Raw genomic sequence first — 72,089 nt, forward strand, 5'->3', positions numbered from 1 at the left:
GATAAGAAGCTTTGTTTGCGCACTATCGCGGTCAAGAGTCTATGGTCTCAGCTATCATTTGTACCTGTCTGCGCTGCTTGCTTGCACATTTAACACTGGTGACGCAACCCTCTTCGCAACATCGGCTTCAAACGCGTAGCAGATCCGCGCACACGAGGCAGTGGAAAACTTTGAATGCGGAAACCACGTCCCGCAAACTTCTGTTGTCGACAGTATACGCAGTCTGAATTAAATCGTACACACATATGTAACTCGTTAAAGAAGGACACCTAAGAGGTATTTATTACTAGAAGCTTTTGGTGCACCTGGCTACACGTGTATGGCTGCGTAACACTGGGTAAGACTGAACGTGGCTGTGGAAACGGGCCGAGCTATGTAAACAGGCGAATTTGTTAAATTTCCTCTTACGAACGACCATGTGCGTTGTGCTTCCCTGCAGTACACCCAGCACGAGATTTGTGAAAACGATTGCTACATTACCAAATACATTAACATAACATTAACAAACTAAATTTACCAATTACAGTAACTACATTAACATCAGTCGGTATTAACTTGTTTTCCAGTTATTCAGTAGCGCTGACAAACTCCAAAGGAACGAGTGTACACAGACTCTTAAAGTTCTGCGTTGGTTTGTTTGAAATAATTACCGCGTTCAAGCAACCCGGCATGTCTTGGAAAGGGAAACTCTGGCAGCATGCATTGATAATGTAATGCCCAAAATTGCGAGCTTTCAGTGGTAACAAAGAAAGAGACGAAAGTGGCTGATGGTTTTGTTGATGCTTTTGTAGCATATATCTATAATTCATAAACTTTCCTGCTAGGGCACATGTTGAAATAATTCTACACTCTTAGGCAAAAGTGAGCAAAATAGGGACCAAATACGGCCGTTAGTCTTCACGGGCAACCGTTCATCTTCAAGTGGAGTAGCAGTGGCAGAGTGTGTGCCGTGTGCACAAATGCGGACTCGTTGTTTTTTCCAGCCGATCTATGCAGAGTAACGGGAAGCCCAAATGCAACATTTACTCTCGTCGCTGCGTTGTTAATCCCCTATAATGACATCGCCGTTGCCATCTCGCGCATATGTCTGTGTACAGTTAGTTTTAGATTTCCCAAACACAAGCCACTGCAGTCAGTGGGTCTTTTCAATAATAGATGTTAGCGGTTAGAAAAGCGCCTACGGTTAATTGAGCGGCGGGTAATGACAATAAGGAGCGGCGAACCGCGATGGATAAACACTTCTCGGAGAGATTTGTATAGGATTCGCACGAAGTGATAACGGCAAATGAAAGATTTCAAGCGCGTCAACAATAAAACAAATATTAATGAAAATAGCAAAGGTTGATTCCTAAGCGTAATGAATATATGTATGTGTTTAACAGACGAGAAAAAAGCATTAGTTGCTGATGACAACTACCCATTAAAAATGCTGGCGACAGCTAAGCGTATTGAATTCAGCTTTTACACTCGGTACATAATTGCCTTGCAATGCGCAACAAAGCTGTGACAATATACTGCAACTGTTGTAAGACCGGGCTGCATTTCCCAGTTCCGATGGTCTAACAACGCTAACTTCAAGAGTTAAGGATATAGGCAACACCGAACCGGTTTCGCCAATGGAGGAAAACATTGTCGGTTTCCCTATTTTGACACTCACGCAGGCGACCGCTTTCACATATACGTTACCTAGAGCACTTAACATATATAGCGAACACTAAGAATATACTTAGTTCGCGCTAATTTGTGCGGAAACAAATGAGTCGGCCCATCACTCAGCCACCTGTCTCAACTAGGCGACGAGTTAATTGTTCTTTACTAGAAAAAATATGGTTGTGAAGCTCTAATTGGAATCGAACTGAGCAAGATTCCCTAACGTAAGCAAAGCGCAAATCGCGGTCATGATCGCTTGCACAGATAGAAATGCGGAAACCAGCTGCAATGAGTTGTCGCGTTGTGCACAGTACTGCATGCTTTACACTTCAATGCACATTTTTTACCAAAACTCCCGTCTGGCCGCGTGGCCATAGTGGGAACGTATTGTATACGGGTATGGTTGCAGGAGTCGGTGGATCGATCCACGCTGGTTTTCTTTTTCTTTTTTTTTTCTGCAACCCCTTACCAGCAGTTCATCCTTCGGAAGTATCTGAACGGACCAACCGGGTGGCGGACTACTGTTCGTCCGCTCACATTTAGTCCCCGAAGGGCGTAATGGTTGTGGTGAAGTCCGTTAGTCCCCCAAAAGACGAACTTTTGGTCCTTTTTGACTAAGAGAAGGCACGGTTATTCGGATATGAGTGCATGTCTCGTTCTTTCCGGGAATGGGGGAGTTATGAAAATTGTGATGTGCGAGGCCACCTCAACCCTAAATATGCGATGGTCTTTTTGGCGCATCTTTGATCACTACAAACAGGACTAAATGCGGGCTGCTGCCTGCAAATACGACAAAACGTCTTGCCTTCGCAACAAGACGTGCGAAATAGTTATGACAGTGAAGTGTTTATATTTAGAACCGTCACTCGGAGTTCTGCTATTTTTTTGCGTGTTACTGCTGTAAATCAATGCAACCGATCTTTTTTTTTACCTGTGTGCGCGTGCAATGTTCCTATGCATGTGTTTATGTGTGTGTGTGGGAGAGAGAGAGAGAGTGTATGCGCAAGTAATGAGAAGTCGCTCCGTTTGCCTGTAGATGACCTAGACAGATACAACTCTCACGACGTGTACTGGCTTTTTCCGCTCCTTTATCACACAACCACAAATGCATGCAAAATGAAAATGGCCTAGTTTGCAACCACAGTGAATGTAATTGAGCACATATTGTCCGTTTTTCTTCCAGGAGTCAAGTGCCTTACAACTAACGCTTTAATTATGTTGTTTCTTCTTGAACCCGATGACAGAATTCGTTGCATCGTTGATTAAGTCTGCATGGTCGAGGCCATGCATAATTTGTTTCGGCAGTGACCGATACTCTTGCAGTGTCTCGTACACCATCTCACTATGCAAATGTACCAATCTAATAAATATAAAAGCACTCGCGCATAAAGAAATTTTACTCACAAGTATATGCGCCTATAATCGCCATATTGGTCTTTGCTTTGTTGTATTCATAGATTTCATATATTCAGGGAACATGCGTTATGAAACAAGTGTTTTAAAACTGCCTGCGTCATCCTGAGAACGATTCTGTGCCTTATTATCCCCGACTCCGCGACCACGTAGGGAATATAACTGCTATAATTGCCGCAATTGATAAAAGATTTCCATACATTTAGGAGCTACGAGCCTGTGGCCTTAATTTGCCCGTACACTTGTCCCTGCCTGATTCAACTCGTGTTCTAACAACTCTACAACGGGAATAATTAGCCGCATGAGCGCGGTAAAGATTGATGACAGGAAATTCCTGGTTTTGCTGCGCTTGTATTTCCTTATCAGCCAAGCGGCGAACACTGTCCAGCGAACACTATGAAATACCAACGCACGAAAAGCAATCAATCGTAATCGTGCTCCCCGCTCCACCTGCTTTACGGGGAAAACATGATGAAGTAGATAATTGTTGTTACGTGGCTGCGGAATGTAGGTGACAAAGTCCCCCGTTGAAGGTGGACGATATGCGAAGGAAAGTTTGGCATCCACCTCAATGCAGCCACACTGCTACAAAGGAAAGCTATACAGCTTTCCCAGAAACTTCGAGTTGAAGAAAAATTCGTCCTGGTCCAGGATTCGAACCCGGGACCACCGCTTAACCGGAGCAGTCGCTCTACCAACTGAGCTAACCAGGAGGCTAGTCGTTTGTAGTGCGAGAGCGAATTGATCAACAACTCGATGTGATAGACAGGTGTTGATCGACCAAAGTTAGGGGAAATCCCCAAGGGAATGTAAGTTTCTGCGAAGAAAAGTTTGGCATCCACCTCAATGCAGCCACACGGCTACAAAGCAAAGCTATACAGCTTCCTCAGAAACTTCGCAGTCGAAGAAAAAGTTGGTAGAACGACTGCCCCGGTTAAGCGTTGGTCCCGGGTTCGAATACTGGACCAGGACGAATTTTTATTCAACTGCGAAGTTTTTGAGAAAGCTGTATAGTTTTCCTTTGTAGCCGTTTGGCTGCGTTGAGGTGGATGCCAAACTTTCCTTCGCAGAAACTTACTTCACCTTGGGGATTTCCCCCAAGTTTGGTCAATCAACGCCTGTGCACGATATATTTGCAGTATTTACAAGCGGTCATGACACAGCCCGCGGAGGCTGAACAACACAGCTTCTTCGTCGTGGATGGTTCATCTTTCACCACAGCGGTACGCTCCAACGACCACGTCGTAATTTCGTCGTGGCAATATGAATCGCTATACGCCATTCTCTGCTTGATTTCAGTTCTCTTACTTGGTGAATGTACAGCCGTATAGGCAGGGCTCCCAATTAGTATGTAGGCTGCAGATCCTCAATCACCCCTTAAAATCATGACTGCACCTGGGCGCTCCTGCGCACGCCTCTGTATACACAAACTTGATTGTTCAAGGCGTCGCCGCCCAAACTAAGAGCCGTTTAAATTGTCATCGATTTAGAGCGTGCGTGAATGCGTGCCGCTGAGGGTACAAAAATGGGAGCTCAAGTTTCCCGCGTTTGAGGCACCGGCAACAAAGCGCCGACAGTAACAGGCACTCGAGACGCCGACAGGAAATACGCGGGTAGGAGGGGGAGCGAGGAAAGCCAGAAATAAGCAAAACTCTCCCATCGACAACCACGGCTCCCAAGCGAAGGGGGCCTATCTCCCTGCCGTTAAACGGTTACATGGTTGGTTGTTCTGTATGCTATACAATGCTCCCAACTGGTGTCATCGCGTTACCCCCTGTATAGACGTCGATCGAGTGCTCCGACGCAGAGCATCGTCCAAGCGCAGTCTTCTCTCTCTCTCTCTCTCTCTCTCTTTTTTTTTATCGGCAACAAAGGACGCGGCAGTTCGGCGCCACCCGAGCCCCTCGCTCTCGCAGGGGGTCCCCCGGTAGGCTCGAGTAGGGGGAAGATTGCGTGGCGAATTTCCCCGTCAATGGGATGCGCTCCCTCGGCAGTCCCCGCTAGCACGCGGTTGCGTTTGCACGACGCACGCGGCGTGCTTATCGAAGCTGGGCCGCTGAACAGATAATACGCGCCTGCTCGCACGTTGCATACCGCCAGACTGACGTCCGCGCGATCACGGCGCCCGACGCGTGCAGCTGGGATCATTTGGTATGCGACTCGGCGTCATAAGTGACGAGGTGGGACGAATGCGTGGGTATACCCTTTTGGAGAAAGGTGTCACTCCTTTTTCCGGGTTCAACGCGGGCTCGGGTCGCTCTGCGGTTTTGTGGCGGCAATGTGCGGCGACAGATAAAGGGCGTCTTGCATGGTTCCCCCAGCAACGCCATCTGTATACAGGGTGGCTTGGGAGAACAGCCGGGCATTGGAAAGCGGAAACCAATATTTTATTTCTCATACTTAGCTTGTGATTAATCAAGCGGAGGCGTAAATCGCTGGTGTAATAAACATTCCTCCTTTTTAAAAATCTCTTCAAGACATAGCACCAACCCACATGGTGGCATTCAGATGAGGAGCAGCAGATAACGCGAGCGAATGAAAACGCCCACTAGAAATAAAGCCGATCATGAATAAAGAAACAAGGCACACCTAAGCTATATATACATACATGCAATGTGATTCCGGGCCCCTGCTTTTCAGATAAAGACGAAAAGTGAAGACGCCCGTGTGCCGAGATTTCGGGCAAGTTAAAGATCCTATCGTGCATGGTCAAAATTTATCCCGAACCCTCCACTAAGGCACCCCTCGTAGCCCAGGTGTATAGTTTTGGGGCGTTAAACCCCGCGATAAAGGTTCCGTTCCGGAGTTTTCGATTGGAGATTCGCTATGTTGATGGAAGTAGACAACAACAAAAAGCCCCTCTTCTCTTTTCGAAGAATCTGTTCCCTGCCATAAACTGGAGTGACGCTCGTCTTGTTTAATAGCTGCGTACTGCAACTCCCACTGTCATCGTCGCAAAACGAACAGTATGACGGTAATTCTGTACCTCTAAAACAATTTTTCGATGCATTACCTGCCATATTCTATATACGCCTGTGAGTACGAACCCGTGAGAAATTTCTGAAGGTCGGATTGGACACTGCTGTGTATCTGTGAAGTATCGGATAATTATGGGGTGGTTGAGTCCATTATATGATTTGACAAGAAATGTCATGCGTTGGGGCATTGCGCAGATCCCTTTCAATTCGCTCTGTTGTTGGTAGGAATCGTCATCTCAATGGGTTGAGGCTAAGCTGACCCTTGTGAGTGTCCCAGACCGTGAAATTCCGACCATGCGTCCACGCTTCCTTCCTGCACCCATTCCATTTTGCCCGTAACGCTTCATTTTCATTCACAATCACGCAGACATGCCCTATAGCTGTCCATGTGCTCACCCCAAATGCACGGAGTTTATTTCATGCTCAACACCTTTCAATGGCCACATCTCAGTGGTTTCTACCCACATAATTTTGAGGCACGCTGAAGTGAGATGAAAATGCTCTAATTATTGCACATTTTAAAGGAATAAGTAGGTCATATTCGAACCTTTACCTGCCAACCTAGACGATTGTTTTTTGAAAAAGGAAGTTGAGCTGTGCCCCTTTAAACATCCCCTAGTTGTTCTAGTGACGTGGGCTATGGCGACACACTATTCCTCCGCCTTCAACGTTGAATGGTCTGTTGAATCTCACAGGGTGGCATTCAACGAGCTACATGTGCATCGTTGTATAGAAACCTTGCCCGAACAAGTAAAAAGTCAATAGTAACTCTGAAGGAGGGTAACGGCGGTATTCCGAAGCACAAATAAGAAATAAAGTTACATAGGAAGCCGATGTCCCCTCACTGCGGTATAGTGAGGTGGCAGCCAAGGTCTCCCGGTATTTTTCCGTTTACCGAGCTTTAAGAATGAACTAATACTTTGTCAAAACAGTAAAACGAGAGCGTGTTGAACTGACCAATGCAGCCACAAATGAATAGGAAATATTTGCTTCAGATTCCCTTTAAAACCGTTCGTCAGCTTCTCCGCAGTGCTCCCGGTTGACTATGCACGGTGATAAGGAATTCCGTATAAAGAAGTGTTAACATCTGCCCCAGGATTTGACTCTAAGAGGTGGCCGGCGTTGCCACGTCGCGCAAAGCCAACCGTTATGATCGAATTGTGTCACAGCTCAAGTCATATTTGCGACTGACTGGTCCCCGTCGTGGTTTCAGATATGGGGCAAATGCGCTTCGATTTACTTCTTGAAGTCACAGCAGAATGAATTCACATCTTCAAATAAATATGACAACTACACGTTCATTCCTTACAGAAAATATATTTACTTAGCAGTAAAAATTCACGTTAAATTGCCGCCATACTTTCTCAGAAAAATACTTTAAATGGTTCTTCGGGCACTGCGAGGGAAAAAAATGGCGTTACCTCGAAATGTGAGCGCCTCGTGACGCAAAACCACAGAGCTTACGTAGATGGCGGTTGGCTTTCGCTTTTTTGCTAACTGCATGTTTGAACAAGCTTCAATCGTCAGAAGGATTTCATCGATGTATCATTATTTGTATCCAATATCTCTGCTGTAGGGTGAAGGTGTTTGTTAGGCTGCTCTTTGTATTGTTTTCCCAAATGTTTTATGTTTCGTAGCAGCCTCCCTCAAAGTATGGAACAGCGTGTTCTGTTAGGAATCGGAGCGCTTATAAGAAAAGGAATACTTCCCAATGACACCGTAATTAAATAAATGAATTGCGAGTTAGCTAAACGAATCTCTATTCAAGCAAACGAATACTTCCAATTGCATCAAGAGCTCGGCTGGAGCTGTCTTCGGTGTAGAACGGTAGTTGAGCCACAGCGAGATCCTTGCTTCCATCGGCTGCTTTTGTTTTCATTGACTGGATATGTATGGTCCTCTGTGCTTGACCACTGATACACGGATACAACGAAGAAGACTGCGCTTGTGCGATGTACCAGTGAAGAACCTTCCCGAAGTTCCTCGCTGTCGAGAGTGCCCTTGATATGAGACTAGAATCGTTGGTGTTTCCAACATTGTGAATGTCTCCATGAGCACATGTAAATACGTTTGAAGTCCTGGTGGCCGTTTACCTTGCTGACTTTGAGAAGTAGTCGAGGATCAGAGGTTTGTTTTTCCTTCGAGATGAAATATTTCATGGCGAGCTGCTCCACTGGCGACGGGGCAAATTTCTGTACAAGGGAGGCCTAGAAGTCTGGTGCACCAAGCATATGTGGCAGCTTTCCGCCATGCATGCACACACACTGACTTTCCGAACAGTCGCCATGCTTATTCAGCAATGTGCCAAAGTGCTGGCAATACAAAGGCGAAGTGTTTTGTTGCGTAAAGTTCCCTCTGACGTCAAAGAGAGGCTACGCCGTGTTGTCAACGCCAATACGCTTTCGCGGCCATCCTTTGTGAATGTAGTCGACGTAGGGTTGCATAGATAACCTGACGTTGCCTCTGCGATTTCACGCATTTTGGCTGGAGTTCCTTACACTGATCTGTGCAAATTCGTACTATGTGTGTACTAATTCGCACTCATTGTCACCGGAACTCCTCGTAGCAACCTAAGGTAGGGAAGAAGACCAAACTGGGACGAAAACAGCAGATTGCAAGTCCTGTTTTTGTCTTCAGTATTCGTTCAAATTCGAACTGCTTCCCTGCCCTATAAGTTGGTATAAGGAGTCACCTCCTCTGACGCGTTTGGGTCTTTCGACAATGTATCCGCGTGAGCCAATTGCTTCGCAGGCATGGCATCGAACTTCCGCAGGTGAAGAAGGAGTCGCTGATGCCTCGGAGGAATGTTGTTGGGGTATTTAGTCTGCAGCATTTCAGTTGGTGGCTTGTGTTCTGATTTGACAATGACGTGTCGGGCTATTATGGTAGTGAACCTTTCACAATCATACACGACGTCTAGCTCCCTTTAGAGTCCAGCATACTTATGCCATGCTAGTGTGGGAGTGGCAGAAGTGTAATCGACTAATCGGCCTTGTTACAATAGTAATTATCCAATTCCTACGATCTAGCATCTGTTTGATGTGATAGGCTTGGCTGGATCAAAATAGCGAAGCACGGGTGCTGTCACCAGCCTTGACTATAAATGAGCTCGACAGGGCCGGGGTTCTGTTGAGTCCAGTGCCAGTTAACATCGGACTCAAGTAGTTTACAAAACAAACTTCTGATTTGGGAAGATTTTGGTATAAACTTGGTCATGTAAGTAACCATACCATACATGTCCATGTCCTTGCTTGCTCGATGCATCGAGCAAGCAAGTACCACAGACATGTATGAGAACGGTTGTAAACTTTTATCATTGCTTCTATTTCTTTGTCTGGGTGGACATTATTTTTTGGGGAAGACTGGTTTCCAGGATGTTATTGAAATCAAGTCAAGTTGCATTTCTTTTGTTAAACGCCAGGTTATTGTCACGCACAATAGTGATAATTTCTGTGAAATTGGCGGCATTATTTTCGGTACTGCGAATATGCCATGACAATACCGTCAAACTAGGCTTCGACGAATAGCTGACCATCCAAAAACCCGAACTTATGTTTGTATTTATATAAATATAAGCTCGAGTGCAGCTAGTAGTGATGCCGAAGGGAGCATTAACAAAACAGTAGCACCCAAAGTGTGTCTTGGAGCTGCATAATCTTGAACTTGCTCGTCCAAGACAAGTTGATAAAATGAAAATGACAAGTTGAAAAAAATAACCTTCGCCATTTAAAAGAGCACTGAGGGAAATTTGTCAAACTTTTGTTTTTGTTTGCATTGCGCAGACTAGCTGAAATAAACACACTTTTTCATAAAAGATATAAATCAACCGATATAACTATAAATAAACCCTAGGCATGTTTAATTTATAAAGCCTGAAAGAAGAAAAAAAATACCATGCGACATTTGCAGCGGCCACAGTAACTAGCAGTAGGGACGCGTTTTCGAAATACGATGTGATTGGACGATGCCCAAGATTGGAATTTAAACCAGTTTCGGTTTCGGTTCTGTACAACAACACCCTTGGCATCTGACGTAATCATTGATTGGGCATTCTCGATATCTCAGGAATAGGCATACCGCTCTTCTGTCATGTTGTCGGCTGTAGAATGCGTCAGATAAGCCTGCCAGCACCGCTCAGAATCGTAACGTTCACAACCAAGGCGTATGCAGTGGCTGAACGCCCTCCGCGCCATCGAAGACGCTCAACTGCGAGACACTTCGCCCCCACCTTTGGAGCTTTCGTGGCAAGTCCCTGTGTCGTAAGAGGCGGGTTCGTAGCAGGCCGAGAGTCGGCTAATTCGGCACTTAGCCCGCAAGCAGTCGGTACTTATGTCAACACCACACCAACGAGAACTCGCCCAGCACGTCAGTTTCAGTATGCACGCAGTATGCCAACTCGCTCATGGAGCAACGAGGGTTGCAGCAAGAAATGGTGAATTCAGTATTGAAAACATTACATGAGTACAAAAACAACTACAAAACAAGTCATAGAGGGGATTCCAACTCGTCGATTTCGACAGACTGCACCCAGTGCTTCAGACCACATGGACATAGCAACTTTTTTATTTCCTTTTTTTCACATACCCACAGGTCACGTTAAGGGCACATTAAAAACCGCCATCCGAACCTCGGCGGACGGAAAAAAATAAAATAAATATCAAACCTACATATATCTTCTAGAAATGTTAACCATTCCAAATCAGCTTCTTGCAATTTTTAGGACTTCAGAGAGCAAACTGATACTCTGTGCGGAATATTTGCTCACAGTGAGGGCATGAGGGTCAGCTCAGCGTACCATGCATCCTCGACCTCCAAATGGCATGCAGCCATGATTAACTCATATGGTACACCGTTTTCTCTAGCTGCATAAAGAAATGGTATACCTGGAGGTGTAACAGGCAGATCTTTCTTTAGGAATCTCTGCAACGCATCCCAGAAAAAGATGGCATCCCAGTACTCGTGAAGACATGCTCAACAGTTTCCGGTTTGTTGCAGAAAGTGAACGTTGTAGGACAGGCAACTTACAAGCCTTTTTCCTGCCTCCACAGCTTAACGGACAGTGTACCGGTGTGCAGTTGAAAAAAAAAAGAGGTTTTCACGGATGCTGGGACTGCCATATTCTTGACTTGTCACAAAACAGCCTGGTCAGAAATGGAGCTATACAGGGGCCTGTGAAGTGGCACAGGAAACAGCATCGCCTTGAAATCATCAGTAAGCTTCTTTCTTGATACTTGTTAAATACTTCCTTAAAAGCGCACTGCTAAAAACCTGAGCGCTTCGACTAGCCTTTACGGCTACGACAGCTGTCATCTGTAGACGCGACAATAAACGTCGACAACGACTTCGACAGTACACTTTGTAATAAGGTTCACAAAAGAGGGTCATTCGCATCCCGTAAGAACAAAAACCGGTTTACAAGGTCTCGGTCATAGTCACAGCGCTGTCGGGTATGAAAATATGAAGAATATGTCGTATGGCCTGGTTATTCTTTTTTTTTTCAGTTATAGCACTCCCAGCAGCTTCAATGACTATTTATTGAATAGCGCTTCTTCAGCGAGGTAAGCGTCGCCCAAATTCCCACGAATATCTTATCTCTAACGACTGCATTCCTTAGGCACGAAAATCAATCGCAAACGTGTGGTCGTGCTGCTGACCGCTGTGCTAGTTCACCTAGAGCAAAAAGTGCTTCACGTACCTAGGTTTTATGCTTTAAAATAAAAGTTTCAGTTGATTTTATTTCCTTAGTAGCCATTATAACCACGACCGGCTTCATAAAGCCGGTCGTCATAATATAGATACTAAGCATTCTCGACCTCCAAATAGCATGCAGGCCTGTAGCTGTAGCCATGATTTTTCTCTAGGTGCATAAACATCGCTGACTCTTCTTTCGCCTCACCTTAGACTTTCTACTGCGTATCAGCGAAGCGTCGCATGTGCACTTGTGTGGAACTACTTGATAAACTTTGCAAAGCTTGATGCAGCCTACAAAATAAAGGCACATCCTTCCAGGCACAATTCCTGTCGTGGCTTAGTTTCAACTGAGCGAACTTCGACAACTCGCCGGCGGCCGGCCGACCGAGTCTGTCAGAGGGTCGGTGAGCCGCGCAGAAGCGAAGTCAAGCCAAGCCTTCTCAAGTAAGCGTCATACGAAACGCCATAGAAAGCCGACAAGGAGGATGCAGAGAGGAGGACAGCACTCTCGAATTGATATTTCTGCTGAATAAAGCAGAGTGTCGAACCGGTACCGAACCGAACTGAAAACCGGAACTGAACCGGTATTTTTGGCGGAACTGAACCCGAACCTGAACCGTTAGTTTTTGAGCACGCTGAACCCGAACCCGAGCTGAACTGAAAAAAGAAATAACGATTACCGGTTCATGCAGAAACGGTCCGACCCTCCGTTGTTGGTATTTCGCAGTCAATGCAATTAATGCTTTTTTTTTCTTTCACGTACCAACAACTTCGTACCCGCTCGCGCACTTTCCCCTCCAGACAATTGAACACTATCACGCTCTATGAGACAACAGGGGAAATGAACGAGCACCAATGTAGCAATGGTCTGTTGCTGCTGGAAGCGCGAGCGTAGTGCAAGCTGACCAAACGAAATGTCATTCTCGGCCGATTGCAGGGGATATAAAATGACTTTGTCATAGCTGCGACTTTATTGGAGCAATCAGGCTGCAGGAATGCTCCACTCCGCAAAAGCGAAAGCCCACACCCGATGTGTGCAAACTTTTTGCATTTCATAATTTGTTTAAAAGGACCGACACCTGCAAATTGTTAATACTTGGCAAGTGCGACGGCAGGAGCTGCTCAGTGGCTAAGCCGTTGCTGCTGACCACAAGTGGTCTCGTTCTCTCTTCCCCACGACCGTTTTTCTGAAGTAGATGGAAATCGAGAATGTCCGTGTATCGAGATTTTGATCCACGTTTAATATCACCAGCTGGTTAAAATAAGTCTGCTGGCCTGCAAATTAACCTGCGCCTCGGAGAAGAGATATAGCACAGGGCATCAAATGCGCCAGTTTTTTTTTAATGTGTTTACATGGCACACAACAAACAAGAAAAGGAGAATCACATTGTTTTAAAGTATTACTCAAAAAGTAAGCAAAACCGAATAAGTAAAAAAATGCACCAAAACGTAGATATTGCTCTATACTTTTCATTGCCCTGCCTTTCACAACCAAACGTGTCATCAATGCGAAGGAAGTGAGTTCCGTGGTGAGTTTTTGAGGGCAGTACAGTGGACGAGTTCCGTTATTTACAGATAAAAATAACAACAGATATTTCAGGGAAAAAGGTGCGCACTTAATCCGTTGGCAAGAAACTGACGCCCTCGACCTTGTCTTGGAAGCAGAAACAGTAATAAAGCAGATGACACGTGCAGAAAGGCAGGCCGGTACCTCGCAATGTTCCATTCGCCCATGCAGCGATCATCTTTTCTCCTTGTTCTGCAGTTTTGACGCTTTCAGATCTGCTTTTTTTCGAAGGTGCACTTGTACTGACTGCCCAACTCGCTACATTACTTCTACTACTACTCGTTCCGGAGGGGAGTACAGCTGTGGACGAATTAAAGAGCGTCTACCTAAAAAAGCCCCCTGTCATGCTCCACGCGTAAAATTTCCCTTTCATTCTGAGTAATCTCTTATAAGATTCCGCAATGTAGCACACGGAACGATGGCCGGGGGTCAGGCGGTACGATGACATACTGATTGTAATGCACACATCTGTTATAGCTATCGCAAAAGGAATTGCAGTGGTCAGAGCACTAATGCAGTGACTGAGCGTTAACTAAAGCTACGTTTAACAAAAGTGTGGATAATAGATTCCATAAGGTGACAGATAACAAATTATTCAGGGTGACAAAATAATCTAATTTATTGGTAGTATTTATGTGCCTGTTGTAGGATTTTTCTGTTTTGTTACAAACAAAAAATGTGCGCCATTGGTATTAAGTGCTGGTATTGGAACGCGCCAGTACGCAGGCCTAAATTTAAGGCTTCAAGATTAGCGTGATGGGAGATTCAATAGCGACGATTGCGATTTCAACAAGAAAGGAAAGGGCAGAAAATATATCCCACCATCATATCTCTTGGTGGTGGCTTTATGAATAGTCGCTAGGACAACATAAAGTCTGGGCGAGAAAGTAGATGGTAAATCGTCCCCAATTCATCTGTTTTTCTAATATCTCGTAATTGTTTAAAGTTTGCCTTGCAATTGCGCCAATGCCCTTGGGGAACAGCAGCATTTTGAATTTTTGTTTGTATTTTGATTTGACTGTCGTTTTGGACTACTAAATGTTTTTTTTCTAATTGCAGTGATAAGTCAACTCAACGAACCGGTTCGGTACGTGATTTTGTCGAACCGGAACTGAGCCGGAACGAAATTATTTCGCCTGAACCAGAACCGTAACCGAACCGGTGTTTTTTTCGGTTCGACACGCTGGAATAAAGTCGCCTAAACGCACTGAGAGTGGTCGAAACATGACATGTAGGGACTCCAGACTTCAATTTGCGCAAGTAATCTCACAATGTTTAGCCATACCTTCAGTGTGCCTTCAAGGCTGTAAACAGTTCTTTAGCAACTGGCACTTGGTAGTATTGCCTTTTGACAGCTGCGTTCGGATAATAAGAATCTATGCAAATTCGAACCCTTCAGATTTTTCGGCAATTGACACGATCGGAGGATTTACCCGCAGACTTCGGGGATAACGCAGTTTTCTTTCATGCGTCTCAGTTCAGCCTCCACTTTGTAGTGGCTTAAGTTGCATAGAACACACTCCAGCCAGTTCTCCAACACATTCGAACTCACCTGGTAAATAGTGCAGCACTTGATTGAGTTTGTTTATTGCTGAGTAAACGAAGCGACAGTCATTCGCTGGGCTGAGTTCGCGGGATCAGGCTTAACAATTCGCAAGCGATGGCGCCCGAAATTGCATTCGGAAGACTTGACTACAATGAACTTCAAAATGTTTCCTTTGAGGGGTTTAATTCACACTCAACTTTGATAGAAACTCCTTGTGTGTTCTATGTATAGTCACTTCGGTACTTGCTCTTTAGTTTTTGGTCGTGCCTCCCATTTGTATATTAAATGAATTGGATGATCTGGTGTCGAGTTTTACTTGTTATTGCTGATGACGGGAATCGTCCCCTCACTCCACTCTGATGTGAAGTCCGTTTGTGCTCGAGACTCTCTCAAACAAATTTTGTTGCTAATAGCTCTTCGAATAGCGCACGTTGGCGTGACGTATTGTTGTCTAGCTGGCTTTGTAGGCTGGGAAAGTGCACACATTTGTTACGATGTTATCGTGTTCAGGCGGGACATTCACGCGGTTTGGATTGTTGCTGGTTTCACTTTCTCTGTATGGCTTACACGTGCAGTTTACCTTGCTCTAACTCTTTTACGTGGTTCTCACAGATTTCTGCTGCCTTGCATGCTACTATAGTTTTGTCGAGCGCCCCTCGCGAGAATTATCCGGTCCCTGAGAGCTTGTACCGTATACGTTACGTATACGGTAGAAGCTTTTGCACTTAGGGTGCGGTTTCCGACGAAGTCCCTAATGAGTCATTCAGTTTTCTCTCCTAAGTCGCATTTTTCAGCGGGCCTCCCCAGCTGTGTTAGCCGTCGAAACTCTGATTTTTTTCTGCGTTACGCTGTTTAAGACGGTGGATGTTCGTATTACGTTCCTATATGATTTGTAGAGCGTGCTGCCAGGATGGCCGCAAGGCCCGAAGATAGAAGGAGATTGAATAAAATTAGAGACAATGGAAGCAGGCTTGATATTACTTCTGACACCGTGTAACGTGCCCTGTTGTTGTGGGAGGTCAGAGGGGTGAGGCAAGCCATGTAAGTCGAGAACGAGAGCAGGAGTATTCATTTTGCGACGTACTTTGGTTGGGGAGGGCAGATAGCTCGCGGTGGTTACAGTTGTCTGGACGGATTGGGAGACTAACTGTATACATAACGAACCAAAAAGGGGTGAGTGATGCTGGTACACACACTTACCAGGCTTGAGAACAGTACGCCAATAAGCAAGGCATAAAGTGTACAGTCAGCTGCGAGTGGCTGCGAGCAAGAGACAGCAGAAGATTGACGTCTGCCGGTGCACAAACATGAAAGTGAGTCAAATTAAGTGGTAACTCTTGTTTTGTACTGCACAAAGTGAAAACACTGTTATTCGCATTAGCCATTCTCTCTCTATATAGAACTGTTCCGTGTAACTGGCATCGCTTCTATTTAATCTGTGCAGGATAAACTTCATCCTTCAGGATTTTCTTTTCTGGATGTGTACCTCAAAACTGAAAGGGATTTATCACATGTACATTTTCTCAGTTTATATGTCAAAGTTGTACCACGACGCATTTTTCTTCAACTGCGAAGTTTCTGAGAAAGCTGTACAGCTTTCCTTCGTAGCCGTAAGGCTGCATTCTGGTGGATGTCAAACTTTCCTTCGCTAAAACTTGCTCCACCTTAGGGACTTCCCCTAAATCTGGTCGATGAAGTCAATGCCCCATCCGGGCTATGTTTACATAGAACATGCGTATGCTTCATTCAGCTGCATACTGCGTCTACTTTTACAAGGGCTAATTTGATTTTTCTTAACGTTGCCCCAACTTTACAGAGGTTGAAATCTAGTTAGTTTCTGTGGCCGCCTCACAGCGAATTCCCCTGCAGCAACCTTACTGTATAATTAAGGTCGTTCGTTTTCGTGTAAAAGCGATTTTACCCAATTTTTACCCCCCCCCCCCCCCCCTTCTTCCTAACATGTTTCAAGAGAATCGGGTAAAAACCGATTTCTCTCCGAAGGGAGCTTTTCAAGGTAGCGATCTGCAAAATCGTGCGCTGACATTCCGCCTTTCTCAACCAGTACTCGCTGGAAGCAAGCCTCACAAACACAGGCCCCGAACTCATTGAGTAGCGGCATGACTCTGCCGTTAGCTACGGCTGGCAAATGCTGCACTGACATTGTTGTGCCAAGGAAATGGAAGCTGTGATGTCGAGAGAACTTTCTCCCGGCTGAGATACGTTCAACGGTCAGACAGGCCTCGAATAGACACTGACATGCTGCGCATGTGGACGATAATGCATGTAAACAAGGATGAGTGAAAAATCGATGACCAGCTTTCCGTGAACAAAATATTTAATTTCGTAGAAGTTTTCAACGCTCTTTAATGTCATCCTTAGTGATTCGTTTCCAAGCGAACGCCGAATTCCGGAAAGCATTTGCTAGAAAACCCTTATATACCCCCGATTGCCAGCTTGAAACAAACACCAAATTTAATGCGTTAGAGTTAAGAAGATCGTGATACCTGTGAAATAAACTTAGTATATTAGGCAATACAACTGTAGATTTAACCCAAGAAACCCCGAATTTCGCAATGACTTTACAAAAAAACCGATTTCACCTCAATTTTCAGTTTGAAAAACAGTTTTTTACTTATTCAAATCGCACTTACTCATCCCCATGCGTTTATTACTGGACACAATCAGAAAAGTAAATGGTTGTTATCGACCTTATACATTAGTATTCCGACACGAGAGTGATATCACATCAGAACCTTGAATCCGCTGAAATGTTATCCTGCTTCAGGTTTGAGGCTTATTCATTCTCAGCATACTGCTGATTGAAGGTATTTAACATGTCTGCTGCCGAGACCGATTTCCTTTACGTGAAGTTAAATAAATGTAATCACTGCCATAGTTTTATTAAACACGTACGACTGCGTCGACATTAAAGGGCCTTGCCATAAACAGCATCTGAGCTGTTCCCATGATTTCTTGGAATTGTGAACACAGTTTCACGCACGACTAAGAACCACATAAAATTGAGTCAATTTGCTACAACTGAACTATTCCGGGCCCCAAAATGTTTTCGGGGCCCCAACGATTGTTGAGCAACTGTGGGAAAAACATACGAAAAATCGCGAGATTTGGGTCACTCAGATGTCATATCACGGGGGCCGACTGCTAGTCAAAACACATAGTAATAACAACAAACGTCAATTGGGGCAACCTGGCCGAACGTGCCCTGCTATAAAGTTAGCCTAATTGCCCGTCCGCATGGGTTAAGCGTGCTAGACACGTTTGTCACGTTGTCGGGATCATCACGACGTACCTACGTGCGCGTGACGGTTGTCAAAAGAAACGAGAAAAGATAGAATAAAAAAAAAAAACAAGTCACAGATGAGGGAGAGATGTCCATAGTCAAAGCACAAACACGTGACACAGAAATAAAAGTAGGAGCTGGACACTCATGCACTCGACGCTGTGTGTCTCAAGCACATACCATTAATGCGAAATAAGAGCGCGATCATGTCTCTTCATGTGCCTCGCGTGACGTGCAACGCACAGCCAGCGGAAACAGCACGCGGCAATAAAGGACAAACGCGAAACACGCATTCGGTACATGCTGCTCCGCGCAAGGCAGGGCAACAAATCACGTATCGCCAGCTCCATCGCAATCCAAAACTCTGCGTCCCCGAGACAACAAACGCCGGTCACGTTGGGGTATTCCTTCATGCGAGGCCCCGCAGCGAGATAGCATCGCACGGATTTGGGAAGACAGAGGAAGGGCGCGCAAAAGCAAAGGGATAGAAACGAGAGGCCGGACGGGGGAGAGAGAGGGGCGTAGGCGGGAACCGAGAGACTGCTCAAGATGGAGGGCGGCAGTGCGACAGCGGCGGCAAACAGAGCTTTCAAATCATGCCCGAAATCGTACACCGGCACATGCCGCAGTCTAACACAGACGTGCACGCGTTTGTCTGTGTGTACACGCCACCCGAGCGTGCGTATACGCGAGCTGCACCGGCAGCACTGCACGCAGCCCCGGAGCTATACGGAGCGATCGATATTTAGCGAGCGGAGGGGAGCGGAATCGCTACAGCAACAGCCGAACCCATGAGCGCTCCTTATACGTATATATGTACTGGCGCACAAGGTTAACTGCGGCCTAGCAGAGCGGGCAGCCGCCAGAGAAGTCATGCCCGGCTCTGATGGATGAAGCAGGGACCGTGGCGTGATCACTCTTTGGAGTAATTGCGTGACAAAGACTCGGACCGCTCGCGCACGCACCCGCCTGTGCGTGCCAGTGTGTGTGTGTGTGCAGCGACAAACATCCACGTACAGATGCTTTGCGCGCAAGTGCGTTCACACACGACCGCTTGGAACAATACGAATGCCTGCATGCAGATTAGATGAGCGCAGAAACGCTTCCAGCTTGCTCTTTCGCGGACCAATTTGGTGGGGATTAGAACGGCCGCGCGTGTGCATATATATATCGACGGCACAAACGTCCGGTAAAAACACGGGGCAGTGCATCTGCCCCGCGAGAAGCAACGCGAGAAGCAACACTTCGTGAGGCGAGGTGGGCGCTGCAGCACAAACCGTCAAATATTAATGCGCCGGCTCTTCGGGCGTGACGAATAGCGTTGACCCAGAATCGGTTCACGTGTGTGCTACCGCTGCTGCTGCCGCACGGCACCGCTCTCGGTGCGTTTGATTTTTGCTACTCGCGGCGGCAGGTAATTAAAAATGACCGCACCAATGTGTGTTCGCCAGTGACGCATACGCAACCACTAGCACTTTCCGCGTTTCCTTGTCACGCACGCGGTGTTTGATTATGGTTATTTCTGCTAGTTTGGCTATTTGTTCTTCGTATACCCGCTGATTGTCAGCCCGCCATCGAACCGGTGCCACGTAGGATTATGAAAATGAAGGCTCAAATTTTGGAATTTCGATGTCCTATGCATAATAACAATACGTCATTACGTAATGCGTTTTGTGGAACATCTGAAACGTCCCAATTTCGCTTCCTTTAATTGAGCTGTTAGAATTCGTGCAGCAAGTTTATTTTTACGCACCCAAACGGCATTTTGTTCCGGTTGCGGGGCCTACATCTCCAAAAAGGAACGGGGATAAAATGAAGGGTGGACAAACAAGTAAAATAAAGACAAAGCATGGAATGAAGAAAGGGCATATAGAAAAAATTATCAACAACAGCAAAAAAAAAAAAAAAAAACCTCAGAGTGCCATGGGTGCGCTCTACGCGTTGTTCAGATTGTTTTGCTCATTTTTGTCCTTTAGAGCGATTGCATGTGGCTGATCGTCGCGGTGGGAGTAGACATCGCAGTCCCTCGTCGTTCGGTACGAATCGGTAATAGATAGAGTTAGTGGCCGCGTTAATTATCTCCCCCCCCCCCGGCCTGAAGAACATATTCCTTCTTTTTTTTTTTTTTTTTTTGGGGGGGGGGGGGGGTGCACGGTCTCATCGCTCCCTCCCGCTTGCGTGCGGAATTGCATGCATAACGCTTATCTAGCCGAACTCTACACATATTTTGGCATTGCATCCGATCGCAAAAAGATTTAGTTAGCTAATGCACCAGATGAGCTAAGTGTGAACAAGCTGCGGCGATCTTTTACACGGTGTTTTTCGAAGCCCAATACAGCGCATACGTTGCGCCAGCCAGGGAGGGATCAGTGCTCGTTCAGCGGCGCCAGAGGTAGCAGCAGGTGTTAAAATGTTCGCAATAAAATTTACCTTCCATCTTCGCTTCAAAACAGCATCACCCTCACGGATAGACGTTACATGACATATTTCAATGAAAAACTCCCACCTCCCCTCGCGGGAACCCCTGTGTAGATGCGACGCATAGGCGGAGCGGCGAAGGGACCGCGTTTTATAGCGCGCATAACGTTGAGGGGACTGCGTAAGCCGGTCCGAGTCGATGACGACGTTGGTGTACTTGTAAAGCGGCGTGGACTCTAGGTGTTTGAGCCAAGCGTGGATGTTGCTTCGCCGGAGAACGGCACACCGGTTATATGCGCAGCGCGCCCGAAGGAGAGGAAACCGCGGAAGAGAGAGTACTGCACATGCGCCGGCTCCAGCGCGCCTGCCGCGGCTATGACGCAACGTGCCGGGTCTATGACGCAACACAATCCAACACAATCCACTTTAATCCAATCCAAGCTAAGCCAAGCCAAGCCAAGCAAATTCAATTCAATCCAATCCAATCTAATCCAAGCCAAGCCACCAATCGAATCCAATCCAATGCCCCTCGCGAGAGAGTGTTCGCTATCGGAGAGGAGAGGGGGTGAGCGGCGGAGAGCGCAGCTGGCGCGGCGAGGAGAATGGGGGAGGGGTGGACAACGCCGACGACGACGACGACGACGACGCCGGAGGGACAAGGCGAGTGAATCAGATGCTCTGCATCTAAAAGTGAAGCAGCAGCCCACTTTGGTTGATTTAAACGGTCTCTGGAAGTATAAAAGCCTACTGAGACATCGTTTGCCGGTTCTGATTTACACGCGCGGTTCTGAAGGAATAAGCTGAGACGCTGGCTTACTGATGGTGGGAGATCCCCTGACGACTGGCCGTTGGAAAAGCGAGCCGCTGGGTCCCGACAGGCCGCTTTTGGAACTTGACACTGGCAACGTTCAACGCACGCACCCTGTCTAGCGAGGGTCGCTTAACTGTACTACTAGAGGAGCTCTCGGAAATTAAGGGGGATATTGTAGGGTTGAGCGAAGTTAGAAGGACAAGAGAAGGCTTCACGAAGCTCATTAGCGGGCATATTCTGTGACTCCCGGGAGCAGAGAGAACACGAGGTGGGATTTTTCAGAGAAATAGCAGAAAACGTGGAGTTTTTCAGCATTAGCGAGAGAGTCGCGGTTGTTGTGACCAAGCTAAACAAGCGATACAGGTTACATATAGTACAGACTTATGCGCCAACAACTAGCCATGATCATGAAGCCGTTGACAGATTCTAGGAGGACATCGAATCAGCAATGAAGGTAACAATAGGGTTCAGGATTGTCATGAGAGACGTTAACGCAAAGGTCGGTGAGAAGCAAATGGGAAAGAGGTCAGTGGAAAACTTCGGAATAGACAATCGCAACAGTCGAGGAGATACACTGGTGGGATTTGCAGAGAGAAATACCCTGAGGTTGATGAACACACTATTCTGCAAACGAAAGAAAAGGACATGGAAAAGTCTTGATGGTACAACAAAAAACGAAATTGACTTCATATCAAGTGACAACCCACGTATTCTGCAGGACGTAGATGTGCTCGGCAAGATTCGTAACAGCAATCATAGCAATCATAGGATGGTTAGATGCAAGTTCAGGATGAATCTCAAAAGAGAAAGAAGGAAACTCGTGAAAACTAAGAAACCCAGCATGGTGTCAGTCAGAGCCACATCACAGGAGTTTAAAATAACTATTCAAAACAAATTCGTGCTTATGAACGAGCAGAACGAGATCAGTGTAGACAAGCTAAATGGCAACCTAACAACGGCAATAAAAAAACCAGCGGCATCTGTGGGAGAAGCAGAATGTAGGGAACAAACTGAAAAATTAACTCAGAAAATGAAGGAACTAATTTCCAAACGTACGAGCATGAAAGTGTCAAGTACGGCAGATCAGATCGAATTAACCGAGCTGTCGAAACTGATTAACAGAAGTAAACAAACGACATTCGTGCGTATAACAGGGCAGTGATCGAGGGAACGCTGCAAATAGGGGGATGCTTGAAAGAAGCTAAAAGGAAGCTAGCCATATGGGCACAGACAGGATGTATACGCACTCAGAGATGAACAGGGAAACATTGCGCCCAGCTTGGACGCGATAATAAAGGTAGCAGAACGATTCAACACCAGCCTGTATGACAGCGATGTTAGACAAAACGAAAATACTGATAGCACAAGGTCAACTTGCGATGTCCAACCAGTAACTAAAGAGGAATTAAGGAAGGCTCTCAAAGGACTGAAAGTAGGAAAAGCTGCAGGTGACGATGGCATAATCGCAGATTTTTCGAAGGAGGGAGGAGATATTGTACTGATAAGCTTGAGGTACTATTGTCGGAATGCTTAGACTCAAATGGCACCCATAGCCTAAAAAAGAAGCCCCCATTATTCTTATTCATAATAAAGGAGATACCGAGGACCTGAAGAATTACAGGCCCATCAGCCTACTCTCAGTTGATTACAAGCTGCTTACCAAAGTTATGGTTAGTTGCATATGTGAGAGCCTTGGTTCCCAACAACCCAGAGAGCAGGCTGGGTTTAGGAAAGGATACTCAACATCATATAAATCACATCCATGTCGTCAGTAAAGTGATAAAAAAATCCGTAAAGTACACTAAACCGCTCTACATGGCATTCATAGATCATGAGAAAGCGTTTGATTCCGTACTTACATCAGCCGTGCTAGAAGCATTAAAAGGCGGGAGAATAGAGGAGACCTGCATAAAACTTCTAGAAGGCATATATAAAGAATGCACGGGCAGGATAACTCTCCAAAAGCAAAACGATAAATTCGCGATCCAAAAGGGACCAAGACAGGGAGATACCATCTCGCCAAAACTATTAACAGCATTACTGGAGTGGCCATTTGTAAAGCTTGGCTGGGAAAACACAAGACTAAAGGATAAACGGGGAATACTTGAGCCATTGGAGGTTTGTGGGTGACTTGTTCTTGCTAAAAGAGACTGCAGAACAACTGCAAACAATGCTTTAGGAATTACACTCAGAAATAACGGCTGTGGGGCTAAAAATAAATAGGAATAAATCTAAAGTAAACAGGAATAACCATGCCGAAAGCGTCCTCTTCAGCTTAGGAAACGAAGCGTTAGAATAAGTTAACAGAATATAACTACTTCGGACAGATGGTTAGTGCTGACCCCAAACACGAGAGAGAAATTCGGCTCAGAATATGTATGGGCATGCAGAGCATTGGGCACGCACTCCCAAATAATGTGAAGTAAGCTACCTCTGTCACTCAGAAGGAAAATACACAACCACTGTATACTTGCGGTTAGGATATGTGGAGCTGAAACTTGGCACCTTACTAAACAACCAGAAAGCAAACGTAGGTCGGCTCAACGGGCCATGGAACGAATAATGTATAGGAATAACACCCAGGAACAGGAAACGAACTACCTAAATAAGAGAACAAACTAGAGTGGAAGATATCTTAGCTCAAGTAAAGAAAAAGAAATGGACTTGGGCTGGCCATGTGTCGAGGCGAACCGACAACCGGTGGAAAATTAAGGTAACAGAGTGGATACCAAGAGATGGGTATAGAAGAATAGGAAAGCCAGTGACCCTATGGGTGGATGAAATAAAGACATTCGGGAATAAACTGTGGACTCGAGCAGCGCGGGACAGGAGCGGTTAACGGTCAATGGAAGAGGCCTTCGTCCTGCAGTGGACCTGAGTAGCTGATGATGAAAAGCCTACAAACGGGAGAAGTGGGTAATTTGAGAAAGGCGCCCATGGTCGGGGCTGCAATCGTCGGCGTTCTGCTTCCGCCTTGGGAATTGACTTATGGATGATTATGAGGTTTAACGCGCCGACGCTACACAGGCGATGAAGCACGCCGTAGTGGAGGGCTCCGGATTAATTTTCACCACATGGGGATCTTTAACCACACGGGTGTTTTCCCTTTTTGCCTCCATCAGAAAAGCGGCCGCCGAAGCCGGGATTGTAACCCGCGTCCTTGGGCTGAGCAGCACAACGCCACAGCGCTGAGCCACAGCGGCTAGTTCGCCATGGCTGTGGCGTTGTGAGCATGGATTGTGTTCTGCCAGAGGCACGCCGTGCATCCCCGGCCAATCGTGCACCCCATACAGGCTCGATTTGCTGGAGACGCGGTGACTGCCAGCGATTATTGCCGCCGCTGCTGGGTCATTACATGCTCCGAATCCTTTGAGAAACCGCCATGAGTATCGCTTCTCCTTTTAAAGCAAAGCTTTTAACCTCTGCCCCCCCCCCCCCTAGGGTTTTGTAGCGACCGTTGGTTTCATCAGAAAACTCCTGCGAACAAATAAAAGAAGTTACTGTCACCGCCAGGAATTGAACCTGGAACGAATAGAGCAGCGGAGCGAGAGCTGGTTGTCTTACCGATTGAGCTGTGAGCCCACGCGCAGACGGGGGAGACAGACGGTGCACTTACCGAGCACATCTGCTGGTTTACCCCCTGCGTTATTGCTGAATGCCACGTTATAGTGTCACACGACCTCTCGTGCCACTGCCCGCCTTTCGCATGCACTAAAAATTAGTACAAATTAAAGAAGGCTCACACCAACCCATGACATCTCACTTCTCCTTTGTCTCTGCCGCCGATCTCGTCGACTCCGTCGGCGAAGGCAGAGACGGAGGTGAAAAGAGATCGTCTAACACCAGGTTTGAGCTTCATTTAATTTTATACAAAAAAGTTTCCACTCATGTGCTTCACCAATACAACTCAACCAACCAGGATTCATGGATCATGCATTGATTTGACCTAAGCAAAGAATATCTCTTTGAAGTAATAAAGGGTCTGGTTAAGTGAATTTTACTTGTCACTGGTTTCACTCTTTTTAGAGCCAGGTGTGTGAATACCCGGTACGTCACATGGGTAATCGTTGTGGGTGTCGTTTACGGTTCCGCTTTCCAACCACCTTCGCAGGGTGGATTGGCGTGAATCGTTTTGGTGCACGCATCCTTGCGGCCAAAGTGCACGTGTCTCCACTCACTCTCGTGCACAGACTGCGGCAGGAGAACTTTTCGCCCGCACCCGTTGTCTCAGAACAACGTCGATATAATTACATAAGCTACTTGACGTGTATACTGCTGGTTAAAACAGATGTCTTCCGGAGCTATACACTGCAAACTCCCTATCCATTCCCGCTAATACCTCTCCATTTTTTTTTGTCCTGTGGCCTGCGTAGCTAATTTCTTCCACAAGACTACAAAAATACAGGCCAGGAGCAAAAAAAGCCCATAAATAAACAATTCAAAGCGTGATCCGATCCTAGCGCTCGAGGCGAAGACGCTGGTTGTGCATGTGCATATTTCTGCTAGAGTAAGATTCCGCCTGCCACCATGTCCGCAACAAGGCCAATTAACCATTATGGTTGTAATATCATCAGCAATTACCTGTTGATTAGCGTCTGAAGTTGTTAAGCAGTTTAAACAAGACGCCCCGAGGAAGTAATTATGGCTCATGTTGGCCGTGTGAGGTCTGCCCAGCTTGTTTCGAGGGCCGTTTACAAGCAGGCAGCCTGCCAAACACGCATAAATTTCTCCTTCGCTGCCGCACTGATGCTCGCGCACGTGCCTTGAGGGTTGCACCGGTTACCAGTTCGATGCCTCCGCGGAGGCCCTCTATATAGCTTTGGTACTTATACAGGGTGTCCCAGCTATCATGCACCAAGATTAAAAAAAGAGTAATGGCGTAACTCGAAGAAAACCTAGTGCATAATGTTTGCAGTACTGTGAAGAAGCGGACAGTATTTTTTCATTAATGAGACTTAATTAATTAATTAAAATTAATTATCTAACTCGAGAAGTACTGTCCTAATCCCTAAAGAGTCAATGAGGCACTTGTAGGTACGCACGAGGGGCATTTAACTGCTTTATTTTCAGCGACGAACTAATTGCGTACACATTTATTCTGACTGATAAAGAAAATCCGTGAAATATGAGAAATACCACGTGACGGTGCCTCCGCGCGCATCGTAAAGCAACGCCCTCAAACAGGCTGTCTCTGAGTTAGCCAGAATGAAATAAACCAAACAAAGAACTAAGCAATCCCGACCGAGTTTGTGTCTTATCTGCACACGCGCCCCGCGAATCTTGCTGTTGCTGCTCCTTCCATGCATGCCATTGTCAAGGTGATGCGCTGTCTCTTCGGGCGGGTAACACGCGAAGCAGTTGCTTTCAATTGGCTTATTTGAGGACGCTGCTTTACAATGCGCGCGGAAGCGTCGTCACGTGGTATTTTTCATATTTCGCGGGTTTTCTTTATCAGTCAGAATAAATGAGGACGCAATTAGTTCGTCGCTGAAAATACCGCAGTTAGATGCCCCTCGTGGTTACCCTACAGGTGCCTCATGGACAGTTTAGTGATTATGACAGTACTTCTCAAGTTAGAAAATTATTTACAATAATTAGTTAAGTCTTATTAACGAAAAAGTTACTGTCCGCTTCTTCGCAGTACTACAAACATTATGCACTAGGTTTTCTTCGAGTTATGCCATTGCTCTTTTTTTTTATTCTTGGTGCATGATAGCTGGAACACCCTGTATATTCTCTGCTCTGAAAAGCGGTAATGCAGAGGTGCCCTGGTTTGCTCTTGTCTATTCAGACTGTTTACCATTTAAGCAGGTCACATCTTGGCTGGTTATGCAGTTTACAAAACACATATACATGATTTGTGAACTGCCTATAATATGTGCAGTTTGAGCTTTCCTTTCTTCCTTGCGCCTGTCTGAAGCAAGTGTTTTGTTGTGTTCAAGTGATGTTGTTTACAGAGGTCAAAAGCGCACCTTCATAATTCTCAGCGTGTCATTTATTCTTACACGTTAATTTTACAGGCCGTCTGTTGGTATCTATATATTCAGCTTGTGAGCCATCTGTATATATACATTGCCGTCTCCGAGCGAGTACCTAAGTACGTAAGAAGAAAAGCGCGCTCTAACTCAGTAATGTAGGTTAAGACTTCCATGCCGCAAACAGGAAACCTATATGAGAAAAAAAAAAGATATGGACCGCTTCCGTGAATTCGCAGCGAAAAAAATTCAGCTACGGCACATCCTTGGCATATCGACAACATGTGCTCCGCATACGCGACACGTACTCACGCGTCTACCAGAGCGGCTTACGCATGTGTACGCGTGCAGCCACACTTCCTGGTTTTACTGTCTTTGTGATGTTTGGGGAAACATTGCAAAATATTGCTCCTTCGGAGGAAGCGCTCGCGCAGTCGCGCTTTTTTCTGAGGCCGGTGTGCCTCAGGGAACAGTTTTGGCTCCCATTCTTTTCCTACTTTTCATCAACGACATAGCAAAGGATATAGAAGCATCAGTGCGCATGTTCACAGACGATTGTATCTTTTGCAAAGAAATACAGACAACGAATGATCAGGTAGTTCTGAACAATTCGCTCAAAAAAATTGGTAAGTGGTGCCAGGACAGGCAGGTGACGATAAATGTAGTAAAAACTGTTTGCGTGACTGTCAAAAAAAAGAAAACAACTTCTTTTCCCGTACTAGATCCAGCAAAGTAGACTAAACTTGAAAGGGTCAAATAACACAAGCACTTAGGTATCATTATTTCTTCTGATCTAAAATGGAACAAGCACGTGTCATACATCACAAATAAATCACTCTCAGCGCTTCCTTCCCTCAAACGGTCCCTCTGATACGCTTCGGCAAAAGCTAAGCCACTTGCTTACACGTTACTCGTTCGATCAATCATCGAATATGGCTTCATATGCTGGTTCCCATACACTAAGTGTGCAATAGCAAAGTTAAAGGGTGTACAAAGGAGAGCAGCCAGATTCATTTATAACAAATTCCGTCGTCACGATTTACCAACTGAATTGTTACGATTAGCCGGGCTCCCAACAATCAGCGATCGCGCAAGATACTTTCGAGTAAAATTTAGGTTCCTTCTCCAGAGCGATTCTCTAAAGATAGACAAACGCCGGTTTCTAACACGTTCTGATGCTAGAAATTTTGGAATAAAACACAATAAGCAATTACTCGAATACAGATGTCACAGGGACGCCAATTCTTATTTTTCGCAAGCCATCAGAGAATGGAATATGTTACCACAAGAACTTGTTGATTGTACGTCCCTTGACTATTTTGTGTCTGGGTTGTCTAATAAATACTTTGTTACTACGTAATAATGAACGCTGCTTTTTGCTTTTGAATTTCGTTCTCGATAAAATGTCGCATTGTGTATGTCGCTGCACGGGTCTTATCGTTATGATTGTTTAAACTTAGGCCAAGGCCTCTTGCTGCTCTTGTTGAGCTATGTGGGAATGATCATGTACGTTGTTGACCTTTAACTACTGTACCCTTTCCTGTCAAAGCCTTTGTTAGGCTAGCAGTTGTGCAAAATAAATAAATAAATAAATAGTGCGCATGTGCGTCCCGCTTACGCTGTTAAAACGCAACCTATTCAACTCCACCAACCTACCTGGTCACGAAGTGTCGTCAGCCCGTGATCTTGATTCAGAGCATACAGATCAGGGTAGCGGCCATCGGTTACCCATTCTGAGAGTGCAAGAATGTGTATACCTCCAGATCAACGCGCACCTATGAAACATTCTGTGAGCCCATTAATGCAAGTTAACCTATTCCACTCAATCGCATCTGTTCGACCCAATGCCGTTACACAAAAGTGCGGGTCATTTTTATCAGTGAACGCGCTCGGAATCAATTAATCAATCCTCAAGACGCAAAAGGGACTGGCTTAGGATTTTGGTGTTCGTACTTTCCCGTCTGTTCACTCGTGCGCGCCATCAGAGCGTGTACGAGGCGAAACTTGATTAAGCCACCCAAATCGGACCATCGAGCGAACACATGCTCCTTTATTGACCAATGCTCCCCAACGCTATTCTTTTCTTTTTGTTTTATAACCAGCGGAGGCGGAGAAAACGTTCCAGTGTAGTACGTGACGCAACGCTCCCGACGCTGAACGTGCACGGCAGGGCGCTCGAGGAGCGCCTGTGCGACTGCGACAATGCATGACGCCCGTAACGCAAGGTCGACCAATCGCCACAATCGGAAAAGACATTGCGTTCGACCGCTGTCTTGCATGCGTTCCGTAGGCATTAGCGTTCCGAGAGGTCCCATAATTGATTGTTTACGCATCGGGGGCGGACGGCGTTTCCTTCTCGAAATATTTGCCGACGTTTCCGCGCGCTCTATACACGATGACAATGGCGCGAGTTTTAAATGCTGACTGCTGTTCTAAACAGTCCGCAAAGAGTTCCGGTGAACGCGAACCAACCGCGCAGATGAAGAAGACGACATCGCGCTCCTTGATCATCTATATACACGTATGTGCTTGGAGGGAGAAAAAAACACACACGCAAATGCAGGGGCGGCTCTTGCGGACATGCCGCATAAACGCACGCGTACGCGGAAATCAGATGCCGTATCTCAGTTGTTGTCAAGAGTCGCGGCATGCATTCTCAGAGAGCCGAGCGCGCCTTTCGCGGTCGGCGGAGCGTCATTTCCATAAGGCCCCGAGCGGAAGAATGGCTCGGATCGTTTGTTTAGGCCGCAGCAGTGTGGGCACAGCAGAAGGATTCCACTGTTCCCTGTCCCGATCCTTGTCGCTCTGCGAGACCTTGCCCGCTTCGCCCTTTTGTCCGCCTGCCTGCGGACGCTTGACAGAGACGTCAGGGGCGCCGTGCGGATCGCACGGGAGGTTCTGAGACGCGTTGTACGAAAGCGAGGTCCCACTTTGTGACGAACCGTCCCCGAGGTGTATAAACGTGTAAGATATGTAAGCGCACTTTCGAATCCGGTACCCTATCGTAATGCCCTCGCATGCATGCGCTATTGCGGACATTTAGATTACGCGAATGGGTTGAGCCCCATTACGAGAAATGTTATATATATATGGTAAAAAATTGGTATAACTAATCGCAAACGGACAGTCACATTAGTAAGGTCGCATTTTTAAGTACGGTAAGAAAGAAATGAAACGCGGGCAAGAAATAAATACGAAGCTGGGCGCGCTACTTTCGATATTTAATCTCGCAGGCGCCGAAGAATTACGTCACTGATATACAAAAAGTGCAAGTGTCGCACATTTACCCGAACAAAAGTATGAATTTAAGTTTGAGTTTGATTGATTGATTGTAGGGTTTAACGCGCCGACGCAACGTGGGTGATGAGGCGCGCCGTAATGGAGGGCTCAGGATTAATTTTGACCACCTGGGGATCTTTAACGTGCGCCGAAATCTCGTACACGCGGGCGTTTTTGCGTTTCGCCTCCATCAGAAGAGCGGCCGCCGCGGCCGGGAATCGAACCCGCGACCTCGTGCTCAGCAGCGCATTTAAGTTTGTCACTTTCTCTTTCGTACTTTGTCACCAGTTATATACACGTTGCATTGTAGCGCGTGGAATGGGCGTTAATCAGCAACTCAAAGGTATGGCCCTTCACGAATAGAAGCTAACAGAATGCGAAGAAACTTCATTCTTTTCTTACGTAATTATAATTGTAGACTTGTGGGGCCTATTCAACAACGTTCAGATTATGGTCCGCCTATAATTCTGCCTAGCAAAAGACAACGCACGAAATCGCAAGGGGGTTGTCTATGCACGGAATCGTGTCCCCGATGTGCCGTCAGCTTGGGATTTCAAAAAAGGCAGCGAGGAGACGGAAAAGAGGAGAAACTGAAGCCACACCAACACTCTTCCGGCTGTGTTCTTTCCAAAGTAAACGATGCATTGACACCATGGTTATGGAAGCGGCGCAACTTTAAAATGACTGTGCTACGGACACAAAGGATGCTGCGCAGATGTGATCAAGACAGCGAGCGCACCCACAGATGAACTCGAAAGGAGGGGCGAATAACTCCCTCGAGTCCCCCGAAGTGCGCTCACGAATCACTGTGCCGGGAAGGCGAGGCGCACTCTCCACACCCGCATTTATGTACCCCCGGTGCGGAAATTCCGAGTGCAAATGTTGAGAAAGCGGCCTAGCAAATGGCCAGCTCGCGAAGCCAACCGCGTTGAAATGCTAATAAGATGTTATGATCCGTTCACATAATTGCGCGTAATCTATGCGAAATACAGGCGCTGCAACAGGAGATGAAGCAGGCGTCAAGCGCTGAAGGGCAGAAAATAAGCGCCGCGCAGCCGTTCCTCACCTCGAAAATGCCGGACTAAGTGTAATGGACAGAAATGAAACACTCAGACGTAATCCGAGAACTAAATTGCTCGCGAGACGGCGCTTATACACAGCTGAGAGTGCATGCGCGAAGTGCAGCCATTCCGCCCGTGCGTGTGACTGCACCTCTCGTTCCCTTCGGAGATCCAGGCACTTCCGACGACCCTATATAAGACGCCGCAGCAGCCGGCTACGTTGCCGTACACAATACAGACGCGCCTCAAGCGCGACTTAGCTTAAGAATCCGTGTAATGACAGTTTTCATCGTCATTCAAAAGCCATTTACTTCTTACGCGATCAAGTCCCGCGCGCGCCCCCTCCCCTTCTTTTCGCGCCTCCGCACTGGCGCCCTTTCCCGGCGAGCATGCAGCTCTTCTCTAAATCGCCTGCTCATTTTCGCCGACGCGTTTCCTGTCAAATCGACTGAAGCCGCGCGCTCATGCGCTCGCACATTTAGCCCCCGCCGTTTTCCGCTTTCGTTTTATTTCATCTCTGAGCGTTGTTATTCTTTCGCCCACTTCCTCGCGTCATCAAACGTCGTAACGAGAAGCTCACGTAAAAATGACCGGAAGAGTGAAGAAGGGGAAGAAGAAGAAAACAAAACGCCCGGGTTTGCGCACTGGACACCGTCCCTCCTCCTATCATTGCCTGCGTGCATAGGACCTGTGCGTGAGCGCACAAACCTCCGCCGTTGCTGCTCACGAACGAATCGTAGCTAAGCCAAGCCAAGGCGAGACATGCGACCAACCGAGCTCCTGACGTAATTTGTCGTCGTCGTCGTCACCGGCTTTGTCTCTTCCCACCACAAGCGGCGGTTTCGGCAGGGAAGGAGGCGCCAGCGCTCAGTGACCGCGCACCCTCCCGAGGTGCGGGACGGAGGGGGGTGGGCCCGGTGTGACCCGCGGCGGCACATTTCGGCAGACACCTACAGGTGTTAAACGGGACTCGCAGCACCATCTGTCGCGCCTCGGAAGGGGCCTGCTGCGGCGTGGTCTTGGGGCGTGCCTGCCCTTCGCTGTTTCCTCCTGTTTCGTGGTAATTGGTGTACAAAGCGCGGCAATTTCTTTTCGCGCCTTCTCGAAACCCAATGATTACACAATGCCTTACCCAGTGCACGCGGCTTCGGATGTTCCCGTCACGAAGTAGCTGTTATCCCGATGGGACGGACCGACATGCCTTTTAATTTGTTCACCGCAGCCTACCCGGCGGTTTCTCATGTTTTGAACGGGGCGGCATTCTTAGTTTGCTTTTTAATTTTCGCTTTCCAGAATACTCATGACGTGCGGGGACGACATTTCTGTTTTGTATCCTTGTTGTCGCTGTTCGTGACGTTGTTCAGCTCAACTACCTCAGCTCAGCTCAAGAGAGATCAACTAGCTCTCTTGGCGCGTGTTTATTCGTCGCAAACTTTGATCTTTGTTTTGTGAAAAAATTAAGTGCGCCGAAAGATACGCGATGCGCCGCTGTGTCATATCTTTTTCTGAAGTCCTGTTTGAGGCATTATTCCAAATACTTCACTAGCGTGTCACTCTTTAACACGCTTTCGTCAGGCTCGGCACATATTTGTTGTCCTCCAATACAGTCTCTGCGGGCTAGGGCTACTTTCTACGCACGTGAGCGTTTTGTTGTTGATGCGAAAATTCCCCATCGTTTGACCCGGAGGAAAAGGGAGAAAAAAAGGCAAATTTCGGAGCTGAGAACGAAAAGTAGAAAATTATAGAAAAATGATGAGAAAATGTAGAAAACATTTCGTGTGGCACTGTGATTGCGGCCAGTGTACCGGAAAAGGACGCTAGATGTTGTAGACGAAGTAATGCTGCCGTGTCAGGAGAAAAGCATTGCCTACACAACTACGTCTTCCGATATTCGGAGCATTAAATGCACGGCCCTCAGAAAACAAAATGGCACTGACCGTCACAAAAGTACACCCCCTGCTTAAGGAAATACCCATCCGCAACAGGGAGGCAAGCACTCAGCTGAGCACACCAAGTCCCGTGCGAGGCACATATAAGCGGCTCGCTGCCCTTTTTTTTTGGGCGACGCGCGGCGTCCTCCTTCAGCGGCGCTTCTCCTCAGAGCCTCTCGGCGTGCGCGCGTAAACACTGTCCCCTTGGGGTATCGGCAACATCAATCTCCGTTCCAGTGGCGCGTCGCCCCCATCTTGAACGCCGTGAACCATGGGTCCAATTTGCCGGTCATTAAGGTTCGTCCCATTAGGCCTACTTCAAATATTAGCTTGCGCTGCGTCCACCGTCGGGACACGGCCCGATGCATATCGGCCTGGTCTGCCCCCGTCCCCCGGCGCGGCTGCTGCCTGCAGGGTGCCCCGTGCGTCTCCCTCTTTTTGTCCTCCATCTTTCTCTTTCCTCTCTTGCGCAACTTGGGTGAGGGAGATACCGGGTGAAGAGAACTTGGCGACCATGGCGGACACGTCACGCGAATCGCAAGGGTTGCGTCTGGTTAGTCCCTTTGTCTGCCGCGGGTGCGCGTCATTTATGCATCGTATATTTGCGCGGCCGCCGGCTGCCCATGGCGATGACGGCTTAACTCTGCGAAGAATACTACGCGATCCGCGCGAGCGGTCGTTGATGGAGCGCCGCGAGATACGTTTGCGACAGCGCGCACGACTCAATCTGCGACGGGCGTAACGGACGTTGATCGTTCCGCGAGCATTTTGTGCGCCTGACCTCCGATAGCAACAGGCTTTCTTTTCTTTCTTCCCACAGCCGATGCTTTATCGGGACTGTGTCGACCGGCGCCAACAAGCACCTTTGATGGAAGTGTAAGATATGATTTGTGGGGCTGCTTGGTCAGTAAGGATGGCCATAGAGCAGCAGAGTGTAACGACTTAAAAATTGGAATCTACGAAAATTAGGTTGTAAGATGTAATTGATATCTTTATAGTCGAAATATACAGCATCGAACGGAGAGCTAGAGGCAGTAAGACGAAAAAGAATAATTCACTAGGCTGTATCGCCTGATGCGTCTTTACTGCTTACCCATCTGCCGTATATAGCGTAAGCTGGCAAAACACACGCGCCAAAAGAGTTAATTTGGCTCGTGATTATAACATTCGATGTCAGTTTTCCTTCTCGCGCTATTTAAAGTTGCTGTCGCCATGTGCTCCCTGCAGGGGCAGTGTGCTTTCCGACCAATCGCCACTCTTCCTGCGCTACTGAAGGAAAGACGGTTGCTTAATTAAGTCGACACTATGGTGCAAACGAATTCAAAGACAGACTGCGCGCCGCCACTTACTGAGGCGCGTGCGTGGCTTGACGTCCTTTGCGTTGTTGTTCAGCTCGGCGGACCCGGCGCTGAGCATCGCTATCGCTTCAGTATACTTGGCTCGTCCATTCTGCGAAGCTATTGCAAGAAGGTAAATGCTAGCTATGGAGGCAACACGCTGCACAATCGCGATAAGATGAGACCGCGTAAGCCAGTATATATATATATATATATATATATATATATATATATATATATATATATATATATATATATATATATATATATATATATATATATATATATATATATATATATATATATATAACACCGAAATAAGGGTTGGCAGTCAAGAAAACCTCGGAAAACAAAGGGGAGGATGTGGTAGGTCATTGAAACAGATAAATAATTTGGAAAAAAAGAAAGAAAATGGAGAAAAAATTTAGAGGGTTCAATGCTGGTGAACCTCTCTCGACATGTCGTAGACAGTGGAGTTACGGCCCGGGGGCTAAAAAGAAGGTCCCCTTCACCCCGAGTAGTCCGAGTGGCGCTGGCTACCACCCCCAAGCACAGGAAACAAAACTCCTAAACATAAATACCCCAGAAAGTGGAGGAGAAAATCGCCCCGCCGGTAGCGTAGTGGTCATCGCATCAGACCGGTATTCTGGAGGTCGTGGGTTCGGATCCCACCTGGCGGGCATTTTTTCTCCACTTTTTTTCTTTCTTTCCAAATTCTTTATCTGTTTCAATGACCTACCACATCCTCCCCTTTGCTTTCCGAGGTCTTCTTGACTGCCAACCCTTATTTCTGTGTTATTTTCAACGAGCCCCTCATTTCCTATATATATATATATATATATATATATATATATATATATATATATATATATATATATATATATATATATATATATATATATATATATATATATATATATATATATATACCATCACCATCATCGTCATCATTACCACCCTATCTACGCCCACTGCAGGGCAAAGGCCTCTCCCATTATTCTATTATTCTCCAATTACCCCGGTCCTGTGCCAACTGTGACCAATTTATCCCTGCAAACTTCTTGATCTCATCCTCCCATCTAACTTTCTGCGGCCCCCTGCTACGCTTGCCTTCTCTAGGGATCCACTCTGTTACCCTTAATGACCAACGGTTATCTTGCCTTCGCATTACATGCCCTGCCCACGTCCATTTCTTCTTAATTTCTACTAGTATGTCCTTAAGACGCGTTTGTTCCCTGACCCACTCCGCTCTCTTCTTGTCCCTTCATGTTACACCTATCATTTTCCGCTCCATTGCCTTCTGAGTTCTCAATATCCGTTTATTCCTTTTAGTGAGCCTCCAAGTATCTGCCTCGTAGGTGAGTACCGGTAAGATGTAGCTGTCATACACTTTCTTCTTCAGAGACAATGGTAGGCTGCTATTCATTATCTGAGAATGTCTGCCGTATGCACTCCACCCCATTCTGATCCTTCTAATTATCTCTGCCTCATGGTTGGAATCCGGGGTCACAACTTGGCCTAAGTAGATATATTCTTTTACCACTTCCACTACCTTGCCCCCTATCCCAAACTGTTGTGCTGTCCCGAGGTTATTGATCATTACTTTAGTTTTCTGCATATTATTTTTCAGGCCCGCGGCTTTACTGTGTTCGTCCAGTGCGGAAAGCATGCTTTGCAATTCGTCCCCCGAGTCACTTAGCAAGGCAACGTCATCAGCAAATTTGAGGTTACTGAGGTATTCTCCATTAACCCGTACTCCCACGTGTTCCCAATCCAACGTTCTGAATACTTGTAAACATGCTGTGAATAACATTGGAGAGATTGTGTCTCCTTGTCTGACGCCCTTCCTTATAGGTATTTTACTGCTCTCCTTATGGAGGATGATGGTAGCTGTGGACCCATTGTAGATATCCTCTAGTATTCTTACATAATGCTCATCTACTCTCTGGTTCCGTAATGCCTGAATAACTGCTAGGGTTTCTACCGAGTCGAATGCTTTCTCATAATCTATGAAGGCTATATATAGGGGTTCAGAATACTCAGCGCACTTCTCTATCACCTGATTGATCGTGTGAATATGGTCTATTGTTGAATAACCTTTACGGAACCCTGCTTGTTCTTTAGGTTGACTGAAATCTAAAGTTGCAGAAATTCTGTTAGCGATTACCTTGGTAAGTACCTTGTAGACGATTGACAGCAAGCTGATCGGCCTGTAATTTTTCAGGTCCTTCATGTCACCTTTCTTATGGATTAGGATGATGTTCGCGTTCTTCCAAGATTCCGGTATGCTTGCGGTAATTAGGCATTGCGTATACAGGTTTGCCAGTTTTTCAAGTACAATTTCTCCTCCATCCTTCAAGAGGTCTGCTGTTATCTGATCCTCACCAGGTGCTTTGCCCCCTTTCATTTCTTTCAAAGCCTTCCTTACTTCTTCGGTTGTTACTGGTGGGATGTCTATTTCCTCTGAACAACTTTCTCGTTCGGCATTATCCTGGATGTCCCGGCTACTATACAGATCCCTATAGAACTCCTCGGCCACTGTGACTGTGGCCTGTGTGACATTGCCTTGCTTGTCTTTAAGTGCATACATCTGATTTTTCCCCACGCCAAGACGTATGTATGTATGTATGTATTTATTGCACAAAAACAAGAAAGGAAGGTCCACAAACAGGCGTAAATTGTCTCCCAAGACGCCTCTTTACTGCTTTCAGGCTACCTCCGTTCTTTACAGCGTATTTGAACCTCTCCATATTATACTTCCGTATATATATATATATATATATATATATATATATATATATATATATATATATATATATATATATATATATATATATATATATATATATATATATATATATATTTTGTCACGAGAAGACGATGAAGAGGGGGGCAGCTCAGCGTGGCTCTGTTATCCCAGCCTAAGACGACGAAGACGATCTGTGGGTGCGCGCTGCCTGCGTGGGCTCTGGCTTGGCCGCCATGTAAATAAGCTGTAAATAGATCGTTAATCATTCTTCACCATGGTTCCTGTCGTCTGTGCTGCCACCACGTTACATTTTGGTGGAGGGGCTGGGTGAGGTGCCACCGCCTACCAGAACTCGCCGCATGCCGAGCGCCGTTGCGGGTTATCGAAGAGGAAGTGAACATACCACCGCGGTCCTGCATGCTAGTTTCAGTTCTCTGCGACATGTTTACCACTGTTGACCGCATAGCAGAGCGAATCGATGAACTTTTGTTCCGTCATGGCATCGCAATTGCTCGAGGCGTGTTGCATGTAACCGATGGCCGTGCAGAATTGATGCTTACTAACTTCAGCAATGAACGCCAACATGTCGCCAAAGGCGCGACAGTTGCCTATTTCGAAGACATAGCTGATGGCGAAGACTGCTTTGCGTTACAAGGCGCCGCACCTGGTGAAACCAGCTCCGATGCCATCATCGATGTCAACTCCGGCTTGCCTCTCAGTGAACAACAAGCCCTCCTCGCGCTGCTGACGACCTTCAAGGACTGTTTTTCTTCGACATCTGGCGTGCGTCAAACTCCGCTTACAAAACATCGCATCATTGTTGATGATAATGTGAGGCCACTTCGTCAAAACCCCTATCGTGTCTCTGCGAAGGAACGGGACGCAATTGTCAGCCAAGTGAAGCAGATGTTGCGCGACGATGTCATCCAGCCTTCTCGAAGTCCGTGGGCATCACCCGTCGTTCTGGTCAAAAAGAAGGACGGCACATTGCGATTTTGCGTTGATTACAGAAAGCTCAATCAAGTGACAAAGAAGGACGTGTACCCATTGCCCCGGATCGATGACTCCCTCGACAGGCTTCGTCATGCCCGTTACTTTTCGTCGATGGATCTAAAGATCGGGTACTGGCAGATCGAGGTGGATGAGCGCGACCGCGAGAAAACAGCCTTCATAACGCCGGACGGACTTTATGAATTTAAAGTGCTCCCTTTCGGCTTGTGTTCGGCACCGGCAACATTCCAACGAATGATGGACACTGTTCTTTCCGGTCTCAAGTGGCAGACGTGTCTAGTATACCTTGACGACGTTATCGTCTTCTCGTCAACCTTTGCAGAGCACTTGAAAAGACTATCCTGTGTACTTCGCGCCGTAAGAGCAGCTGGTCTCACACTTAAAGCGGAAAAGTGTCATTCGGGTACCAAGAACTACGCTTCTTGGGCCACGTTGTCAGCCACGCCGGCATCAAGCCGGATCCTGACAAAGTATCCGCCGTGTCCATGCACTTCCCGACGCCTGCCGACAAAAAGGCCGTACGGCGATTTTTAGGCCTATGATCCTATTACCGGCGCTTCATCCCAAAATTTCTCCCACATCGCGGCTCCGCTAACAAGCCTCACCCGCAGTGACGTCGCCTTCGTTTGGACCACTGAGCAGCAGGCTGCTTTCGAGAACCTGCGGCGTCGTTTACAAGTGCCGCCTGTGCTCGCCCATTTCTATGAAGGTGCGGCCACCACAATCCATACAGACGCCATCAACTTTGGCCTTGGGGCAGTGCTGCTTCAGTGGCAAGACGGCGCGGAGAGAGTTGTCGCTTACGCAAGCCGAACACTGTCCCGCGCGGAGTCTAACTATTCAGCTACAGAGAAGGAATGCCTGGCTGTTGTGTGGGTGCCATGGTCTTGAAATTCCGGCCGTACCTCTACGGTCGCCCATTTCGAGTTGTTAGTGACCACCACTCCCTTTGTTGGCTGGCCAGTTTGAAAAACCCTACGGGTCGCCTCGCCCGCTGGAGCCTTCGACTTCAGGAATTTGATATGACGGTTGTCTTTAAGTCAGGGAAACAACATTCTGCCGCCGACTTCCTGTCTCGAGCTCCAGTCGAATGCCCTGTACCGGAAGATGATGACGACGCGGCGTTTCTTGGTGCCATCGACGCCACAACTTTGTCCGATCAGCAAAGGGAAGACGCTGAGTTGCAGCCACTTCTAGATTTTCTGGAAGGACGAACTCAGCACAAGCTAAGGCTGTTCATACGTGGACTCCAGTCTTTTTCTTTAAGAAACAACATCCTCTACAAGCGAAACTTCGCCCCGAATGGAAGAGACTTTCTTCTCGTTATTCCCGCGAGCCTTAGACAAGAAATACTACAGGCCTGCCACGACGACCCAACCGCTGGTCACTTAGATTATGCACGCACCATGTCCCGAATTAAACAGAGCTACTACTGGCCCAAACTTCCTTCGACAGTGAAGCAATACATCCGTACCTGCCGTGACTGTCAGCGACGTAAAACACCGCCGGGACGCCCAGCCGGTTTACTTCAACCTGTCCAAATACCGGAAACCCCGTTTCAACAAATCGGCATGGACTTATTCTTAGGCCCCTTTCCTACGTCTCATGCCGGCAACAAGTGGATACTTGTCGCCACCGACTACCTTACACGATACGCTGAAACGAAAGCCCTCCAGCGTTGCACAGCTCTCGACGTAGCCCACTTTTTCATCGAAAACATTGTTTTGCGCCATGGAGCTCCGACAATTGTGATTACAGACAGGGGTACCGCATTCAACGCAGATTTGGTGCACGCCGTCATGAACCTCACAGGTACTTCCCACCGAAAATCGACAGCTTACCATCCGCAGACAAACGGACTGACAGAAAGGTTAAACAAAACACTTGCAGACATGCTGAGCATGTACGTCGACGAGCAACACAAGAGTTGGGACCAAGTTCTACCATACGTGACTTTTGCCTACAATACCGCCAGACAAGAAACCACGCGCATGACGCCATTCGCTCTTGTATACGGTCGGGAGGCAACCACAATGTTAAATGCCATGCTCCCTCACGACGGTGGGGGTGACGACACGACTGCGCAGGAGCTCGCACAGCGCGCAAGAGGCGCGTCAGCTCGCGAGACATCGAATCAGGCAAAAACAGCTGCATGATGCTACTACTTACAATGCTCGCCACAGGCACGCCGCTTTCCAGCCTGGTGACAACGTGTGGGTATGGAGCCCTATCAGACGAAGAGGGCTATGCGAGAAGCTCATGAAGCGCTACTTCGGGCCCTACAGAGTACTACAGCAACTAAGCGACGTCACGTATGCAGTTACTCCGGTGGACAGCGTTTCCACAATGCGCCGTCGTCGTCGGCCCGAGGTCGTCCACATAGTCCGCATGAAACCATTCTTCGCGAGGACGTGACGGGTCGAAAATGAAGTTCCGCTCCTTTCTGCCTTAGCATCGGGACGATGCTTCCTTTGGATGGGAGGTAAACTGTCACGTACCCACAAGCATCTGAACGAACTTTTTAATTTGTGACGTCCCAGCCGAGGCGACGACGACGACGAACGAGCGCTACCCGGAACGCATCATCATCAGTTTTTTGGCTCCGGCAGCTCGAGTGCTTCGCGGGCAAGAGCGTTCTTCTCCGCTGCTTCTTCTATTAGCGTTTTAGTAAAGCTCACCAACACCCCCAACGCGTATTTGTTGTACGCGACAATATATAGCGAATTAGAATGGGAAATGAAGGGCTCGGTGAATGAAGACGGAAATAAGGGAAGGCAGTCAAGAATGTCAAAGAAACCAAAGGGGAAAATGTTGTAGGTCAGATATATATATATATATATATATATATATATATATATATATATATATAAGGTAAGTAGAGACACAGACACACGAGAAAAATATTAAACATTAAAAGTTTACTGACGCTTCAGGAAGATGACTTCCTTTCTTCATTCATAAGAAAGGTACTCTGAAGAAAGGAAGTCCTCTTCCTGGAGCGTCAGTAAACTTTTATTTTTTTTAATGTGTTTTTCTCGCGTGTCTCTGTCTCTACTTACTTTACTTTTTCGCGCTCTGTGTGAGTTTTTATGCTTCCCGACTATATAGAATATGCCTCTGCAATCTGGGATCCTCATCAATCATATCTTACAAATAACCTCGAGTCATTACAGAACCGTGCTGCTCGCTTCATCTTTTCTGATTATTCTACATTTTCAAGCGTCACAACATTAAAACAGCGAGCTGAACTTGATAAGTTATGCGTTCGTCGCGCTCATGCTCGTCTGTCCCTTTTCCATAAAATCTACTTCCACCCAACACTTCACAGCGATTTCTTTCAGCCTCCATCAGCCATCTTTCCACGCAGGGATCATCCCAACAAAGTTAAGCGCCCACTGTGTCACTCGTCCTTGTATGCACACTCATTCCTGCCCCACACCATATCTGACTGGAACGATTTACCCTCACATATAGCAACTCAAACTGACATTACTAAATTTCAAGAACTGCTTCGCCAACCGTGATGATTTGAATTGTACTGTTTTTTGATATGCATTATTGTGCCCCCACCGCTGTTCTCTTTTTTGCCCTTCATCGTTTTTCTGTATTCAACTGTACTTAACTAATTTCGTAGAGCAATTTCCTTGTCACCGTCTTGCGCAAGCGCAATCCGTTTATTCGTTCAAATTATTTTTAACACATTGTATTCCTGCCATATTTTGTAGAATTAAATTTGCTTTTCCTTTTCTTTTTTTTTCTTTTTTTTTCTTCTCGTTCATTTCTATCTTCTTTTTTTTAACCCAAGTTTTCTTGTTCTTTTCTACTTTTTTCTAATTTGTCTAATACTGCTTGAACAAGTGGTTTCAGTCCGTGTATGCCCCCCCCCCCCCCCCCCCCCCACCCCTATGTAATACCCTCATTGAGGGCCTTTAGGGGTAATATGAAATAAATAAATAAATAAGTAAATATTGTAATGAAGATACTACGAGCAGCAAGAGCACTTCCTTAATTGGGTATGTGCGTAGTATCGGGACAATTCACCCAAAGCGGGTATGTGCTCGAATATGGGGCGATCCGCCACAAGTGGGTATGTGCTTGGATCTGGGACTGGCACCCCCATCGAGAGTGCTGTGCGCGAGACTGCTTCTTAGACCCGCCGAGAGCTCGCTCTGACCCGTTTGGAACGGCAGTAACACCTCGCCACAACATTATATATATATATATATATATATATATATATATATATATATATATATCAGGGTGTCGAACCGGAACCGAACCGAACCGAAAACCGGAACCGAACCGGTATTTTTTCCGGAACTGAACCCGAACCCGAACCGTTATTTTTTGAGCACGCTGAACCCGAACCGGAACTGAACCGGAAAAAGAAATAACGGTTACCGGTTCATGCCGAAACGGTTCGACCCTCTGTTGTTGATATTGCACAGTCAATGCAATTCAGGCCTTTTTTTCTTTCCCGTACCATCAACTTCGTACTTGCTCGCACACTTTCCCCTCCAGACAATTGAACACTATCACGCTTTATGTAACAACAGGGGAAATGAATGAGCACCAATGTAGCATTGGTCTGTTGCTGCTGGAGGCGCGAGCGTAGTGCAAGCTGACCAAACGAAATGTCATTCTCGGCAGCTTGCAGGTGATATAAAACGACTTTGCCCTTCCCTAGCTGCGACTTCATTGGAGAAATCAGGCTGCAGGAGTGCTCCACTGCGCAACAGCGAAAGCTCACACCCGATGTGTGCAAACTTTTTGCATTTCATAATTTGTTGAAAAGGTCCGACACCTGCAAATTATTAATACTTGACAAGTGTGACCGCAGGAGCTGCTCAGTGGCTAAGCTGTTTGCTAAGCCGTTTGCCCAACTCGCTACATTGCTTCTACTGCTACTCGTTCTGGAGGGGAGTACTGCTGTGGACGAATTAAAGAGCGTCTACCCAAAAAGTCCCATCTCATGCTCCACGTGTCAAATTTCCCTTTCATTTTGTAACCGCATTATCTGTTATAAGATTCCGCAATGTAGCACACGGAACGATGGTAGGGGTTCAGGCGGTACGATGACATACTGATTGTAATGCACACTTTCGGTATCGCAAAAGGAATTGCAGTGGTCAGAGCAATAATGCAGTGACTGAGCGTAACTAAAGCTTACTTTTAACAAAAGTGTGGCTAACACATTCGATAAGGTGACAGCTAACAAATTATTCAGGGTTACCAAATAATCTAATTCATTGGTAGTATTTATGTGCCTGTTGTAGAATTTTTCTGTTTTGTTACAAATATAAAAAATGTGCGCCATTGTTATTAAGCGCTGGTATTTGAACACGCCCGTACGCAGGATTAAATTTAAGGCCTCAAGGTTAGCGTGATGGGCGATTGCATAGCGACAATTGCGATTTCAACAAAAAAGGAAAGGACAGAAAATATATCCCACCATCATATCTCTTGGCGTTGGCTTTATGAATAGTTGCTAGGACAACAGAAAGTCTGAGCGATAAAGAAGGTGGTAAATCGTCGCCACTTCATGTGTTTTTCTAATATCTCCTAATTGTTTAAAGTTTCCTTTGCAATTGCGCCACTGCCCTTGGGGAGCAGCACCATTTTGAATGTCAGTTTGTGTTTTGATTTGACGGTCGTTTTAAACTAGTAAATGTTTTTTTTATAATTTTAGTGATAATTCAACTAATCGAACCGGTTCGCGAACCGGTTCAAGCTCCCGAACCGGTTCGCGAACCGGTTCGGTACGTGATTTTGTCGAACCGGAACTGAACCGGAACGAAATTATTTCAACCGAACCCGAACCGTAACCGAACCGGTATTTTTTTCGGTTCGACACCCTGATATATATATATATATATATATATATATATATATATATATATATATATATATATATATATATATATATATACAGGGTGTCCCAGCTATCATGCACCAAGATTTAAAAAAAGAGAAATCGCGTAACTCGAAGAAAACCTAGTGCATAATGTTTGCAGTACTGTGAAGAAGCGGAGAGTAATTTTTTCGTTAATGAGACTTAATTAATTAATTGTAATTAATTATCTAACTCGAGAAATACTGTCCTAATCACTAAAGTGTCAATGAGGCACTTGTAGGTAACCACGAGGGGCATCTAACTGCGCTATTTTCAGCGACGAACTAATTGCGTACTCATTTATTCTGTCTGATAAAGGAAACCCGCGAAATATGAAAAATACCACGTGACGACGCTTATGCGCGCATTGTAAAGCAGCGTCCCCAAACAAAGTTGATTGAAAGCAACTGCTTCGCGTGTTACCCGCTCGAAGAGACAGCGCATCACCTTGATAATAGCATGCATGGAAGGAGCAGCAGCAGCAAGATTCGCGGGACGCGTGTGCAGATAAGGAACAAACTCGGTCGCGATTTCTTCTTTCTTTCTTTTGTCTATTTCATTCTGGCTAACTCAGAGGCAGCCTGTTTGAGGGCGTTGCTTTACGGTGCGCACGGAGGCGCCGTCACGTGGTATTTTTCATATTTCGCGGGTTTCCTTTATCAGTCAGAATAAATGTGTACGCAATTAGCTCATCGCTGAAAATACCGCAGTTAGATGCCCCTCGTGGTTACCTACAAGTGCCTCATTGACACTTTAGTGATTAGGACAGTACTTCTACAGTTAGATAATTAATTACAATTAGTTAATTAAGTCTCATTAACGAAAAAATTACTCTCCACTTCTTCACAGTACTGTAAACATTATGCACTAGGTTTTCTTCGAGTTACGCCTTTACTCTTTTTTTAAATATTGGTGCATGATAGCTGGGACACCCTGTATAGTTAAGAGAAAAGGTTTCTGGCTATGAGGTTAGCTGTACGATAGAGAAGTCAAACTGAAAAACATAACATTTATTCTAACGTTTCGACCGGGGGCCGGTCTTTTTTCGATCTTTGAAAAAGACCGGCCCCCGGTCGAAACGTTAGATTAAATGTTATGTTTTTCAGTTTGACTTCTCTATCGTATATATATATATATATATATATATATATATATATATATATATATATATATATATATATATATATATATATATATATATATATATAGGGAGTAGTAGAACTTTGAAGATGGTAGAGAACACAAGAGAAGAAAAAAAACTTCGAACAAGGTAAAAGCACAATTGTGGCCTACGTTTCAGCAAAGAGAACTTGCTTTCCTCAGGGCTTCTCTTATATATATATATATATATATATATATATATATATATATATATATATATATATATATATATATATATATATATATACGCGCTAACAGCTCATCTCTATGTTCGTGCTCTGTACATCGTGCGCAGCTACCGCGCCATGAATTTGCCCATACGACAGCCGCTGTTCCTAGGGTGCTGACTTGTCCAGTTGACTTGTTTCTAGCATGTTGATGAGCAGGTAGTACTGAAATGTGAAGTAGTCGCAGGACTGGGTATACGGGCAACGGCGGAGTGAAGCACGGTGCCAGACACCGCGCTTCGAGCGCTCGCGTCTGCAGCCCCACACACCGACGCTCCTGGGTGTTGCTTAGCGACGAGACTTCTGGCTCGTGCCGCTTTCTATGTGCGATTTTGATCTATGGGTGTCCCACTCGTTCGTGTTCCTGTGGCACTCTTTCGCTCTGTGAGCTTGATTGACAGGCTTCACACAAACAGACGTGAATCCACGAGGTGGTACACCGAGCGCTAACACGCCACTGTCGCTAGCATGTGGCTGCGCTATAAGTGTGCCGAGGATGCACATATGCCACACTTGGCAGCAGTGGCCGCTTAATAACGCAGAAAATGCCAAACGCGAGAAAACCCGTTACGCTGCCTCACAGATTTTGTTGCTGCACTGCAACTTCGGACGTCAGGGGTGAAAAAGGTGAATGCTTATTGGCCGACCTTATACATCAACACTTTTAAAGGCGCAAAGGGGTAATCACCTTAAAACAGAAACAAAAGTATCTGAAGACTTTGTTATCCACATTCCTTCCAAAGCACAAATTACACTTTGCAAACCATTACCAGACTGACTGAAAGACCGTCACTCACTCACTCACTCACTCACTCACTCACTCACTCACTCACTCACTCACTCACTCACTCACTCACTCACTCACTCACTCACTCACTGCTTGGGCCTGCGTGAACTTCAGCCCAGAACAAGTAAAATAGAAGCACGATCACTCTTTTTCCAAATTAGATCGCATACAACTGCCATAAAAAGGGCCATACGTGTTTCGAGATAGAATTCTGTATGCATTAAAACCAAAATGCCAAGAAGTTTTTAGTTTTAGTTTGTTTCTCGCCAGGCTATATTCTCACTGCTCCCTGCATGCCTCCTTTTGGCACAACTGCGAACCGCATTAGGAAAGGAAAATACGAATCTGTGGGGGAGGGCGAGTATTGTCCTACGAAAAGGAGCAATATTTGCCGGTATAGTGGTTACTTGATTATGCAAAGAGTGAATGGCCTCGTCCATACCCCTCCCTCGAGGTCGGAAATTTGGGTGGGCCCCTCTCCTTTGTGTACTTCAGTGGCCCACGGTAGCGGGTGGGAGAACCATAACTGACAACGAGCGCATATGTGTCGTGCGAAGCGCGTGCTCCAGCGCGTCTGCAGTCGGCTTAAAACGAAACGAGAGACAGGGAAGCAAAAGAAAAAAAAAATCACAAGGCTTTGCGCATGAGAGGACCTGCGCTTCCTTCACTGCTGAGCTGACAGCCTGAAAGCGCCGCGGATGGCCGTTTCCTCCGCAGCCGAACTGTGAATGACCGGGGAAGGAAAAAGGTGTCATTACGCCCATAGCTCTCTCGGCATATCACGCGCGCGCCAGGCCGATTCCCGACTTAAAACGTGACAGACGGTGTCGTCCGCATCACCTGTGTACGCTTGTGCTTTCTTGCAAGGAACTGTTTCTTTTTCTTTTCCTCGTTTGTCAAGAGCTAAGATCGCGATTTGTGGATTTGAAAGACTTGAATAACCTATATATTTTATACTGCTAACTGGTTGAGCGTGTATAGCACGGGTACACGCATAAGTGAAACTTATAGCCAGCCGAGGAAGAGCGTTTATGTCGACTGGCTGCTTGTTCTTCTTTGTATTTAGAGGAAAAAAACTTTTCCTTATAACCTGAACGTTCTGCTATTTATAAGTATACGCCATCTTACATTTAGGTCTTTACGTGTTGTCTGTTTTGTCTATGTATATCACGCTGCAGAAAGGCAGCGTTCGCAAAAGGGTAATGTCAGTTTGAAACAAGCTATGCGCATTGAGCTGAGATATTCTGGCTCCCCTTATTTTTACTTGTTGATGTTGTCACTGCAGCATCATAGCCAGCTTACAGAACTTTTTAGGGTTTAACACCGTTGTGATTCAGTTTCCCTGATGCTTCATCTGTTCTTGTTGCCTCTGTATGCTGTCTATCTGTAAATACTTAAAAAATGATTCATTAACGATATTCCCTCACCTTATCTCCTTTATCTGTATTTTATATGCTTCTTCCACGTTTTTGTCTCTCGTATGAACGAAATGAACAGACGTATTTCCGGTATGAACAAGACACGCCTCTATATGGGACATAAGTCCACCTTCATTTACACCGTCAATTAGTCTCTCCCCCCCCACCCCCCCTTTCGTTTCTGAATCTGGTTTGCAGTTACGCCATCCAAAGGCATGCAGGAGCAGTGAATATAAAGCCCGAATGCCAAAACTACGCAATCCTTTTCTGTAGACGCTGAATATGATATCTATGAAGCCATGAAATACAGTCGTTTCGTTATGCAAGCAAACCCTAAACGCCCAATTGTTTGTCCTAGCCCAACAAACACACCGAAACCGCCACATTGATCTTCACATTTTCTTGTTTACGTTCGATTTGAGGCTCACTGTGTTATGCGAACAGGACGCTAATCGTACGTGTACTGCATATTTTTCGAAGTGCATGTCAAAAATTCCAGGCAGGATTGTGCGCAGCACTGCAGAATTGCTGGGAATTTCTTCGGGACAACTTTTCCTCTGATTTTTCAAAACGTGTGCACGCAGAAAGTATTGAAAAGATTATGCGAAGCTTGTGTATACCGGTATGTTTTATTGCAAATTATAGATTGTATCGGACAGTTTCAAAACCACTTGGAAAATTTGTGTATACACACTATTCTTGTCATAAAAGGGTTAAGACCAAGCCGTTATTCATCGTTCGTGCATTCATGGGCACAGAATGAAAGAATAATGCTCCCTTGTCGGTACTGAGAATCAAACCAATCATAAACACTTCGTTGTTGAAATGTATAGCAATGCGCAAGGTTTTTGTTTTTATGTGCAAGTTTAATTAGCTGTTATTGGACACATGTGGCAGCGGAGTACGCCATATGGTTAATTTAGAGCTATGCTAAGCTGTAGCCACACCGCACATAGGTCGTTGAGTGTGGAGAGTCATCTGTTGTTACGAAAGGAATACTGCCCCGGGCTTGCCAATACCCGATGCTGGACTCTCGCACCACAGGATTTCTTCCGATTAAAGATCCTAGTATTGTTATATGTGGATGTCTGTGAGGTAACAGCGAATAACTCTCCTAATCCAAAGATTGTTTCGCATTTAAACTGAACCATGAGAGCTACTTGTGTCTGGGATTTTTTATACCATATCCAAAAATTTCCCGATCCTCTTGAATTCGATAAATTGCCCAGGGGCTCCTTTTTAATATGAAAGGGACATAATTCAGACCCTCTGGCCTCGCACTTATAACAACACCGAGGTGGCCTCGTGATGTTCTTCTAAACCGAATCTACTGTTTGGCGACGTGGTGTGTCGGCGTATAATGCCATCAGTTCGTGTGCCGGTTGGTATACGGTATGGTTCGTATGTTAGGCCGGTTTCTATCATTTCTCGGGCTGTATGTTATTAAAGACAAGTAGCTTATTTTCCACTCGTCTTTCTTTTTTTTACTGATACGAATTGCCGGTGTCCAAGAAATATTTGCCTGCAATATATATATATATATATATATATATATATATATATATATATATATATATATATATATATATATATATATATATATATATATATATATATATATATATATATATATATACGAAAGCTTCGAACAAGGACAAGGTAGCGACTACGATTGTTGCCAGCGTTTCAGCAAAGATACTTGCCTTCGTCAGGGCAAACACTCACTCGCCTGGCTGCTGGCACGCCTTATGTAGGGGTAGTTCCCGAGGGGAGAAAGGGAATGAGAGAGAAGAAATGGGAGTATAAGAGCAGAATTGGTTTGTCAGTGTGAGGGGGGAGATATTGACGAGGAAGCAAGGGTGCATACTTTTAGCTGCGCAGATGGTAAGAGGAAAGTAAGGTTTGGTCGATCTTTTTAGGGCTTCCATACTTTTAAGTAAAACGCCTTGCATTGCGCCTGGAAATAAATATCTTTCCAGCGATGCATTTCTGTTCAGAGGTGAAGCCGGCTTTTAGCGGGTTGGTCTAAGTTTGGTTTTTGTAAGCTGGCTTTCCCGCATTGTCTGTTGCACACTGGAGCATGGCCATTTACGCAGGGAGAATGGTTACATCCCCACTTTATACTCCTCTGCATTACCCCCACCTCTTTCCCGATTCGTGTATTCTCCTCGCCACCTGCGGTGTCTCTGCCCCCCCCCCCCCCCCCTCCCCTGCCCCCACCGACATTGCGGAGGGCCGCGCACTCTTCGGCGGCCATCTGTGCGGCGCACTGGAGCCTGCGCTGTGATTGGCGCGGCCGCGCTATAATACGACGTCATTGTCTCCACCCACCAATTGCGCGTGTCCTTAGTCCGACACGTAAAGAAATCCTCAATAAAGCTAAATCCCAACATAGCGAATCCAACCAGAGCGCCAGCTCTGTTGGACTTCCTTCTCCCCTTGGTGGAAAGGCTCTGTGTGCGTGTGCACCAGCACTATATAGGAGGGTGACTCGTATCCGAAGCCCCTGAAGTAGCGGAATCCTGCGCGCGTATACTTCAAAGCAAGAGCGAACGAACACGGCAGAACGAATGAGAGTTTAATATAGGAGAAGAAAGAGTACGCATGACGTCAGTTCGCTCCGTACCTGCGAACGGGGAGCACGGCGAAGTTCTAGTGCATGGCTCGGTGCTCCGGTGTTTGCGTACGTGCATGCTCATGGCCTCCGCGATCAGCAACGGGGCACAGAAATAAAGCATCGATTAGTAGGGATATGCGAGCCTTGATTTGATTGATTGATACCGACGCTATAGAGGCGATGAGGCGCGCCTTAGTGGAGGGCTCCGGATTAATTTTGACCGCCTGTGGATCTTTAACGTGCCCCGAAATCTCGTACACACACGCGTTTTCGCGTTTCACCTCCATCAAAAAGCGGCCGCCGCGGCCGTGAACCGAACCCGCGACCTTGGGCTCAGCAGCACAACGCCACAGCCACCGCGTATACGATCCATGGGCGAAAGAGACGATGAGTGCATTGAAGGTTGCCGCAAGACGTCGCTCTGTGGTATACGAGTAGACCGCAAAACGACTCCAAAAGAGATCCAAGAACAGGGATTATGCCGCATCAGATGTGAACACCTTAAAGAAAACAAGCAAGATCCACTTGGGCCCCTTAACGCCGCAAATGAACCAAACGAGGCGTGCATGCACAGCCAGAACGAATATGTATTAGGTCGCCCCATAATTTTTGTTTCTTCGAACTGCCACTTCTTCGACAAACGTGCTGGCAGTAACGAAGTGCATTCACATTATTTCGAATTGTGAAGCCTTACTATCTGATCTAGCAGAGAATGTAACGTATCGGGGCGATCGATTACCCTGAAAAATACGGAGGGGTTACAGCCCCTGCGTCTGGCCAATGGACTACCCGCGGCAGACTACATCGATATTGTCACACGTAACGAAGCTTTGACGAAATATCAATTATTTACAAAAGGAACCAGAAAAATCAGGTGAATAAAATTCAGGGAAGCTTGCACTGACGAGAAAGACTTGAATGGTGAAGCTGTTGTAGGTGGTCATTGACGGACCCAAAGTTGAGTTTTAGTTTCGTACGGCCACTCTGCCAGCGCGACATATCGTCTCTTGAGGATGCTTTGCATGCCGAGCCTCTCGAAACCCGGTCTCTTTCTCGGCCGTGCCAACTATCCACGGCCGGGCCATGTGCAGTCAATGATCATCTACAGCAGCTTCTACATTCAAGCCGCGGTTCTTCCACGGTGCAGAGCGCATGCGCACGACGACGCCAGAACGAACGAACGAGGGGCGCACGCTGTCTTTCTCGTTCCTAGCAAGAGTTGCTACTATACGGCGAACGCTGGAGTTTTCGTGTGGCCCATGTTGGCCAATCTTCCCATGTGGGTATGCCTGAATTGACGAACGTGCACTCGAAGCACGCGGCGAACGCTGGAGTTTTTTTGGCCAATATTGGCCAATCTATGCGTTGAATGAGGAACAAGCGCTCGAGGCACGCCTGCACGAGTGCTCGGCATTTTCTTGGTATTTTTAAAACTGCAGGCACCATACACAAATGATTTGCTCAACAGCTTCGCTGTTAAAATAAAGATTACTACGAAGATTTCGCTTCATGTAGCCGCTAATGGCCTGGTACATGAATCGGTCGTACAAAGTGAGTGTTGTCCATGATTGTTTCCGAGTTGAGGCCAAACTGCAATCAAGAAGCCTCCATACAAGTGCAAAAATTAATGACGTAATTAGGCCTTCGGCTGTCTTCGTAGCAAACTTCTTTCGCTTCACGTTTGCGAAGCGGCTCTACCACAGACATCTTCTGCGCCTCCTTTCCGCCGAATGCTGTCGTCGACGAAAAGCCCTAACGAGCAATGCTTGCGAAACACGCCGCAAAGCATCGATGCATACACGTCAGTTGTGAGGCCTCGCACAACAAAGGGCTCCGCGACGCCATGAAGAAGGCATGGACGATTACCTCGTTCGAGATGAGCCCTGCTAGGAGACCGAATGGTCAGGAGAAAGGGGCTCGAAAGATGGCCAGCACGCGGCGAAGTCGGAGGCTTGCCTCGCCCGCGTCGTAAACGGAGGCGTGGAGGCGACGGACGGGCAGGCCTACGGCTGCAGCGGACGGCCGGCGCTCGAGGAAACCATTTGGGAGCAAGGGGGCCGGACCATGGCGTGCCCCGAACAATATGACGGGCAGCCATAAAAGAGCGACGCTGGACGGCATCGTTCCGCCCGTGCAGGCAGGCGGCCGATTCGTGAGCCTCCACGCCAAGCGGCCGCTCGCTTGCGAACACGTGACCATCGCTCTGCTGCGGCGTTGTTCTGCTGGCTGCCGCCATTGTTTCACGCTGGGCCATACATGGATGCTTGCGGGGACGGGGGACACTGAAGCAGTCGATTTTACGTCTGTTGTGCCGCTTAGCCGGCCCGCCTGTGTCGAATACAAGTATATCTCTTGCTGAACGCAGATACGCTCTTGGTGTATATGTATTTGCGTTGTTTGACATCAGCATTTTGACGCATTCGCCTACCGAAATGCGCATCCTGCATTATTAAGCACCGATAAAGTTGCTCCCAAGGGTGGGTCCGTTTGCTTCCAATAGCTATAGACTCCTCTTCCAGTTACTGGCAAAAATAAGCAAGACGACATACGAAGGCAAAACATGTATGCCGAGATCGTCTCATAGCTCCGCTAGTTGCCGAGTGGCCGACGTGTCATTACTAAGCCTAGCCTTGTAGTAGAGCAACGGGCGTGGGAATTAGACCGCCTGATATGACATGAGATGACGGGGCTGAAAGTTTAGCCCCATGGCCACATGAGCAACCAAAAAGGGTCATGCTTGTGCCTGCATGTCACTTAATGGCGGCGTACACTGCAGCAATGCCTGACGGGAGTTGCGTGTGATCACCACGAGGACAACCGCAGCCAGCTGCCACGTCTCGACTGCGCCTCCGTATAATACGGGACGCGTGTCACCATGCGGGTCATTCCCCTTTTGAAGCGACCGCAAGATAAAAGAGCAGCAAAATCACCCTTGTGACCCCAGGTGTCTCCCGTTGGTTCCTTCGCGATCTTTCGAGACGGCGTTTGAGAATACTTATTCGTTACCTCTTCATCTCAGAGCCCTCGCTTGAAGCCCTGCAGGACTGGGCGCCTACTGACGGCATAAATCTGCATTTGCCTCACACATGTCATGCAGTCATATCCTGTCACCGCGTCCAGTCTCCGGGCCAAGACATGCGATTCGCCCGCGTGCGTCGCCTCAAAGTACCGACAAAGGTATCGGTCCCGTTTACGAAGTTCCGTTTCCCCGACTGACAAAGCAGTGCTGCCGATTCGCCGCCCTGTATGCGGGAATCGGAGGAGAGGCGCGGCGGTGGACTTATCCGAAGAAGCCTATGCGGAGGAACCTGGCGCTGGATGATAAACAGAAAGAACGAGGGAACTCGAAACGAGCTTGTTTTTAGTTCGCATGCAAGTCCTGTCCGGCAGCCCGGCGGCACGGATCAAAAAGAGCAGCGGAACAAGGTGCCGAACGGTGGTTGCCTGCATGAAAAAGGAGCCGGACCCCGTCGAATGCCGCTCATAAATAGGGATTTAGACGGCGGCTCTCGGACGCACCGGTCGGCCCCTCCGCTTCTTTTTTGCGAAGAGGAAACAAGCACGCGCGGTCTCAGCTGTGTGCATATACGCGCGTGCGCGCGGCTATAAACGCGCTCGCGGGGCGCACTCGGAGCTGGGAACGCACCCCCTTTCAATTGGCCAATCGTCGCTAACGGGGCAGGCGAAGAGGGAGGCGACACATGCGTGGCGGACGACTCGACTCTGTGGCTCAAGTGGAATGCCTTCGGGAGAAAGAAGAGCGGCGGGAGGAGGGACACAAATGGTACGTCTGATCTTCAGCACTCCCAGAGTGGCCTTTAGGAGTGTGATAGCATACGCGGACACGGTGGGGTGCACGCAAATTTTTTGTGGGGTGAAGTACAGTTGGCGAGAGATTTCGCCTAAGCAAGGCCTGAACGTAGAAACCCCTCCTACTACTACTACCTATCGAGTTACGAAAAGGATGAAAGGTACACTCAAAAACCGCACTCTCTTCTTCCGCCTCTCCACTTCGCTTTCGCGTTGGTGTCAAAGTACGCACCAGAATCAACGTTAATTTTTTTTTTTGAAGTGGAGCGATAAAAAAAAATCAACGCAAAAAAAAAAAAAACTGACGCAGAATACAAAGGTCAATTTTAACACGTAATCTGATCCGGAATGTCTGCCACTTCATTCTCTATGCCTGGAGCCAGCTGCGTTGGGCTGTTAGCGCTTCTCGCGTGTTTCATAGAACCATTTCTGCGTCGAAATGCGATTTCAAGGAAGCGAACAGCAGACATGTTCGTGAGAAGCTGCACGGTGATCGATGGAATGATTGCCACACGCCACTCGACCAGGTGAGTGCCGATAGAGAAGGTCCAACTTCCTCTTCCTCCTCGCCCAGATTAGCCTGCGGTACCCTATACAGGCCGGTGCATGCTGACATTACCGGGCAGGTTTCTTAGTCACTTCACTCCACATGTGACATACGCGAAGACATCGAGCATGTCGCCTTCTGGTGAGTTTTCTGCCGCTCAGGCAGACACTCATTACATATCTCTGAAGGCCTCATGACATGCGACTTCAACTGAGGGCGGCTTTGTGACCTTGGTCCTGTCCGACATAGGCCATGGTCTATACCTAAGCTTTTATGCTGCTTCTACGGAGGCCGTGCTTTGATTAAGTCATGCGAGAAATATTAGCGTGAGGCCTGGTGTGTGCGGCTGAGATTTGTGCGAGCGTTACACCACATCATTTCGTGTTTCAGTTTTTATATTTTTTTGTCATGTGGCGTTGCAAAATGGACGCAACCGTTTGTGGAACATAGCCTCCACCATTCAGCATAATCTCTCTTTCTGTCTTTTTCTACTCGCGCATATTTTAATGCGAAGCCCTCTCAAAGCGATAGCAGAGTCCTTCGATGCTTCGCGGATGTCTTTCTTGCTACTTAAACCCGAAAATTTGGTCTGTCTGTCTGTCTGTCTGTCTGTCTGTCTGTCTGTCTGTCTGTCTGTCTGTCTGTCTGTGCCCGAATTCAGCCTTCCGGCCAAAAGTTAGAGGAGTACTTGAACGATGGGATTGTGCAGGCAAGACTTCGCTAAACCACAAAATGTGGAAACATAGTTCATACTTGTCAACATCATTAAGCTAAATTAAAACATTAGGCATATTTGATGCAAAGCATGAATGCACATCTGGAGCTGGCCATGTCCTTTTAAATGCGAATAAATGTTTGCTTGATGTTTGCGATAGGAAATAAAAGAAATACGAGTTGAAAACAATAATTTGACACTAACATACGAAGATAGCAGGTGACAAGCCTGGACCATGTGGCAGAGGTCCAAATTCAACAGTAACAAAAGGTTCCAGTAGATGGCGCATGAGCAGTAAAACGCGGGAAAATTGAATTGGGTTCCGCAAGTCTCGGCCGTGCTTATCGTGGGAGGAACGAAACGGGAGCGGAAGATCGTTACAGGGGGGAGCGGGTGAGACAGGAGAGTCATTGACGTGGCAGGCGCGGAGAAGGCTATCGTCTTTCGACGACATTTGCAGCGACGGGAGCAGATACGCGGCCATTTCTCTGACTACTGCTGATAGTATGGGTATTACGACAGACTATTAAAGACGATAGTGTTTCTTAAGCTACTTGAAATGTAGAAATTTTGGTCTGTCTGTCTGTCTGTGACTCGATTCAGCCACCCGGCCAAAGCGATACAGAAGCTGCGCAACAGTCTTATATGCTCACAGACAAATCTAAACATCTAAGTCCACCCGCCGCGGTGGCTCAGTGGCTAAGGCGTTGCGCTGCTGAGCACGAGGTCGCGGGTTCGATTCCCGGCCGCGGCGGCCACTTTTCTGATGGAGGCGAAAAGCAAAAACGCCCGTGTGTATAAGATTTCGGCGCACGATAAAGATCCCCAGGTGGTCAAAATTAATCCAGAGCCCTCCACTACGGCGCGCCTCATCGCCTGCGTTGCGTCGGCGCATTAAACCCAACAATCAATCAATAAACATCTAAGTCCGGTGTCAGTGTTCATACTTGTCAACATTGTTAAACAAGAACAAGACATTGCGCAAACATGAGGCCGGAAATTAATACATAAGTGCTATTTGCAGTGTTCCTTTATTAAAAAATTCATGGATGCTTGCACAATGAAATACTACATCAACGGCAGAAAACCGTCGCCTGCTGTTGCCAGCGCTACCTCATGGCGGCATTTAAGAAATCAAACGGCAATAGAAACGAAAGGTTCCACTAGATGGGATCCACGTTCTGCTTGGAACGCTCGTGCAGTAGGGCATCGCAGTTCTAGAAATGTTGTAGTAGAGTGCCTTAACTCGCGCGCGTCCCCGCTTTACGGCAGCGCTGGCATCAAGGCACCCTACTTGGAGCAGTAGAACGCGGTAAATTTAAATTGACTTGAGCAGACCTCTAGCGTGTATTCTTGGGAGGAACGAGACGGGAGAGGAACAGCATGAGAGGTGAGCGGGAAAGAGAAGGGATGCCTTTACTTGGCAGGGGCGCCAGTCGACTATCGTCTTTCGGCGACATTTGCAACGAAAGGAGCAGATACGCGGCCATTTTTTTCTCTCGTGTGGTCGTTTAGACACGCTTCGCGTTATGACTGTAACCAACGCAGTCATGTAGCTTCGATTTCATTTGGTTTGGGCACTTTCATCTGAAGTTAATGAAGAGTCGTTTCACTAAAATGAAATTCAGCTGGTCGCTTCCCGACATGGGCATAATTTTCGCTCCTTCAAGTTTCGTTCGATAGGCTGCGAACATCTCGAGAAGAGACCGCCTGCTGTATACACGTAAAGGGGTAATGAACTGTGCTCGACGACTTCTGGCGAAGCGAAACTATTATCGCCGTGTCCGGCGGTACCCACTTTTATCAAACAACGCGTGCGCGTTTTGACGCTCTCTTTTTGCGCGGTGAAACGGGCGTGGAGCGCCGGATGCGCAGGACAGGACCACCGCTACGTGGTGTTGGCTGAGTGGTCGGGCGAGCACGTCCGCGGATTGATGGTTGTATGTGTTTCCGCTAAATCGACCCGTTCCTTTTTCCCCCATGCTCGTTGTCCGTACGTTTCACCGCTTCTTTTGTTTTTCGCTCTCTAGATGTTTTATTCCGCGGGTGATTATACGGCCACTGTCGCACTGCCACGGGACGCTGTAATGTCGGAAGAAAAGAACACGACGACGAGGAAAAAGCAAAGCCAGACGAAGCAGAGACCCCCTCGGAGTACATGAAGTGGTGTGAACGCGGCGGTTGAAGTCTGGCTGCATTAACTAATGAAAGGCTAACACGGCTCTCTCGCCTGTTCCTATAGCCTGCAGCCCTTTTATGGGTTAAACATACATGTAGTACTCCCCCCATCCACTCCGTCCCGCTTTCTCTGGACCGTACAGGGAAAATAGCTCCGCGAATGTTTGGAAATGAACTCAAAGCGATGAGAATTGCTCTAATCGCGTCCACGTGGGTTACGAAAGAGTAAAACAAAAAAAAAAAACGTACAATTCGCACTTAAGGCCACACTTTCGAAAATTAGCCGTTCTTGGGAATGGGAACTATAGCGTGAGCATAGCAAATCTTAGGGGCGTTTATTCCGTACTGGGTCGTAACAAGCGTTTAGCTCTTGTGTGGGGTTTACCAGGCTTACTAACCTCATACAACTGGAACTTAGCGGAGGCGTATGCGTGCTTGCCGATCTTCTGCTCAAACGTGTGCGCTCACGCTTGTAAACACACAAACCCGCACACGCACACGCATATACACACACAGGCCCACGCGCACAGCGACAGGTAGTTCGTAAATAGAAAAAAATTAGCAGTGGCTTAGCTCGGCTATGCCAGGATGTACGTAGCGTGAGCTGAGGTTCAGCTGGTTATTCTTAGGTTTTCTGGTTGTCTAGGATTAGCTGATTATCATGCTTACTGCTGCTAAAACGATTTACAATCCAATCCCGTACAATCCAATCCAATCGCGGCGCCGGCGGCGGCGGCTCCGGCGCGCCAGGTGTGCGCCGTGAGACGTCACTGCTCCTCGCGCATGCGCAGCACGGCTCTCCATTAGCCACGCAAAACTGCTCAACCTCGGCCAGTGTAGCTTACGCTACAAAACGAACTCTCTAAGCAAGGAGGAAACGAGCATGGGCGATGGTGATGTTGACGTTATACGAGGTAAGGTTGATATTGTTAAAGAATGCCATAAAAATGTACTTGGGGCCGCAAATTTCCTTTTCGAAACCCTCCCCCCACTCCACCATCTAATTTCTAGTTTTTATCTTTGCTTTCGCCATTTTTTATTCCTTCTTCCCTTGGCCACCCGGTTGAGGTGCATCCTTGATGGACAGATAGTTACTGGTCTGTTTCCCCATCCTGTATTCAATATCACCCCCGACAATCACTCACTTATATCCCTAGGGGAGTCATAGTTCACCGGGGTTAGTGAGTCCACATCAATGCATGCGGCCAAGCGCAAGGCTTATTATACTAAGAAGCAGTCCAAACACGATGAGTATCTTTGACGACCGTAGGAAGTTTGAGGATCTGAATGCTTGCGGATGTGGATATTCAAAAAAAAAAAATTAACTACGCAAATTCTGGTGAAATTGTGACTGAGATGTGAAACGTTCTTACACTGTGCTCTGCCGCGTAAGAACGTTTCACATCTCAGTCGAAAGAACATGCGAAAGAACAAGCCATGCGAGCCTTAAGGGGAAGCAACAGACAGCAAAATGCAGCAGCGTGCACGTCCAAGAGCACTTCACGTCTTAATTACAACTTCTCAGCAGCTTGCGTAATTAGTAAGTAATAAGCATGTCGTAAAGTCGTAAAGGAAATGTCACGTGTAAGAAATGGTCCTTATCGGCTCTCGAAAGATGAACCCTAAAGCGTATTTATAGGAAATAACCTTCGCCAGCCTATAACGCTTAAGTTCTAGAGTGTTCTTAAGGGTTTTCTTGCATGCATAGTTATTACCGAGGATAAAAGCTCGCTGAATGTGCATTATGGCTTTGTGGGAATTGCAAAATTCCCGAAAGATACCCCCTTCATTTGAAAGTGCGACTACCCGGAAACCTTCCGACCCTTTCATGAAGGCTGTACTTTTCTGTCCAGATTACGGTGTAAGAAAGGTTTTAACCGTTCCTTTAAAGCGTGGGGCTGCAGTTATCAGAACCCAACCACGCAGTGGTCGTTCCATCATCCACGGCTATAGTCTTGTTTGGTCCATGACGACACCGTAAGAAAGGTTTTGCCCCTTCCTTGCATGAGGGGTGTTGTAGTTATCACAACCCGCCTACTCAACGCTCGCTCCATCACGGTTAGTCTGGTTTCCTCCCAAAAACCACGCCGATGCAGTGTCGCAGTGTCCTTCCACGGGCCACTAGCAAAAGCACGCTTGCGTTGAGGCGCGTCGCGGTCTCGCGGCTGGCGCTGTGGCGAAAAGCGTGGCCAGCCAAGCGTCGCGTCCTGTCTCCGGAGTTGAGGGGCGAAGAAAAAGCTGACGACCGAGATACGGGCAGCTGCCGGGAATATTCGCGGAGCCTGTTGGCCGCCCTTCTGACGACCGCAGACCTTGAGAGCCTTGCTGCCTGTATATAGCAACCGCGGCTGGTGAGCGGCTAGAACAGCGAGATATCGCGTGCACGCGAACCTTTGCGGGCAGCCGCGTCCATGCGAAGGAAAAAATCTCGGGACTCAGGCGGACGAACAGAGACATGGGAGGCGAGGGGACGTCGCGTCTTCCGCACTTATTCTTCGCTTCTACTTTGGAGGCGAGTCTTGGAAGACGAGCGCATGAGTGATGAACGGATGGCGAGACAAGTCTTCGCAACTTACATCGCGCCTGCTTCGTCGAGGCAGCCCTCTCTCGTTCCGGGCAGGCTATCTCTTTACAGATCTCTTTCAAGCTCAGCTGTCATTAGAAGTGCTAATACGGCCGTTTACTCAATTTGGCCGCCACGTCTCCTTTCATCTCCGCTCGAGGCTCCCCCGAGCACACAGGGCATGCAAGGCGCGCGTTTAGTCCAGTCCAGGCGCCGGCACAAAAGCGCACGCAGGGGGGCAGCTAAACTCGGACCTTCTTTTGTCGCCCTCTGCATTATGCAGTTCGAAGCGCAATCTTCACACCTGTTGGAAATGAATGACGCGGCTGCTGTGCGCGTAACAGAGATGCTATCCCACCGCTAGGGCGCGCGCACGTAATCACGGATGGTAGCACGCCCGAGTTTCGTGCCTTCCGTTTTTCCTGGGCGCTTGCTGCCTCCATTCTTTCGTTGCGTTCCTTTTTTAGTGACTTGAACTTTGCTTGCGAAACAACTAAGGGCGGGATGTAGGTGTGACCGCTGTTGCAATTATTGCACCTCGCGGGAAACTGCAGAGGAGAGGGCAGCGTAGTCGCGCCCATTGCAGACAGCTGGCGACGCGGGAATGCGAGTGTTGTTCCTCGAGGAGAATTCGGTGGTGTTTCACTGAAGAGGTGCGGCTACACTTGGACGTATTTGGGCACATGGTGATACAGCAAGCAAAGCGCAAGCAATGTGTTGTGTGCCAGTTCAACAAGTCGTGTTCCATTCTGGCGTTGATATGGCACAATAACACTTTTACCGCAGAGCTGACTGATCGCCATCTCCTCCGAGGGCGATGGTGGAGGACTGACGAGTGTGGGTGGAGGTCAGTGGAAGCATGGGACTTGGCGGGGGCAGACAACCCTTCTCGCCACAACCGTCGCCGGGCTCTTACAATGAAGCTGCAAGAGCAGTCAGTGAAGGCCGTAAACTCACAGTTCCCGATTTTGCTCCGAAGGCAGAATAAAAGGAGTGATATGAGGTTAAAAGTACCCAACTCGTCGGGCACGTCTTTTCACTTCTTTTCGGCCGAACTTGTGAGTTTCTCACGCAGCCTTAAATTGGTGTCCCTTTTCTTCCGCCCCTTGTCTGTGTTCCCAATGCACTCTTAGTCGAATTCATAATCGAGCTACCGAGAAGTAATGCATGGTCACACTTTTGAATGGACTAAACTGCTGGTCGCCTTCCTGACGGAATATGCAAGTTAACTTTTAACAGCGGAGCTGTTGTTACTGGCTGTAAGTTCGTCATTGCAGAAAAAAAAAATTAAGGAAGCTCACACTAACGCGCAAGACTTGAAGGTAGCGAAGCTGTGCTCAACTATCACGACCATCACGAAGGTCGTGATAGTTGCGACTCACGACCAACTGCAGCCGATTTGCTTCTTCGCTGCCGCAATGACATTTACTCAATTATTGACCAAATTTGCTCGTTTTTATTAAACGTTTATTTCTCTCTCTCTCAATTATTGTTGCTATAAGTGTGAGCTGCCCTCGTTTTTTGGAAATGATAACCATTCGACATCACCTTTGAGGGGCGTACGCATGACGTGTCTTTCTCGTTCCGAGCAAGTGTTGCCACAATTACGGCGAACGCTGGAGTTTTTTTTTTCAATTTTGGCCAATTTTCCAAAGGGTTATGCTTGGCATGTGAACGTGAGCCGATGGCGCGGGGCGGTCGCCGGGCGGTCGCTGCAATCTTGTGCAATCTCCCTAATTTGGTAATGCTGGCTTGACAAACGTGTGCAAGGGACGCTGGGCGGTCGTCAAGAGGCACGCGCACACGAGCGCTTAACAATTTTTTGTAATTTTGTTAACTGCCGGGTGGTCGCCGCGAGGCCCGCGATCACGTGCGCGCTCGGCAATTTCTTGGTATTTTTAACTGCTGACACGAAAAATTACGATTTCACAAAGAGCTTCATTCGCTCTTAAGGTGGTGGTGAAAAACGTTCTTTACTGAGCTCAAGGGGTAGGGAAAGGGGTGTGATCAGCCTCCTTCGTCCAGGAGGCCGCGGGCCTGCGCTGCATCCGTGGCTTGTTGCACCAGCGCGAGTTGACGCTCCGGCGCCGAGCTGGTCAGCGCAGACTCCCACTGCTCAGGGGATGGGATGGGGTGAGGGTGGTGGGGACAGGAGTATACTAGGTGGTAAGTTGAGAGTGGGATGTCACACTGTGGGCAATTGTAGGGGAACAGAGATGGGGAGATGTGGGACAGGATGGTGTGGTTGTAGTATGTCTCGGTTTGCAGTCGCTGGTACACTGTAAACGCAAACTAGCCGGAAATGGAGTTTTAATCAAGTAATGTGCCCTGAAAAGTACTTATAGCAAAAAATGTACTCCCTAGGCATGGTCTAAACAAGTGGACGAACCTCCACGGTAGTACCGTTGCCCATCCGTGTAGCAAAAGGGAGGATTTAGAACGACATAACACCATTTGTGAGATGGCGTTCGGTCCCTTGTAAACAACCACGTTCACAATAAACTCCCCATCTGGGGTAATCATCTCAAGCGGGCGGTCGCCATGTTAGTCTTGTGTTGTTTCCGTGTGTCAGCACTTCAACCGTGGACTAATGCTAATTAGAACGAGAAAGCAGGACGTGACAGTTGCATGCAGCTACAAAACCGATACCGTACGTATACCCGTATAGATGCTTCAGCCAGCGCGATCACAAGCAGACAGCGCGGCCGTGTTGTTTCAATGTGTTTATTTTGGCGGTAGGTGTTGTCAAACTCTGCTGCTAACAAAGAGACAGTTCTCGCCGTTGCAAACAATTGCAATGTTCATCTGCTTCGCTTGCTTGCGCATATATAGACAATTTAAATTCTCGTGCCAGCGCGCCAACGCACCCGACTGCAGCGACTCAACTTGCCCTGGCGGCACGACTTGCTGCCCGGATGTAAACAGCCTCCGTGCTATCAATGCAGCGCGGCCGGTGACTTGGTGCGGCCGGAGCTTCAAGCGCCTCGCCTTGGGCCATCATTTTTTTCTTATTTGAGAAGGACTAGTAGTGCCATTTGGTGGAAAGATTTTTATGTGCCCCTGTCACACGACGAACGGCCGCTAACAACATTTGGATACGGCGACAGCTGTGGACAGCTCGCTGGTCAGTGCTCGTTCATCAGTCGATGCGTTTGTCAAACGTTTGGATAGGGTTAACTGCGAAGTACCCGTGCCGCACGCAGCACGTACACGCACGGGCAAAGAAAAAAGCGCACACTCGTTTTATTGTACTTGTTTGTGGCTTTTGGGGTATGCATTCGCATTCTTTTGTAGGCCGGTTTGTAACAGGGCATTCGATATGAAATCGTTTGTCGCGCGCGGCGTCGTTTCAAAGCAACGTGACGGTTACTCAGGTAGCCGAATCGCCTCCGACAGCGGTGCATCGTCGGGCCCGGTCGGTGAATATTGTGGGACCTGCAAAGAAAAAAGCACACACTCATTTTATTGCACTTGTTTGTGGCTTTTGGGGTATGTATTCGCATTCTTTTGTAGGCCGGTTTGTAACAGGGCATTTGATATGAAATCGTTTGTCGCGCGCGGCGTCGTTTCAAAGCAACGTGACGGTTACTCAGGTAGCCGAATCGCCTCCGACAGCGGTGCATCGTCGGGCCCGGTCGGTGAATATTGTGGGACTCTGTCTCTCATATGCATCGAACTGCTCGTGTTCTTTTTAGTTAACTGCTCTACTTTGTAATATCTATTTGTTAACGCTCCTGATGGCTTGCCTGTCCAAATATAAGTCTTTGTGTTGTTTTCGTTCAAGGCTCTGACTCATTCTTAGCGCTCTGGTCGGCGAAAGCCGCAGATCAGACGGCCACCCCCTTCGAAAACTGTGCCCTGTAGATCCGGTGAAGTTGTTTGCTCGCTTGAGTCGACTCTTCACATCTAACAGCGTACCCTATTAAGGAAACGGTGACATGCGTAAAAGATGCTATGAGCCTATCGAACGATTAAATGCATATAGTGTGGACCACGACGGCGACGTGGTTCGAAACCGAAATGTTTTTATTCCCTTTCGGATGATAATGAGGGGTCTGTATACAATCGGGGCCCGTCAGTCGCCAGCTAAGGCCACGTAATTAAAAACACAAATTCATGCCCTTATGGAAGAGAACAGAGTTTGCCGTAGCATGACACAAGTCTGCCGGGTATAAAAAAGGATATCATTTTTTTACAAGAACAATGCACACACTCTTCTTTTGTTGGTAATAAATTTGTCATAATCAATAGTAAGACCATACACAAAAATTACTCGATTCATCTGACACCCGATTTTGACACGGGGCTTACAGCTCCAAAAAGTGCACTGTGGTTTTACGTGACGGAAACTTCTACAATCACGGTAAATTAACTAAGGCAGGTGTGTGTGGCATGCAGCGTTGGTAAGTTTGCGAGAATAGCGTTTCCATTTCAGCTGTTTTTTTTTTGTTGCCATGCAATAACAGGTAATGTGGTGCCATGAACGAGGTTTACATTAGCTAACAAGGCTGTAGTAACGGTTGCGGCTACAAATGACCTTATGCACCAATCACGCTTGTCAGCTCGGTGACACAGAATATTAAGGTGTCAGAATACGGATGACTGAGTCACCTAGTTTATTACTACTGCAAAAAAAGAAAGTGTTTTCTGACCCAGTGAAGGACTTTCCTGTATGACTAGCTGTGTTATGACAAATGACCATACTTGATGAGACAAGCCGTAACAAATTAGCTTTGGATGTAACACCAGGAGGGAAATAGGTGGAGGTATCTGCAAGTATAACTGAAACAGTGGGTGCCTGTCCGGCATGAATTCATTATTTGCTGACACGATTTTCTTCTGCAGATCCTGATACATGATCGAGTTGAATGACTTCATAGATCTTAAGGCAGGATAGGCTGTGCTGTACAAGGCAAGGCTGCATTCGGAAACCAAGTTGGCCGATCCAGCAGAAGTGAGTATTGCCACGGCTTGCAACAGCCGTCCAGCTCGCAAAAGCTCCACTTTTTCTATGAAAGTGAGCCACCATGGTAGGAGAGAGGCAGTGTAAGGGTTTGCATCTTTAACTGTGTGCCCACTCACTTGAATAGATGCAAGCTGGCATCTTAAAGCAAGAAACAGCAGTTAACAAAATCATGCAATACCAAAGTGTTTTTCAGTCAAAAACAAAAACTAATCTATCAACCTACAAAGACTTGCATTTTATCTTCACTGTCATTTAAAGTTGTGCTCGAGTATATTGTGCGGAAGTAATATCTTTTTTATTGCTGCAAAAGCCACGACGGTTAATGTACTGGCACTTGGTTTTATGAAGCCTTTGCATTCCTAATTTAGGTACTGGAATTCGCAGGGAACCTGGCCTTACAATTTTATTACTGTACCGAATTATTAATTTCATTTAACCATAGTGTCTGTTTTGAATTTTACGTGTGGGGCATTTTTTTTCTTTTTTGCTTTTTCAGGCAGATGTTCCTCTGACTCCCTGCCTGCATTCCGTGAACGGGGAAGTTAGCCTCCACATCGATGGCCAGCGTGTCTTGACTGCATCATCTTTACTGGGAGGACTGTGTAGTCTGTTTGCATCGTTCTGGATTTTCAACATTCAATATCCCAAGAAGGCACACAGAGCTCTGACGTTTGTGGAACATGGCTTTTTGGACCTTGCCTGCGCCAAACCACGTGTGAAGGATTTAGAACTAATTAACTTTTATCGCATCAATATCGCTCACTAATATTTGTTTTGAATCCTGTAATCATTGGATAGTAGTCAAAAAGAATTCCGTATTATATTTCTGACTTCTTCTTTTTTCTTTTTTTTACTGAAAAGGGGATATTTGATGGGCCGTTCTGTATGCTCATAATACAGCTATCTTTCAGTGAAGCAATAATATTAACAAACTAAGTTAACTTGAAACAATTATCTAAATAATATTGGCAACTGGTGCGAAATGAAATCAACTAAAAATTATCCGAAAAACACGAATTTCATGGCTTTTTGTTCTCACTCTAAAGAAGCTGTCGCGATACCACCCATTCTGTTCTATATCATTGCAATTAACCCGTCAGACTCGGTCACTTTTCTTGGCGCATTTGTGTCTTTATCAATACGCACTGGTATTTTCCGCAGCATATTTTTCGTTCTTTATATTACTCATTTATCCATAGCCATCTCACTGCAGTCTGTCTCCTACATCATTTATCTCTTGTTCCTATACCACCTACAAAATGCTTGTTACCTTTCAATATCAAATCGTTGCACAGCTCTCGCTTATTTCACGACAAATTGAAAAATTGTTTTGTTGTTGTAAACCACTGCAACCATTTTTTCTTCACTTTGTGTACTTAGTACTGATGTGTACTGATAAGTTCTGATAAATACTGACGGGTTCTCGATCCTCTAGTATTATATAATGATTTCATTTACCATGCGGTTGTGTTTGTGCCTATCTGTTTTTCAAGTATTTCCAGTCCTTGTATTATTATTGTTTCTACAATTTGTTCAACTAGCAGACAGCTCTCGCTCATTTCACCACCTACTGAATTTTTTTGTTGTTGTTGTAAACCACTGCAGCCATTTTTTTCACTGTGTACTGAGCGCTGATGCGTACTGATAAGTTCTGATAAGTACTGACGCGTTCTCGATCCTCTAGTATTCTATGATGATTTCACTTACCATGCGGTTGTGTTTGTGCCTATATTTGTTTTTCGCGTATTTCCAGTTCTTGTAGCAATATTGTTTCTACGTTTTGTTCAACTAGCATCGTATTGCTGTCTTCAATTCCTAACTGGCGTGTTATTTAGCAATGTACCATTTGTGATTTCTAATATGCGGTCGCCATAAGTATTTATTTCGGAACCTCCTTGTGTACACCATGTACCATGTAAACTTGTCTGCGATAGTTCGTTTGAAATAAACCTGAAATCGAGAAAAACCGTGTGAAATCAGTACTCCCGCAGGGAACTAGAAATTCTCCATTGTGGCCTTGAAAACCTCCTTTCGGAAGGCCTACAAAACTCCCCAAGCTTTCGTCAAACTCCATTCAAAAGAAGTAAATGCTTCCCTTGAACCTCCTAAAAACGCCCCTAAACTAACATAAGTACTTCCAAAGGGAGCCATAATAGGCTCCTATTCAACCGCCAAAAAATTCCATAAACATCACTTAAAAACGCCCTTCAGGAAGTAAAGAATACTCCATTTTGACCTCCTTAAATTCTCCCGAACATTTCTTAACACTCCCTAAATACCTCCTTTCTATAACCTAAAAACTCCCTGTTTTGAGGAGGTAAACAAAACCTCCCTGTTCCATGTAGTAAAAAAACTCCTACAAGGAGGACCACTAGAGGACAGGCGAAAAAGAACCTCTATGGAGTATATGGGAGGAAAAAAAGTTTAGAGTGTAGATATACGCTTGATGGTTGGAAAGAGTGTGATGAGGAGGTGGGTATATCCTTCTTGTGTTTGTGTAACGAGAGAGAATGGAGCTGTATGTGAGGTCGAGTGGGGTCAGTGCCTGTGGGACAGGTGGGGCTTGTCCGGTTCGCTCTTAAAAATTCCGAAAAAATGCCGCGCTCATGAGCGCGTGCATCGCGGCGACCGCCGAGTCCCCGGGTCGCGCAGTGGCTTTAGCAAAAAATAAAAATAAAAAGGAACTCCAGCGCTGCCGTCAAACGCTTTTCCTCATCTAAAAAAAAAAAACAAAAACAAAAAAAACTCCAGCGCTAATGCTAAAGATGAAAATACTCCCTACTTGGGACAGGTCACCATGGCCACCGCGTTCTCTAGAAATGATTATGGCTAATTGGAGACATGGCTACGAGTGTTCGAGACGGCTTGCACATCCTTCCACCGCTGCCTCGAGTCGATGACGAAGAACTGGTGGAAGAGTACAATGCTGAGAATGACTTTGCATCTGCGACTCGCCACGAAGAAGACGACGATTTCTTCGATGCATGTGATGACGATTACTAGCACCGCAACTATGCAAATAAGCAATGATACTGAAGCTTAACTCTGTGTCCGGCAATCCTCACCTGCAACAGCTTCGCCATTCAAGTCTTTCGTGTGGGTGTAAGCTTCCCTGAATTTTTGTGCGGGTTTAATTTGTCAAACGGTGCAAAGAAGGGGGGAACTGACGGTGCGCAAAACATTGGCCGCGTTCACATCGCTGGAAATTGTGTCAGAAAACGGCAGTCTGCCCCTGGCACGTAAATGCCTCTGTTCTGTTCCCTGCCCTCCTCTGCCGATCTTCCCTTCCGGTCTCGCTCTTCCCACGATAAACACAGTGGAGGTTTGATAAAGTAAATTCAATTTTACCGCGTTCCACTGCACGCACGCCGGCTATCGGAACCTTTTGTCACTGCAGGACTTGGAACGTGGCCTCCGCGATCCGCTAACAGCGGCGCGCCGGCGCGCCGCCAGCAGCCGATCGCGGAGGCCATACTTGGAAGGCCGCCACGTGGCCTTAGTTCGGTCGCAAGCCTGTCTTGTATTTTTTGGTCTAAATATCGCTTTCAACGCGTATTTTTTATTTTCTATAGCAAAAATGAAACAGCCGTCTATATTTAATTAGGAGACCACTTCAAATGCTACTTGTGTATTGATGTGGTGCCTCAAATATGCCTAACGGTATTTTTTTTTTTTTTGCTCAACAATACTGACAAGTATAAACATTGTCACCAGATTTATTAGTTTGAAAATGTTTTGCTATGTAAACGTCTTGCTCAAGAATTCCTTTAACTTTTCGCCGGGTGGCTGAATCGAGGGATAGACGTACAGAGAGAAAGACTGACAGACCAAAATTTCCGCATTTAAGTAGCCCAAGAAAGACAGAGAGGAAAATGATTAGATGAACGCAGAAAGGCCGTACACGATGACGAGTGACATGGGCAGGGTCCCGTCACCACAATATCCTCCTGAAACCCGAGACAAGCCGTAGTAAAAACCAGTTAATTTTTTTATATACTTAAATTTATTAGAGTACACAGATAATTCTGATGCCATTCTTTATTTGCTATGAAGTTTTGTTGAAAAGTTATCAGATTTGCAGTATATTGCACCCAGATCGTCAAGCTCTTTTGAGGACCCTACTGCACACTCCTCTACTTCGCACCACTTTCATTGTTGACACCTTATTTAAGTCAGATCATGTCAGTTTGGTTCTGAAACAAATTGAGCCTTTTAAATTTTGTTAGGGGCGTAGTTTGTAAAAATTCTGAAGCACGTTTTTCACGTTCGTGCACACACCAGTTGAGAACTTTGCGAGCGTAAAGCTGTAATCTGTATGGGCACGTCTAAAAACCCGTTTCTCGGGGTGTCTCCACTCAAGCACATTAGGAAAGAAAATGAGAAAAATTTTGAAATTATTTTAATGTATGCATACGGCAAATGTGAAAACACATTAACAAGCCTGATAATGCTTCAGGCCTAGAGACGTTGGTGGATTTCGGGAAGCATGCGTAACTCAGATGTTATTTATTTAAATTTGCTAGGCGTGAAACATAAAAAAAAATTAATAGTGGTAGGCCAGCTGGCCACCACCGACCTCCCAATGCAGCGTAGACACAGAGGGCCTGGGCAGCCACCACGGACCAGAGCTTCCCGGACGAGGCCCCCCACCGGGCGGGCGCCCAACCATCAGTGCCTGAAGCTCGTCGCAATAAAGTGCACTCACTCACTCACTCACTCACTCACTCACTCACTCACTCACTCACTCACTCACTCACTCACTCACTCACTCACTCACTCACTCACTCACTCACTCACTCACTCACTCACTCACTCACTCACTCACTCACTCACTCACTCACTCACGCACGCACGCACGCACGCACGCACTCACTCACTCACTCACTCACTCACTCACTCACTCACTCACTCACTCACTCACTCACTCACTCACTCACTCACTCACTCACTCACTCACTCACTTGCTCACTCACTAGGTTTAGACATTTATAAGCGTAATTTTCCAGTGAGAAGTGAAATGATGCGCTACTTCTGGGAAAACGCTTTTTAAGATGCCTCGCGTTTCTGGATATAGCGAGGAAAGCCGTTGGTTTCTCCGTGTGCAATGCTGGTTGAGTCCCACTTTCGCTCACGAGAAAACGCTACAAATAAAAGACAGTGGGGCCTTTGTGCTTTAATGTGAGACCGCTCTTAAATCGCCCCTACAAGTCTCTTCCCGCCAATTCACTTGCATATAGTAGTGAAGACGACTTTACAGCGGCTTGGTGTATATCGCACCTTACGGATAAATGGTTCTTATGGAGCTATTCAATAAACAGCCCAAAGGCCGGCCTCCATACTTTTATACGACCAAATTGTACTCCACTACAAAAATCTGTTCTTACTAATGCATTTGTACAAAACTGAAGGGCCTTGTGTGTAAGGCTTCTAAGGGATGCATGGAATCACGGAGGTATATACTATAAAGCACTGGGTCCTTCATAGTTTAAACGCAGTCTGTCTATATATCACCTAAAAATGCCTTCTCAGCGATGCATTTTGGTATAGCAGCGAAAACGACTTTAAGAGGGCTGGGTGTATAACAGAATTGCTTGAGCATTTATGAGGCAGTTCCCACTTGAGAATTTCTGCAACTCTTTTCTGTTGGCGACGGCGGCGGACACTAAGGGCTCCCAGAATGCCGCAGCTCCGCTTAAAAAATAGCGAAGTACATGAGGAAAAGAGAAAAAGGCGCGTCCTTTAACAAAGGCGCAGATACGGGCACACAATCAGGGAAGGTAGGTCATGCAGCGTTCGCGGCACAGAAAATAATCAACTGTAGAATAAAGTTTATGCCCTTAGAAACCTATGTGTCTGCATACAAATTTCTGTATATATTTCGCGCTATTTACTTCGTGTTTCTAACCTGCAGTAGAATACATCAACTCAAAATTGTCCGTTCCCGGTGCGCAGTTCGGGGACCCGTGAAAGGAATACTTGAATAGGAATGCTTGAATAGCGCGAAAGAATTCGCACGAATGTTTGCGACTTTATTGATTACGGGGCCTTCCGAGACAACATAAATGCGCGAACGCCTCTTCGAATTTTAGTGAAGCGCATAAATGGATAATATTTAAAAAAAAAATACCGATAGTGGGTGGCGAGTCTTGGTATATGTACCTGAATATGTATAGATACAACTCAGTGCCTGCGAGTGTTACTGCATTCATAGTACGCTTGTTTTGTTCCGTAAGCCTTTGATGCTGTCGCTTTTCTCGAATACGTCGCATATATATACCACGGTATCTGCGATCGAAGCTCGATCGCAGCGCGATTGCTTGCTGCCTTTTGTCCCGAGCGTTTTCCACCGGATCTTGAGCCAACGTAGAGTGCACGCATGCATTATGAAGGTGAAGCCATAGAGAAAGTGTCGCGGCGTCGCTACTGCCGACAGCAGCACTCACGCTATTCGGGGCCCGCAACGGCTCCGCCTTGCACGAGAAAGCGTGC

Source organism: Haemaphysalis longicornis, unplaced genomic scaffold (assembly GCF_048455015.1).
Source record: "Haemaphysalis longicornis isolate Haplotype H1 unplaced genomic scaffold, Haemaphysalis longicornis Haplotype H1 scaffold_2, whole genome shotgun sequence".
Lineage (NCBI taxonomy): Eukaryota > Metazoa > Arthropoda > Arachnida > Ixodida > Ixodidae > Haemaphysalis > Haemaphysalis longicornis.